Below are 60,948 nucleotides of genomic sequence, written 5' to 3'. Positions count from 1 at the left end.
GAGTGGGTACATTCAGGACATTCGTGTGTCTGAGTCTCCCTGCCCCAAAGGGTCTAATACCCACAACTCCCACTATAATTAATAGGATCAGTGGGTGTGGGACAACTCTGACAATCGGGCTATTCATGCCCAAAATAAAGGGCTTTGCTGATCTGTAACATGTCTGTGGAGAAGTTAATAGGGATCAGAAGGGATCTTTCATGACCCCCTTTTCTGGTCTCCTTGCACTAATATATACAAGAGGAGGATATATGACCTTTAACCTCTAGATCGGGTATGGAAGGCCACATCTGGGTATGGAAATTGTATGACGGGGCATGAATGCACACGAAATTGAAGTTGGGCTTGTGATGAAGTGGGACTGTTCTTAATGTTTCCTCTGAATACTGTGTGGGTGCCTCAGTTTCCCTATGCATGTCTTAAGTCTCCAGTGTGCATACATGGCTGACACTCTGTATCCTAGCAACAAATGGCCGTGGCACTTCCCCCCTGCAAGGGAATAGCTAAAGGTGAACAAAGAGATCAGGTGACCTCCTGGCCTGGGAAAAAGACAAAGGCCAGAAAGGAGGGGCTGGAGGGGGTTTCAGTTTGGAGCTGGCTGGGGACGTGGATATCTGGCTTGCTGGGCCCCAGAATGGACCCGGCTGAGGGATCTAGTTCTCTGGACCTACAAGCTCTGTTTTAGACCGTGTTCCTGTCACATAATAAACCTCAGTTTTACTGGCTGGCTGAGAGTCATGTCTGACTGCGAAGTGGGGGTGCGTGCAGGACCCTCTGGCTTCCCCAGGGCCCTGCCTGGGCAGACTCGCTGTGGGGAGCGCACGGAGGGGCATATGCTGAATGCGCCAAGGTCAGACCCAGGAGGTGAAGCCATGTGAGCTTCTTGCCCTGAAGACAGTCTGCTCCATGGGAGAGGAGGCTCCCCAGAGTCCTGACTGGCTTTGTGGGGAGCAGTTCCAGAGCATCGCCCGGGGACTCCGTGACAGGGCTCTGGGAGGGGGTGTTGTCTCTGGGGTGGGGCCAGAAATGAGTAGTTCAGGGTGTGGGAGGGGACTCTGGACTGAGGCAGGGAGGGTGGGGGTGTAGGCTCTGGGGTAGGGCTGGGGATGAGGGGTTTGGGGTGTAGGAGGGTGCTCTGGGCTGGGACTGAGGGGCGGGAGAGGGATCAGGGCTGAGGCAGGGGTTTGGGGTGCGGGGGGCAGGCTCCAGGCGGTGCTTCCCTCAAGCAGCTCCCGGAAGAAGTGGTATGTCCCAGCTCTGGTGTGGCTAGGCAGCTCTGCTGCGTGCTGTCCTGTCCGCAGGCGCTGCCCCTGCAGTTCCCATTGGCTTTGGTTCCTGGCCAATGGAAGCTGCGGGGGCGGCGCTTGGGATGGGGACAGCATGCGGAGCAGAGCCCCCTGGCTGGCCCTACGCATCGGAGCTGGCGGGGGGGACATGCTGCTGCTACCGGGAGCCACGCAGAACGGCCCCTGACCCTGCTTCACGTCTGGAGCGCCAGAGCGGGGCAAACCCCAGACCCCACTCCCCAACGGGAGCTCAAGGGCAGGATTAAAATGCATGGCGGACCGGATGCGGCCTGCAGGCCATAGTTTGCCCACCCTTGCTCTAGGTTATTACTTTGAATCTAGTTCACGTTGGCAGAGACCAGCACATAGCTATCATCTGGTGGCTATCTGACCTTTGGAAAGAGATCCTATTAAGGAAGAGAGAGATAATAAGCCAGAAGACATCATAGTACCATGGTATGGCCACACATGGAATATTGCATGCAATTCTGGTCACTCCATCTTAAAAGAGAGAGATTAGAATTGCAAAAGTTCAGAGAAGGGCAACAAAAATTATTTAGGGGTATGGAAAGACTTCCTTAGGATGAGAGATTAAAAAGAGTGGGACTGTTCATCTTAGAAAAGAGACCAAGGATCTAATAAAGGTCTATAAAATCATGAATGGTGTGGAGAATATTTACTAGGGCTGTCGATTAATGGCAGTTAACTCACGATTAACTCAAAAAAATTAATCATGATTTTAAAAAAATAATTGCCCTGTTAATAGAATACCAATTGAAATGTAAATATTTTTGGAAGTTTTTCTACATTTTCAAATATATCTATTTCAATTACAACACAGAATACAAAGTGTACAGTGCTCGCTTTTTTATTTTTTATTACAAATATTTGCTCTGTAAAAAGATAGTATTTTTCAATTCACCTCATACAAGTACTGGAGTGCAATCTATCATGAAAGTGCAACTTACAAATGTAGTTTTTTTGTTGTTGTTACATAACTGCACTCAAAAACAAAACAATGTAAAACTTTAGAGCCTACAAGTCCACTCAGTCCTACTTCTTATTCAGACAGTTGCTAAGAGAAACAAGATTGTTTCCATTTACGGGAGATAATGCTGCCTACTTCTTAATTAAAATGTCACCTGAAAGTGAGAATAGGCATTCGCATGTCACTGTTGTAGCTGGCATCGCAAGATATTTACATGCCAGATGCGCTAAAGATTCATATGCCTCTTCATTCTTTGGCCATCGTTCCAGAGGACATGCTTCCATGCTGATGATCGTGTTTTTTTTTTTTTTTTTTTTAATTAAAGTGTTAATTAAATTTGACTGAACTCCTTGGAGGAGAATTGTATGTCGTCTTCTCTGTTTTACGCACATTCTGCCATATATTTCATGTTATAGCCGTCTCAGAGGATGACCCAGCACATTTTCATTTTAAGAACACTTTCACTGCACATTTGACAAAATGCAAAGATGGTACCAATGTGAGATTTCTAAAGATAGCTACAGCACTCGACCCAAGATTTAAGCATCTGAAGTGCCTTCCAAAATCTGAGAGGGACAAGGTGTGGAGCAGGCTTTCAGAAGTCTTAAAAGAGCAACATTCTGATGCGGAAACTACAGAACCCAAACCACCAAAAAAGAAAATCAACCTTCTGCTGGTGGCATCTGACTAAGATGATGAAAATGAAGATGCTCTGCTTTGGTTCGTTATCGAGCAGATCCTGTCATCAGCATGGACGCATGTCCTCTGGAATGGAGGCTGAAGCATCAAGGGATACATGACTCTTCAGCTTATCTGGCATGTAAATATCTTGCGACGCCAGCTACAATAGTGCCATGCAAATACCTGTTCTCATTTTCAGGTGACATTGTGAACAAGAAGCAGGCAGCATTATCTCCTGCAAATGTAAACAAACTTGTTTGTCTGAGCGACTGGCTGAACAAGAAGTGGGACTGATTGGACTTGTAAGCTCTAAAGCTTTACATGGTTTTGTTTTTGAATGCAGTTATTTTTTGTACAGAATTCTAAATTTGTAAGTTCAACTTTCATGATAAAAAGACTGCACTTCAGTACTTAGGTGAATTGAAAAACACTATTTCTTTAGTTTTTTACAGTGCAAATATTTGTAGTAATATAAAGTGAGCACTGTACACTTTGTATTCTGTGTTGTAATTGAAATCATATATTTGAAAATGTAGAAAACATCCAAAAATATGTTGTTAAATGGTATTCTCTTATTAACAGCACAATTAATTGATTAATTTTTGTAGCCGCTTAACAGCCCTAATAGCTACCCTTTCTCAAACACAACAGAGGTTCCTGATTAAAATTAATAGGCGGCAGGTTTAAAACAAACAAAAGGAAGCATTTTTTTCAACACCATGCACAGTTATCCTGTGGAACCCATTGCTGTGGATGTTGTGAAGGCCAAAAGTACAACTGGGTTCAAAAAAGAATTAAATAAGTTCGTGGAGGACAGTCAATGGCTATTGACTGCCAGAAGCTGGGACTGGACAACGGGATGGATCACTTGATAATTGCCCTGTTCTGTTCATTTCCTCTGAAGCATCGGGCACCAGCCACTGTTGGAAGACCGGATACTGGACTAGATGGACCATTGGTCTGACCAAGTATGGCTGTTCTTATATGAAACGAACTGGGCAGATGTCAGTCCAGTGTTTGGACAGGTGACCCTGTAAACCAAACGTCATTGCAATTGGCAGTGCTAACTGCCTTTTTATCAATAGTCACAGCAGAAAGACCTTTTTCCCCCGGAGGTGGTTGAGCACCGGCGGTGGTGATGGGAGGGGGTAGGGGTAGGCAAGGTTCCCATGTTGTACTTCTGCAGATACATCGGCTTTAGTCTCCAGACTGTAAATCTGGCATTTAGAGCATTACACAGTGTGTGAGGGGCAAATAGGTTGATAGCCGAGAACCTATGGCAAACAGCAGCCCAGTATTTTTAAACAAAGGGGTCTATTGCCCTGAGAAGAGAGAGCTAGGTCCCTAAGTGGTTGCTAATTCAGATCCATTCGTCTTGCCAGCCCCTCTGGATTGTTGAAAAGGTGTGAATCCAACAATCAGTGATGAGTATTCAGTGTCCGGCTTCTGACTGTGGCTTTTGTTCCCTCTTTGGATGCAGTACTGCCTGAAGCGGCTCTGCAATCATGGTGTCAGTCCTGCCCACAGAAGAGGGCAACGTGGCAGTGGTGGTGCGGGTACGGCCCCAGACTCAGCAGGAGCAGGAAGGGAGTCGACACGCTGTGGTGCAGGTGATCGATGACAGCATGTTGGTGTTTGACCCTGAGGAACCCTGTCTATCGGGAGTTTTTACAGGCTTCCGGGGCCACGATGCCCCCAAGCGGAAGGGCAAGGATCTGAAGTTTGTGTTTGACCAAGTGTTTGGTGAGAGTGCTACACAGGAGGAAGTATTCCAGCACACAACTAAGGAGATCCTGGATGGGGTGCTGAATGGGTACAACTGCTCTGGTAAGGAGCCCTGCTGTGGCATTTTATTTGGCTTCATCCTACAGAGTTAACTGAACACAATGCAGGGTTAAGTATGCAGTGAACGTAGTCAAATGCCATTGCTCAGGGCCTGAGCCGACTGCCTGCAGCGTGTATGAGGGGAATTTTTATCACATCCAGCACTGTAATTTGCAGGGAGCTGCTGCACGTAGAAGAGGCTCTTCCACTCTTTTTCATTCATTTGATTTCCCCCAACAGAGCCACCTTCCCACTGTTTGGTCCACACAATTAAACTTTAATAACTTAGCTTGAGATGGGATCCCAGACTAGACTGGCTCAATAGAGGATCAGGCCTGGTCAGTCCTGTATTCCTGTAGACCAATGGTTCTCAACCAGGGGTCCGTGGCCCCCTGAGGGGCTGCGAGCAGGTTTCAGGGGGGCCACCAAGCAGGGCCAGTGTTAGACTCGCTGGGGCCTGGGGTAGAAAGCCTAAGCCCTGCCATGCAGGGCTGAAGCCTGGGGCCCTGAGCCCCACCGCCCAGGGGCTGAAGCAGAAGCTGAGCACCTTAGCTTCACGGAGGCCCCTTCGGTGTGGGGCCCCTGTGGTGTGGAGTCCCAGGCAATTGTCCGGTTTGCTACCATCTTCTGTTGGACCCACCAAACATGGAGCTCCCCTTTGATATGAAGACATTTAATGCAGTTCTGCAAGTCAGCCATGCTGGTGCAGTAATAAGGAACTAAAAACAGAAGGGAGTTGTCTAGTGGTTAGAGCATGGGACTGGGCATCAGAACTCCTCGGTTCTATTCCTGGCTCTCTTTGGGGTGCGTTGTGAGCAAAGACCTGTGACTGGCTCTCTTTTAACATGCCCTTCTTGTGCAAAATATTTTTGAGATCCTTTAATAAGATGCTGTAGAAGTACAAAGTATTGTTAATGGGGAGAGACTGAAATCACTAGAATACCACGTCCTATTTGGAAGTCAACACTTCGCAATTTTTCAACATCCTTTTAAAAGGGCTCAGGGATGAGCTACAAGAATGAGTCAAGGTCTGGACAATCTGCCTTATAGTGAAAGATTTAGGAAGCTCAGTCTCATGAGTTTATTAAAGAAAAGGTTAGAGGTGACTTGATCATGTCTATAAGTATCTAAATGGGGAGCAGATTTCTGATATTAGATGGCTCTTTAATCTAGCAGACAAAAAGCATAATGAAATCCAGTGGCTGGAAGCTGAAGCTACATAAAAGCAGAGTAGACAATAGGTGCAAATTTCCAGCAATGAGGGTAATTAACCATTGGAATAATTTATCTAGGGATGGGGCTGATTCTCTGTAACTTGAAATCTAAATCAAGATAAGCATCCTTATTTTAAAAAATGTAGACCCTGGCTCAACCCCAGAGGGGGTTATAGGAATTATTGAGTGGAATTCTCTGGCCTATATATAGGAGGACAGATTAGATTATAGTTGGTTTTTCTGGCCTTTGAATTTTTAGTGTGTCTTGTCTTTCTCTTTCCAGTGTTCGCCTATGGTGCAACAGGTGCAGGAAAAACCTACACCATGCTGGGCTCTGAGAAGAGTCCAGGCATCATGTACCTCACCATGGTGGAGCTTTATAAGAGGATTGAGGCAAGGAAGGAGGAGAAAAGCTGCGAGGTGCTCATCTCCTACCAGGAGGTACCCGGGTGTCTGACACTACCCCTTTCCATCTGCTACCACCTTAAAGAAGGTGTGTCAGGGTGCGGTAGTTAGGATTACATGGCTCTATCCCCTCAGGTTCAGTATGGTGCCAGCAAGCTGCTGAGATTCCATAGCACGATGCCACTGACTAGTCCAGCTGTTCCTGGGGTGGGAAAGAAGTTCTGTCTCCATTTTTCCCACTTGCTTTTTGGCATCCTCTCACTGCTCTACAAACACTCCACAGTGACTCTCCTGTGCTTGCCTTAACCATTAGGGAGGGAAATTTTCACTTGTGTAGTCCCTTCTCCTAGGCCGTTACTGAGTCCAACACAGTGTATTGTGTCTACACCCAGCTTCCTTGTTGGAGCAGAATCGATCTAAAATCCCCAGTCTGAACTCTCCGGTCACCTGTAAACAGGGTTTTGTCCCCAGCTCTACAACTGCTTATGTGAACTTGAATACGCTGATTCACTTCTCTGTGCCTCTGTAATATGGCAACACTTCCCTGCATCGCAAGGATGATTTAAGGGGTGTGCGGTTTGTGAGGCTTAGTGCTTCACAAACACTATGAGATTCCTGAATGAAAGGGGCTCTTAGAAGGGCAGTTGCAGTGACATGGGATAAAGTCCTTGTAACCGTCTAAAGCTGTCCTTGGAAATAGGTGCTTGCATATGTGGTGCTGCAGCACTCTTCCTTGATGGAACTTGTGTAAAGCCTTTCCAGAGAATCAGCCCTTCCTCCCTAGGAAGAACTTGTCTGACCTGTTTGAAGTCCACTCTCTTCGCTCCTGTTGTAATCTATGATCCTGTCTATCTCCCTCCATGCAAAGACCTTCCTCTGGCCTCCTGCACCCAGCTTCCTAGGGTCGCTGTTTAGGATGTTTACTCTTGATTCCTTGTTCTAGGTGTACAATGAGCAGATTCATGATCTCCTGGAGCCGAAGGGCCCTCTAGCAATCAGGGAGGACCCAGAGAAAGGGGTAGTGGTACAGGGACTCTCCTTCCATCAGGTACGTATAACGGTATAAGGATTCCCTACAACAACAGAGTGCATGGACTAGGCACAGCTACAGGTCTAACTGGGTTTCAATAAAGGAAAAATAGCAGAGGAGATGTTACATTGCTTGAGCCCTTCCCACTGTTCCTGAAGAGCTGGGTGACTGTGGATCTACAGTGCTTCCTGGGGATAGCCAGGGTTGTGAGATACCTCGCTACCACCCACCCATAGTGTGAGGAAGTCTTGTTTGTTCCTGGCATGGGTCAGTTCGCCAACACCACCAGCCCCTGGCAACGCAAGCTCGGCCTTCCAGGCCTCCACAGGCCCCACTCGCTCTTTAGAAGTTAGCGATAGGCACGCATCAGCCCCCCAGTCCTCCGTGTGTGTCCCTGGAGAAGTCCTGGATGCCCTGGGCACTCACAGAATTTCCAAATCCCTGTTCCCAAAAGACCTGCATACCACAGCTTACTGGTGACACAACTCTGCTTTACATGCAGCACTCGGCTGGGTGAACTAGAGTGCCTGATGTTAAATGAGGATAGTAATGTAATTGCCGGTGTGGAAAGTTGGTGGAATGAGAATGATCAATGGCCCAGGGTAATACCTGGGTACAAAATATACAGGAATGACAGAGTAGGTCATACTGGTGCGGGAGTGGTGCTATATCTGACGGAAGGCATAGTCAAAGTAAACATTTTAAATAAATCAACCTATACCATAGAATCTCTATGGATAGAAATTCCATGCTTGAACAATAAAAGTATAGCAGTAGGAATATCCTACCAGCCACCTAGTGCTTGTGAAATGCTCAGGTAGCTTAGAGGCTACAAACGCAGAAAACACACTACTACTACTACTACTACTACTACTAATGGGGGGGATTTCAACTAGTCTCTCATTGACTGGGTATATCTCCTCAGGATAGGATCCAGAGAGAACATTTCAAGACACCATAAATGATTGCTTCTTGGAGCAGCTAGTTCTGGAACCCACAAGGGGAGGCAATTCTTGATTTAGTCCTAAGTGGGTCACAGGATTTGGTCCAAAAGGTGAATATAGCTGAACTGCTCAGTAACAATGACTATAACTTAATTACATTTAACATCGGTGGGGGGGGGGGGTGTAGGGATGGAGAGAATGCCAAAGAAATGCACCACAGTAACATTTAACTTCAAAAAGGGAAACTACACACAAATGAAGAGGCTAGTTAAATGGAAATTAGAAGGAATAGTTACAAGGGTGAAGTGTCTACAAACTGCACAGAGACTGTTTAAAAACACAGAGGCTCAAACTAAATGTATACCCTCAAATAATAATACCAAAAAAACCCCAGTAAGAGAACCAAAAAAAATCGCCATGGCTACTCAAAGTAAGGGAGCTTTTACAAGCAAAAAGGCATCCTTTAAAAATTGGAAATTGAATCCTAGTGAGGAAAATAGGAGCATAACATCTGGCAAGTCAAGTATAAAGGTATAATTAGGCAGGCAAAGAACAAATTTGAAGAGCTAAAGACACAAAAACTAAGATTAAAACAAAATTAAGTATACTGGAAGCCTGCCACTGTACGATCTAGCTGCAATAGAAAGCACTCAAGGAAGACAAGGCCATTGTGGAGAAGCTAAATGAATTATTTGCATTGTTTTCACTGCAGAGGATGTGAGGGAGGCCCCCACATCCAAGCTATTCATTTTAGGTGACTAATCTGAAGAACTGTCCCAAATTGAGGTGTCAATAGGAGGTGGTTTTGGAACAAATTGAATTGATAAGTGACCAGGACTTACAGAGCATCAGATATTCATCTAAGAGTTCTGAAGGAACTTAACTATGAAATTGCAGAATGACTAAGTGGTATGTAACCTATCCCTTAAATCAGCCTCTGTACCCGATGACTAGAGCGTAGCTAATGTAAGGCTGATTTTTAAAAATGTCTCCAGTGGTGATCCTGGTAACTACAGGCTGGTAAGCCTAACTTCAGTACCAGGAAAACTGGTTGAAACTATAGTAAAGAACAAAATGATGACATGTAGATGAACACTTGGGGAAGAGTCAACACAGCTTGTGTAAAGGGAAACAATACCTCCCCAATCTACTAGAATTGTTTGAGTGTGTCGTCAAGCATGTGGACCAGGGTGATCCAGTGGATAAAGTGTATGTGGACTTTCAGAAAGCCTTTGACAAGGTCCCACACCAAAGGCTCTTAAGCAAACTAAGCAGTGCTGGAATAAGAGGGAAGGTCCTCTCATGGGTCAATAATTGCTTAAAAGATAGGAGACAAAGGGTAAGAATAAGAGTAGGTCAGTTTTTACACTGCAGAGAGGGGAACAGTGGGGTCTGTACTGGGACAAGTGCTGTTCAACATATTCAGAAGTGATTGGGAAAGGGAGTGAACAATGACATGGCAAAGTACGCAGACAAAACAAAATTATTCAATAGTTAAGTCCAAAGCAGACTGTGAGGAGTTAAAGGGATCTCACAAAACTGGATGACTGGGCAACAAAAAGGCAGATGAAATTCAATGTTTAAGTGCAAAGTAATGCACATTGGAAAAAAATAATCCCAACTATACATACAAAACGATGGGGTTTAAATTAGCTATTCCCACTCAAGAAAGAGATCTTGGAATCATTGTGGATAATTCCTTGCTAAATGTTGATTGGCTGTCAAAAAAGCTAAAACAATGTTAGAAACCATGAGGAAAGGGATAGATGATAAAGCAGAAAATATGCCACCTTATAAATCCATGGCAAGGAATCTGTGGCAATTTTGCAATAGAAAAGCTTCAAAAACAGACTCCAACGAGAAACTGCTGAACTTGAATTAATATGCAAATTAGATACCATCAATTTAGGCTTAAATAGAGACTGGGAATGGCTGAGCCATTACACACATTGAATCTATTTCCCCAGGTTAAGTATCCTCACACCTCTTGTCAAACTGTCTGAAATGGGCTATCTTGACTATCATTACAAAAGATTTTTTTCTCCTGCTGTTAATAGCTCATCTTAATTAATTAGCCTCTTAGAGTTGGTAGGGCAACTCCCACCTTTTCATGTTCTCTGTATGTATATTTATCTCCTCTCTATATGTTCCATTCTATGCAGCCGATGAAGTGGGCTGTAGCCCACGAAAGCTTATGCTCAAATAAATTTGTTAGTCTCTAAGGTGCCACAAGTACTCCTGTTCTTTTTGCGGATACAGACTAACACGGCTGCTACTCTGAATCCTGTAAATCCATGGTACACCTATACCTTGCATACTGTGTGCAGGTCTGGTTGCCCCATCTCAAAAAAATATATATTAGAATTGGAAAAGGTACAGACGAGCAACAAAAATGTTTAAGGGTATGAAACAACTTTCATAGGAGGAGAGGTTAAAAAGACTGGGGCCGTTAATATTAGATGACAGATGACTAAGGGGGGCAGGGGAAGTATAATAGAGGTCAATAAAATCATGAATGGTATGAAGAAAGTGAATAGGGAAGTGTTCTTTACCCCTTTACATAACACAACAAGTAGGTGTCACCCAATGAAAATAAGGCAGCAGGTTTAAAACAAGCATAAGGAAATACTTCACACAACCCACAGTCAACCTGTGGAACTTGTTGCTGTGGATGTTGTGAAGGCCAAAAATATAACAATGGTTCAAAAAAGAATTGGGTTCATGAGGGATAGGTTGGCTGTTAGCCAAGATGGTCAGGGATGCAGCCCCATGCTCCGGGTGTTCCTAAACCTCCAAATGCCAGAAGCTGGGACTGGACAGGGAATGGATCACTTGAAATTGCCCTGTTCTGTTTATTCCCTCTGAAGCATTTGGCATTGGCCACCGTCAAAAGGCAGGATACTGGGCTTTGATGGACCATTGGTCTAATGCAGAATGGCCGTTCTTATGTAAAGTTTACTTAATAATAAAGAACAGAAATTCAAATGATAGTAAGCACAAATATTGGAAACAAAGGTATACCTACAAAATAAAATCATAGCACATGTACTAGAGCCTAATCTTAACAAATAAGACATTGTTCTGTCAGACAGAGCAAAAGCTCCCCCAAAACTTCAGCCAGGTCTGGCAGTTGTCTTCTATTTGCAAAACAAGCACACTGTCAGCTTACTTCCTAGGGGAAAGATGCACATTGGGTCTCTATACCTTCAGTTATAGTCCCAGAAATCCATTGTCTGTACTTGGAAATAGGATAACTCACGATGCTTGTGTTTTCCTGTCTAATCTCCCCTAGAGCCTTTGCAATCCCTTGATTAGCATTTTGCTCAGATTGCAAATAGGCTTTCATTGTGAAGTACACAATACTCAATTTGCACATAGACTGAAAGATAAATATCTCTGGCCTGAAAGAAACTTTTTTCTCATTGGTGACCAACCCCAAGTCAAAGACCTTAAGAACATTATGTTCAGTGTATTTACATAACTCTGTACTGATTAGCCATAGATTCACTTCACAATGGCTGTGAGAACAGGCAGGATTCAGCAGAGACCTTACATGACACCCTTTGGCAAACTAGTATGTAGATATCACACCTAGGGGTTCGTGGCTTGTTCAGGGTAAGCCCCTGGCGGGCCGTGAGACACTTTGTTTACCTGAGCATCTGCAGGTATGGCAGCTCCCAGTGGCTGCAGTTCATCGTTCCTGGCCAGTGGGAGCTGAGGGAAATGGTGGCGTGGCCCGCACTGCTTCCCGCAGCTCCCATTGGCCGGGAACGGCGAACTGCGGCCATTGGGAGCTGCGAGTGGCCGTACCTGCAGACGCTCAGGTAAACGAAGTGTCTCGTGGCCCGCCCGGGGCTTACCCTGAACAAGCAGTGAACCAAATTTGGGAACCCCTGCTGTAACTCTTGTGTTACCTGTACCTCTGCCAGTTGGCACCAAGAGGTCCCTGGCTCCCAGCGTCGTGCTAAGACACTTGGTTCAGGAGATCCATAATGGGATATGGAGTCCCATTCACACAGGACATGTGTTTGACCCCAGCTCAGCTGAAGAGTAATTGGCCACCATTGCCATCTGATGGCAGTTATGTGTGAAATGTGATTGGTCTGAGTCTAGTTTCAGTGGACAGTAATCTGTATCACAATTGATCTCATTGGCACTCTCATCAGAGTGCCAACGATTGAATGAGCCATGGAGAGTCTGCACCGTCACAGAGATGATCCCTCAAGGTGAGAGCTGAGGCACCTTGGCAGGGTAGCATGGGGGAAGCTTGTCCTGATTTTGCCCATTCTTTGGATAAACAGGGCTTCAGTCTCAAGGGAGATTAATGTGGCATCTTTTCCCAGCCCTATGCTCACCTTCCCCACAAAGGTTTGTATGCACCTACTAGTGCATTGGTTGATATGCTTACCAGTCCCTTGGGAGGGGGAAGGCATAGCTTCCCCATATGGGTGAGAGCTGCAAAGACCTCCCATTTGAAGCACTGTATGGTACTAACCCTTCTGTTTCTTTCCAGCCAAAATCAGCAGAGCAGCTCCTGGAGATGCTAGCAAGTGGGAACAGAAACCGCACACAGCACCCCACAGATGCCAATGCTACTTCCTCACGCTCACACGCGGTCTTCCAGGCAAGTGGCAGCAGCAACACCTACTAGGATGTTATCAGGGCTCTTATCTTCAGGAGCCAAATGAAGAAACCGAAAGAAAGCTCCTGCAGTCTTGGAATGCAGGGTCTCCAGTTATTACTTCTGTTCAGTATGTGAAGCAGGAGGATTACGTCTTCCTCTGAAGAATCTGGCAATAGCTACTGTCAGACAGGATACTGGGCTGGACCATTGGTTTGTTCTTGCAACTAGAGCTGACATACTGGGTCATCCACTTACTCTCTGTCCTGCCAGGGTAGGGTTCTCCTGCAGTGCGTCCAGTGTAGTTTTAAATGTCCCAAGTTCTGGGACTCCCCCTTCCCCCCCATTCCCTTGGGAGACTCTTCCATTCTCTACTAGATTTCACTGTTAAGATGCTTTTCTTAATACTTGGCCTAAATGTTCCCTTTGTTTGTTTGGTTTTGTTTTATCCCTGTACCCCTGTGTACTGCAATGAACAACTAGCCTCCTTCCTTGGTGGCCTATTTGCAGGTTTTTCTCCCCACCTTCCCTTAGACTCCCTTTACATACTGAGCTCTCAGTCTTTCCTTGGAAAGCAGTCCCTGCAGCCTACGATCACTTGCTACTCTTCCCTGAAAACCTTCCAATTTCTCTTCATAGTGGTGTGCCCAGAATGGAAAAAATGAGTAACTCCAGGACTGTACAAAGAGACTATGATCTCTCTGACTGCAGACTCCTCTCTAACTTGCTATCATTCGCCCCAGCTCTCACCACTCCTGTTTCCCAAGTTTTCTCTCCACACGAAGCGTAGGTGTTTGGGATGATTTTTCCTTAGATGGATTAGCTGCATTTTCAAGGTTGAATCTGCTGTTGTGCTGCACCTAGGACACCGACTAGCCAGTTTCAGTCCAGGTTAGGGCACTTTGCCAGGAGGCAGGTTTAGTCGTTAGGGCCTGGACTCCCAGCTGGCCACACTGGAAAACCCTCCTGTAACGAACGGAGTCAGCACCCACCTCTCGCGAGCACCCACTCTGGTTGGGTGTGTCTGTGGTCTTTAAACTAGTCTAGCCCTGGTATGGGGCTGTATCCCCAGGGCTTCCTCCCTGGAGATACTATCTTCCTGCAGCCCTCCCCAGGCTCAGTCCCTACTCAGTGCCCATAGCCAGCCAGGAGCTCCTTCATTGCTTCTCCAGTCCCTGCTAGCAAACTGGCTTTGGCTCAGTCCTAGCAGCCAGCCAGGAGCCTCTTGCTCCCCCAGTCCCTGCCCACACTGAGCTGTCCGTGACCCTGCTGCTCTTCCAGGCAGCCAGGCATGTAGTCCTTTCTTCTCCAGCTCCAAGCAGCAATTGCCCTGTCTCTGGCGCTGTAGCTCCTTTTTATAGAGTTCACTCTAGCCTACTTGGAGGACCTCTCCACTGCTCCTTACCTGGGACGAGTGTGGCAGGACCCTGAGGCCTCCACCAGGGGGCCTCCGGCCTAGTCCACCCCATCACACCTCCTCTCCTACTGGTGGCTTCTGCCTTTCACTTAGGCTGGCAACTAATCATGTGGGAGGAGAGGAACTGGCTCAGAGTGGCTCTGTGCAGGGAAGCGGGGCTGATTGTTGGTCCTGCTCCTTAAGAACGTAAGAAGGACCACACTGGGTCAAACCAACTGTCCATCTAGCCCAGTTTCTTGTCTCTGACAGTGGCCAGTGCCAGATACTTCAGAGGAGATGAATGGAACAGGGAAATTATCTAGTCATCCATCCATCCCCTGTTGTCCAGCCCCAGCTTCTGGCAGCTGGAGGCTTAAGGACACCCAGAGTATGGGGTTGCGCCCCTGACCATCTTGGCTAATAGCCATTGATAGGCCTGTCCTCCAGGAACTTCTCTAGTTCTTTTTTGAACCCAGTTATACTTTTGGTCTTCACAACATCCACAGCAATGAGTTTCACAAGTTGACTGTGCGTTGTGTGAAGAAGTACTTCCTTGTGTTTGTTTTAAACCCGTTGCCTGTTAATTTTACCGGCTGGTCCCCTAGTGCTTGTGTTCTGTGAAGGGGGTAAATAACCCTTTCCTATTCACTTTCCCCACACCATTTATGATGATATAGTGTGACAGATTTTTGTTACCAATCTGCCTGAGGCATCAGGTGATTAGGCTGAGGCCACAGGATTTTTAGGGGAGGAGATGACGAAACACACCAAGTGTTTAAGTTTTGAAGCTTTATTAATAAAATAACAGCGGAGAGTGAGGGGTGGAAGGAAGAAAGCGTTAGTGCCCCAAGCCCTAACCCACTTTCATACTCGCACACGCTTTACCCGAGGCTGGCCAAGCCTGGGTGCAACGTAAGAAGAAGAGGGGGAAGGATGGATGGGAGTTCTGTTCTGGGCACAGGTTGTCCGGGGTCCGCTGCGATCTCCAACTTGCTTTGGCTTTCGGGAGGGTTTTAAGTCCTGGGTTTTTTTGGGGGTGTTTTTTGTCCAGGGCCCTCTGTTTCTGGTGCTTTTTGTACCAGTCCATACTGGCTCGCTGTGGCCCCTTTGGCTTCCCAAAACATTCCAGCTCCAGAGACTTTGTTTTCCCCCCTGTTGGCCTTCGCCATCTCATTTGCTTTCACTGGTTTTACTGCTAGTTTTGCAGCCCTGCTCAGCTCTGTTTTTCTCTTTTTACGGCTAGACAGCTGCAGATTTCTCGTCGCACCCATGACCTTGGACCGGGGCCAGCGTTTTCTTTTTACACAGAGCTAGCTAAAGTGTCAAGTTAACCCGTTCTTTGCTCTTTTCCTTCTCCCCCCTCTGGCCTCTCGGACCTGCAAAGGAATTTTCCATTCCACACTTACTCACACCTTTGATCCTTTCCAAAATGTGTTAGCAATATACAATGCTGATCTGCCTCCCCTAGGGGACCCCTTGAGGGAGGGGGCCATTGGGGTGTGACAATAGACCTCTGTAATGCCACCCTTTATTTATCTATCGGGGGTAGCCATGTTAGTCTGTATCCATAAAAACAACGAAGACTAACAGATTTATTTGGGCATAAGCTTTTGTGGATAAAAAACCCACTTCTTCAGATGCATGGAGTGAAAATTACAGATGCAGGCATTCTTTATGTATCTAGCTTCTAAACTGAACAGTCCCTGTCTTTTAATCTCTCCTAATATGGGAGCTGTTCCATCACTCTTCTCTGCACTTTTTCCAATTCTAATATCTTTTTTGAGATGAGGCAATCAGAACTGCCCACAGGATTCAAGATGTGGGCATACCATGGATTTATATAGCAGCACTATGATATTTTCTGTCATATTATCTATCCCTTTCCTAAGGTTCCTAACATTTTGTTAGCTTTTTTTGACTGCCACTGCACGTTGAGCAGATGTTTTCAGAGAACTATCAGATGACTCCAAGATCTGTTGCTTGAGCAGTAACAGTTAATTTAGAACCCATCATTTTGTATGTATAGTTGGGATTATTTTCATCAATGTGCATTACTTGATTGTTATCAACACTGAATTTTCATTTGCCATTTTGTCACCCAGTCACACAGTTTAGTGAAATCTCTTTGTAACTCTTCACGATCATCTCTGGATTTATCTTGAGTAATTTTGCATCATCTTCAGATTTTGCCACATCACTGTTTCCATATCATTTATGAATATGTTGAACAGCACAGATCCTTTGGGGGCCCCCACTATTTACCTCTCTCTATTGGGAAAACTGGCCATTTATTCCTACCCTTTGTTTCCTATCTTTTAACCAATTATTGATCCATGAGAGGATCTTCCCTCTTATCTCAGGACTGCTTAGTTTGCTTAAGAGCCTTTGGTGCGGGACCTTGTCAAAGGCTTTCTGAAAGTTCAGGTACACTATATCCACTGGTCACTCTTGTCCACATCCTGAAGTTAGGTTTAGTGGCCTGTAATTGTCAGGATTGCTGCTGGAGCCTCTTTTAAAATCCGGCATCACATTAGCTACTCTCCAGTCATGTGGTACAGAGGCTGATTTAAGTGATAGGTTACATACCACAGTTAGTAGTTTTGCAATTTCATATTTAAGTTCCTTCAGAACTCTTGGATGGATACCATCTGGTCCTGGTGACTTCTACTCTTTAATTTCTCAATTTGTTCCAAAATCCCCTCTATCGACACCTCAATCTGGAACAATTCCTCAGATTTGTCACCTAAAAAGAATGGCTCGGATGTAGGGAATCTCCCACACCTCCTTTGCAGTGAAGACCAATGCAAAGAATTGCTTTAGTTTCTCCACAACACCCTGGTCTTCCTTAGCGCCTTGATCGTTCAGTGGCGCTACTGACTGTTTGGCAGGCTTCCTGCTTCTGATATACTTCAAAAGTAACAGCAATTTTTTTTCTGTGTCATTAGCTAGTTGCTCTTCAAATTCTTTCTTGGCCTGCCCTAACCCTTGACCTGGCAGAGTTTATGCTCCTTTCTGTTTTCCACACTAGGATTTGACTTCTAATTTTTAAAGGATGCCTTTTTGCCTCTAACCACCTCTTTTACTCTGCTCTTAAGCCATGGTGGCATATTTTTGGTCCTCTTACTGTTTTTTTGGTTTGTTTTTGTTTTTAATTTGGGATATACATTTAATATGACCCTCTATTATTGTGCTTTTAAATAGTCTCCATGCTCTTTGCAGGCATGTGAGTTGTGACTGTTCCTTTTAATTTCCATTTAACTAGCTTCCTTATTTTTGTGCAGTTCCTGTGGTGGGTTTCTTTGGCATTTTCATCCCACAAGCATGTTACATTTAATTACATTAAATTAAACCACTATTATTGAGCGGTTCAGCTATATCCACCACTTGGACCAGATCCTGTGCTCCACTTAGGACTAAATCAAGATTTGTCTCCCCCATTGTGGGTTCCAGGACAAACTGCTACAAGAAGCAGTCGTTTTATGTGCCTAGAAGTTTTATCTCGGCATCCCTTCCTGAAGTGACATACCCAGTTAATATCAAGATAGTTGAAATCCCCGGTTATTATTGTATTTTCTGCCTTTGTAGCCTCTCTAGTCTCCCTGAGCAATTCACAATCATGGTCACCATCCTCGTCAGGTAGTGGGTAGGATATTCCTACTACTATATTCTCCTTTAACCCATGTAAGGCTGCTGGCCCACTGGGACAGCCACTGCTTGGAGAGAGAGAGAGAGAGAGCTAGTGAGGTGAGGAGGGGGAGAGTAGTTGAGGCTTTGTGTGGGGATGAGAGGGAGAGAGTAGTTGAGAACAGGGTTTGCTTCAGATCATTAGAACAGTCACACTGGATCAGACCAGTGATCCACTTAGCCCAGTGTCCTGTCTTTCAACTGGTGCCAGATGCTTCAGAGGGAATGATCAGAACAGGACAGTTTATCAAGTGATCCATCCCCTGTTGTCCAGTCCCAGCTCCTAGCAGGCAGAGGTTTAAGGACACCCAGAGCATGGAGTTGTGTCCCTGACCATCTTGGCTAACAAGCATTGATGGACCTGTCCTCCATGACCTTATCTCATTTTTTTTAACCCTGTTATAGTATATAAAGTATCTATAAACTCCCTTAATGGGTCAGAGCCCCACAAATCTCATTTCTTATGGGCAACAAATGGCAATGACTTTCAGTCACTCACGGAGCCAGAGATGAAGCTGGCCTAGAAATGAGAAGCCGTGTGTTTGCAACCCTGGCTGAGCTCCCCCTTGTGGACACTCACTAGGTTGCTTTTTGGATGCAACTACTAGATCCCACATGCTCTTAGGGTGTTTGGGTCTGGACAGAGTCTAGTCACTGTCTCAAGGTCTGGGCTTCCAGGCACACTTTCAGGATGCAGATCCTCTATCTAGCACCCCTTCCTGAGATACGCGATTCTGCAATCCAACTACTGCTGGCCTCCCCTGTAGCAAATGCATGCTCCCCAAAGTTCCTCCGAAGCAATGGACCCTCTGGATTGCTATTTCACCCTTGGAGACTACATGACCATTAAAACAAGGGCCGCATAGACTCAACAAAGGAATTTCTCAACCAGTCATTCTTCACTGATAGACAAAGCACAAGATAGATACAAATCTACAGAATATCACAAACATCTGCACATCAAACCTTCCTTCCAGCGTCCTCACCACTCTGCGAGCCCTTTGGGGGTTGGTCAGTCCTTCCAGTGTCCCAGGACCCTCCTCTCCTCCTGCACAGCCTTGTTATCTTGTTCTGGTCAGTCAGAGAGCCCTTGGTAAGAGCAGGACTTGTCCTTTTATACAGTTCCAGTCCCCTCTGGCAGCAGTGCCGTAGCCAGGTGGAGGGAACAGGGGGAGCGATACAAAAAAAAAGGCGCCCCCGCTGCAGCGCTTTTACTCACCCGGCGGCGCTCCGGGTCTTCGGCGGCACTGAAGGACCTGCCGCCGAAGACCCGGAGCGAGTGACGGTCCCGCCGCCGAAGACCCGGAGCCCCGCCGGGTGAGTAAAATAAAAGCGCCGCAGCGGGTGGCCCTGGGTGAGTACAAAGGCGCCAAGAAATTGACCAGGCGCCACTTGTGCTCAGTGGGGGAGCGGCCGCTGCCCCGCTCCCCCCCAGCTACGCTGCTGTCTGTCAGGTGCCCCTGCCCCCCAGTCAACTTCAAGTCCCTTGTCCGGTGTGTCATTGCTTGGTGACAGCCCATCTACAGTTCAGACTGGTGACACTGGTCCCCCTGATAAGCCCACCACCCAAGGGACAGCTTATTGTTCTAGGACACTCCCATTTGAATGGAAGACCATCCAGGTTAGTGACTCTTGATTGCTCTCTTGTTAACCCGCCGCTAGTAGGCAAGGTTTCTGCTCATACCTTCTAGATATCCCGGCCCAATATGATGGAGGGTAAAAGGCAAAAGCGAAGGTGCAGTACAAGTTACAATCAAAATGGAGTTTGCAGACTGATACAGACATACACATGCTAACCTGTCATATCCTGTATCCATTACAAGTTCTCCTCCCACAACCTGAGACCAATCAGAGTTGGCCTTATGGCCTGCGAGATCCTAGAACTGAGTGTGGGGAACACTGGGCAGTGTTTTCTCTCCTCTAGACCCTCAGTAGCGGGAAGATAGTTGACCTGTAGCTTGGCAAGGTGGCACTGTAGATCAGTGAGTGGAGAGGAAACACATGCTCTTGCTTTCATTGCTTGTGATGATGGCTAGTCCTGCAGTGAATCCTTTGAGTGGTGGCCTTATGAGACCCCAGGAGAGTTCATATTCAGTTCTCTGCTGTCCCCTTCGATAAGACATTGCCTGCTGACTGGGCTGAGCAGGTCTTGAGGCCTTGCCTTATCTTTCCTCACTATCTTTATCTTTTCTTCCTGTCCTCGCAGATCTATGTGAAGCAGCAGGACCGTGTCGTTGGCATCACTCAGGACCTGCAGGTGGCCAAGATGAGCCTGATTGACCTGGCAGGCTCGGAGCGAGCATCAACCACCAACACAAAGGGAGAGCGGCTCCGAGAGGGTGCCAACATCAACCGTTCACTGCTGGCCCTGATTAATGTCATCAACGCCCTGGCTGATGCAAAGGTAATGCCCCTGATCCACCCTTCCACAATACACCCTCCTCGGAAAACCACCTTGCATTCTTGCAGTACAAAGGGCAGGGGTTAAAAGGACACTTGACATAAGGTATTTCCTTGTCTGACAAACCTAAGGAACTCTCTGCTGCAGGATATTGACACATCTAGCTCAGGAAGACTTCATAGGATTAGGAATAGTCTCTGACATTAACTGTGGTAAAATAGGACTGGACCAACTGCCTCTTCGGGCACTTGCTTCCTAGCCTGGGTTTATGGGAATGAGTCTGAGCATTAGGATATTAGCATGCCAGGATTCTTAGAGATACCTGACAACTGAGGTGAGTCCCCTGATGTCTCCGAACAGAGCAGGAAGTCCCACATCCCGTACAGGGACAGTAAGCTCACACGCCTGCTGAAGGACTCTCTTGGGGGCAACTGCCGGACCATCATGATTGCTGCCATCAGCCCATCTGCACTCGCATATGAGGACACCTACAACACGCTCAAGTATGCCAATCGGGCCAAGGAGATCAAACTGTCGGTGGGTCCCGCACATCTGTGTACAGACCTCTCTTTGTACGGTGCCACTGTGTTGAGAGGCTGTTGGCAAGTGGGCTGGGGCAAAAGCTGGCTCCGTGAGCACTACCGTAGTGCCTCTGGATAATTAAAGGGGTCTTAGTGCAGTTAATCCACTGGTAGACATTCATTTAGATCTCTGAACTGTCTAGTCCTCGTATCTGTGCCTGCTCTGGGGACAAGCACAGCTAGAGTTGCTGATGGTGACGCAGCTCAGTCTGGAGGAGATGTGAGCATTGGCTAAAGCCAAGCGTCACTTCATGGGCGGGCATTAGTGACCATGAAAGGGAGCTTCTCCCTTCAGAATTGTCCCTTAGAGGTGTTCCCTGCATCCCAGGGGTATCCCAGCAGCTCTGCTTAAACGAACCCATAGAGTGACTGGGACTCAGCAACAGGACTCACTGGCCTCTCAGTTCTCTCCACAGGGCCAGGGCTATTCCACCTCTGTTCCTTTAACCCTCTCTCCTCCTTCCCCGCCCCCTTTCCACCCTGCAGCTGAAGAGTAACGTGCTCAGCCTGGACTGCCACATCACTAAGTACGCAGCTATCTGTGAGCAGCTGAAAGCAGAGGTGAGATGCCTTACAGGGGGCTGGTGAGCAGTTCTGTCTGTAGCCCTTGTCAGAGACCAGCACTACTCTGGGACTGTAAGTACCAGGAGTTCTGTGATAGGCTCGTGGTATTGGCTGTGCTGCCGGAGAACTGCTTAGCCCAGTCAGTGGGCAGTGTCTTACGTTAAGGAAGAGCAGAGGACTGGAATGGACTCTTCTGGGGCTGCTATGAGAGCGCTGCTGCTGGACAGATCCAGGGGCCCAGGTATTCTGGGATCCTGCAGCACTTGCTCCAGGACCCAGTAATGAATCACTCTCTGCCTTGTTTGTGAAGAGAGGTGAATGGCGTGTAACTGCAGTAGCCCTCCCTGCCTGAATCTGCAGCAGGACAGCCAGAAACAATGGCACTGAAGTGTGAACTGCCCTATTGATCCCCAAAGCTCCTAGTGTCCCCAGCCAGCTGCCAGAATCTCCACATTCCCCCTGACCTCTTCTACAAGGCAAATGGTCAATAAACCTGCAACACATTGAAAAATATTGGGGCAAAGTAAGACTGTATGTCTTACAACTGAGTGTGCCAATCTCAGGTCAGACTGTCAGAAAACTAGTGGTGTGTTCTGTAATTAGATTTCACGAAGCCAGTAACAAATGTGTGCTGCTGGATCACTCTACCAGTCTTACCACAGAATCATAGACTACCAGGGTTGGAAGGGACCTCAGGAGATCATCTAGTCCCACCCCCTGCTCAAAGCAGGACCAATCCCCAACTAAATCATCCTAGCCAGGGCTTTGTCAAGCCGGGCCTTAAAAACCTCTAAAGGAAGGAGATTCCACCACCTCCCTAGGTAACCCATTCCAGTGCTTCACCACCCTCCTAGGGAAATAGTTTTTCCTAATATCCAACCTAAACTTCCCCCACTGCAACTTGAGACCATTACTCCTTGTTCTGTCATCTGCCACCACTGAGAACAGTCTAGATCCATCCTCTTTGGAACCCCCTTTCAGGTAGTTGAAAGCAGCTATCAAATGCCCCCTCATTCTTCTCTTCTGCAAACTAAACAATCCCAGTTCCCTCAGCCTCTCCTCATAAGTCATGTGCTCCAGACCCCTAATCATTTTTGTTGCCCTCTGCTGGACTCTTTCCAATTTTTCCACATCCTTCTTGTAGTGTGGGGCCCAAAACTGGACACAGTACTCCAGATAAGGCCTCACCAATGTCGAATAGAGGGGAATGATCACGTCCCTTGATCTGCTGGCAATGCTCCTGCTTATACAGCCCAAAATGCCGTTAGCCTTCTTGGCAACAAGGGCACACTGTTGACTCATATCCAGCTTCTTGTCCACTGTAACCCCTAGGTCCTTTTCTGCAGAACTGCTGCCTGGCCATTGGTCCCTAGTCTGTAGCAGTGCATGGGATTCTTCTGTCCTAAGTGCAGGACTCTGCACTTGCCCTTGTTGAACCTCATTAGATTTTATTTGGCCCAATCCCCTAATTTGTCTAGCTCCCTCTGTATCCTATCCCTACCCTCCAGCATATCTACCACTCCTCCCAGTTTAGTGTTATCTGCAAACTTGCTGAGAGTGCAGTCCACGCCATCCTCCAAGTCCAGATCATTAATGAAGATATTGAACAAAACCGGCCCCAGGACCGACCCTTGGGGCACTCCGCTTGGCCTTCTGCCATGGAGCCACAGACAGTCCCCTTAGGCTCTCCAGCCCCCCTTTACCATCCAGACAAACTGAACTTTGTGATGAAAGGTTATTAACACCAACATCACCTCATATTGGGTTACTCCCAACCCCAAGGGGTCGGTTACTTACCCCAGGTCAATGGATACTCGATCTCACACCAAAGACCACTCTGACAGCCAGTTTCTCTAGTAAACTAACAAAAGCTTTATTAGCTAAGAAAAAGCAATGGACGTTATTGAGAGGTTAAAGCAGGTAAAAGGCATTCACAGGGAGTCGAAGTTTGTAATTCCAATATGATCGCAGAGATGTAGTGAGCTGCTAGATTTCAATAAGTCTCTCAGCATTACCCAGAATAACTGTGGGGATCTCTGCCCACTTGTTCAATAGTCCACCCTATTAGAATCCAAACCAGTTCAAAGATGCAGAATCATTCCCTTGAACCAGTCTTGATAGATTCTTGCTCACAGAAAATTAGCTGTGTATCTATTGCTGAACTCAACGACTCTTGCTCTGAAGTTCCCCTTCTCCTTTTTGCATTCCCAAGCAATGTAGCTGCAGTGACCTACAGAATGCAATTGCCGGCCGTTCCATTCGAATAGGGATAGAGAAGTGAAAACAATACAAGTATCCTTCATTAATTTTCATGCAGTTTACACACCACGTAAATTCTCACTAACATACACTTCTGATCTAGGGTTAATTACGTACGGGGTTGACATAATGTAATGCAATAGTAAACAACAGGTTATAGGTAAGTGAAGACAATAACATCAGCATTTTGCTAGTTTTCATGAATTTAGAGCAAATGTAATTAGGGGGCATATGCCATGTAAATGCAATGTGATAACATCCCCCTTTGTGAATTGGCTTGAACACACAATGTCCTTTTAGCATTTCTTTGCTATCCCCACACCAGTGAATTGCCCGGTTGCTCCAGCCGGAGCTGGCAATCTGCTAGACAGATCACAGCACTGACAAATGTCGGGACAGAGTAAGACTGAACTGAATGTCAAACCAACACAGGGGGCTAGTGCAGTGGCTGGATTCTGGTAACTACCTCCTTGGAACACTTGGACCTGAAGGTGCTGCACAGTCTGATACAAGTGAGCCACAGAATCCAGGGGGGTTGGCAGACTGCTTGGGGGAAGAAGGGGAATAAAGGGCAGGTACCTGGCTGCTCCCCAAGGACTCCAAGTGTCATGGGTGGGGGCTGGGGAGGGGTCTCCTGGAAATGCATTGAACTTCTCCTGACTGCAGTTTCTGTAGTGGAGTATGACTACCGGCTCATGAGCAAGTGGCAGACATGCTTGGGGACTGTTATGTGGTGTCTCTTGCTGCTTAGGGGCTCAAGCGAAGGAGGAACACAGCAAGTCCTCAGCGTCAAGGTCTCTCCTGCAGTGCGTAGGCTGCTGCTCTCAGAAGGGAGGTGTAGTTTTGTGGAGTTGCCAGCGAATGCCATGAATGGATGGGGAAATTGGATCTAAATGGGTGGAATTTCCCTTGCAGGTGGCAACTCTGCGAGAGAAGCTCCAAGCTTACGAGAGAAACACCCAGGATCCAGACCACCAGGTTCCAGCTCCTCAGGCACAGTCTACCCCTTGGCAGGTGGAGCTGCTCAGGTACGTTTCGTTGATCATCAACATCTTGTCCTTCCGGGAGCCTGAACAGTGCTGAATGCTACGTCCTATCCCCCAGGCTTCCCCATCAAGGATTTTTAGGGTTCTTTTTACTCTTGATTGGATCCCAAAGAATGTGTCTGAAAGCAGAGCTGATTGGAATGCAGCCACGCCTGTTGACTTGCTAAGCACATGGTCATGTCAGTCATACACTCCTGCGTATGACGAAGCCCTAGTCTGCCCACCAGTGCTTCCCAAAGCCCAGATGGGCAGAGTGACTCACTGACAAGTGAGAGGGAAGGTGGTCCATGAAGGCCTTTTGACAGACTAAGCACAGGACTAGACTTGCAAAATCTGACTGTAAAATAACGGTCTCCATGAGGGTCTCTGAGCTCCCCAGAGACGCCTGTGAGTGGTGGCAGAAAACACGGCAGCTTTTCACCCAAATCTGCTCTGGCAACTGCTCCTAAAGAGCTTGTCTCCGTGTTGTTATGGCTGCTTCTTCCTCTGCATTGCTACAGGTCAGCAGAGGCTGCACAGGAGGTGTCTCCAGATCATGAAGTCCCTGATAAGGGTAACCAGGAAATGGTGATACAGCAGCAGGAGCGGAAAGTGAGACCCCCCTTTCAGCAACAGGACCTGGGAGCAGTGGAACAGGTGAGAGAAGGGGCTGGTTGGCAGAGGAGCGCTCAGGCAGGTCTGGAGACTTGGCGAGAATGAGACAGCTGCAGGGTATGGGGAAGTGCAGGATAGGTGGTGAGACACTGACGAGGAATAGCAGGGCTCTGGCAATAACTATGGTGGGGGTGAGCAGCAAGGGAGTAGAGAAGCTGGGAATTTTGGCCTTGGAAGATGAGCATTATCATGGGGAAGGATAAGAGACGGCTCCAAAGCTGTGCTCAGCCCCAAAGGGTCATGGCTCTATAGAACACCTCGCTGATGGCCATTCACCTTGTTCTGAGCTCTCCAGTGCATACTGCAGTACAAGGTCTCGAGCTCAATGGACGTGTGATGTGCAGTGCAGCCCACTAGTCTCTCATGCTGCTTGGTTCTGTTGTAAAGTACTAGGACAGCCCCATCTACACGACACACGTTACTGTCTGGGGGGCCAGTTACAGCGTGTGCTGAAGCTGTGTCCTCTGCTCTCTAGTAAACTCTCTCCTCCATTAAACCTGCGCCAGGTGAGAGTGGCAGGAGCTGGCAAAACTGAGCAAAAGCATTTGATACTAACGTTCCCTCCTTGTGATCAATTCAGACGCCAGAGAAGGAACTTCATGACTATGCCACAGATCTTCAGCAGAAAACCAATAAACCAAGCTCTCTGCTACAGGGACTGCCCCGGGATCCGACCCAGAGGTGAGTGTTCCCTCACCACCTCCCCCACTGCCACCCCCACATACGTGCACGTAGGGGAAAGGGACGTGCTCCTTCCTGTGGTGAGGTGAACTGTGCGGCAGTACTGGGGTGAGGCTGTGCCCAGGCTGCAGGGTGCTTGTGCTTCTCATGGGGATTGTGAAGGGGCAGGAACAGTTCATAGGGATACAGGGCCTCTGCAGTTACCTGTCCTATAAAGGCAGCACCTCCCATAGCCCACTGGAAGCTGATCATATGGGATGCCCCTACCTGATCCTAATGGGTGATCTCTGTGAAATGCTCCAGGGGGAGACAAAACCAAGGTCTGGCCAATGTACCATGTGTAGGGAAGACTTTTTTTCTGTGCCAAAGCTGCCATAGGAACAATAATGATCCAGCCCCAGTAACTGATATACTAAGGTACTAGTGGTAGGAAAGTAACTGCCCTTTCTCCAGGAATCCCAGTAATATGGGTTCTGCCAGCAGAGCGGAGTCGGAATTCCCAGTGTGGCAAATGGCATGTGAACCTGAACTTCAGACTAGTAGAATTCACCTCTGGAAGCTCTCCTTACGTCCTGGGCTTCTATAGGGTGTGCCTGGGGTGGGTCCAGGAAACAGTCTGCTGGGATCTCTGCCCTAAGTCTCCTGCCAGAATGGATCCCTTGGGAAAGTTACTCTTCAGGGGGAGGCCTGGGGGAGGGGGGCATTTAACTTAAAACCTGGCAAAGTCTCACTGCCAGCCTGGCCAAGAACCAGAGGTCCCAAAAGCCCAGCCCAGAGTCCCAAGTGCCCCCTGATACCAGCTCTGAAACCAAAGGGTGACTATAGAGTTGACAACCTGCAGGTTCTGTTGCTGGTGAACTCATCAAGCAGCAATTCCTTCTCTGCTATTGCAGTCTTAAAATAGTCTGACCAGATCTTACCGCCTTGGATTGGGCTCCACTGCCCGATCCATTTACAGCTGAGATGCAGCCTTTGGACTGGCAGCAAGCTGCAACACTGCAGTAAAGTTTGGCCACCCCTTGTACTAACAGTCTGTGCTCTTGCGCGGCCCTAAGAGGACACCTGGAATTGAAAAGGTGTGTCGGTGCTTCCTGGAACCAATGCAGGTAGGTGGTATGTGGGTGTGAGGTGCTGGTGATGGAACCTCGGTGCCCAGAAGACCTAGGTCGAAGTCACTATTTTCAGCTTACTAACTGGTTCTTGGGGCCAGGTTCTCACCTGACATGGGAGGCATAGAATATCAGGATTGGAAAGGACCTCAGGAGGTCATCTAGTCCAACCCCCTGCTCAAAGCAGGACCAATCCCCAGACAGATTTTTGCCCCAGATCCCTAAATAGCCCCCTCAAGGATTGAGCTCACAACCCTGGGTTTAGCAGGCCAATGCTCAAACCACTGAGCTATCTATCCCTCCCATGCTACACTGCGCTAGCCTATTGGTGACAGTGTTAATCTCTTCTAGCGAAACTCATGTTCTGGCCCTTTCTATCCCAGGCTGGTCCTTGCTGTCCTGCATGTTGCACAAAGGCAGTACTTTCTGCTGAAGGCTGCCAACCTCCTAACCCCTGACATGGTCTCAGAGTTTGAGGAACTGGAATACCTGGTGCAAAGAGAAACCGGTAGGAGTCAAGAGCCAGCTGGGACTCTGGGCGGACCCGAGGTGACCAGTGAAAGCATCCCAGCCCAAGAGGAGCAGCAGCACTCGGCTAACGGTGAGCTTGTGTGGGTGTGGTCTCCCGAACAGCTGGGCCTCAACCCCTATGTTCTGCTGTCCCCCCAGGATTTGAAGTGTGTGCCTGAGTGACAGGGCGGAGAAGCCTGGAAGGCTCTGTGCAGTGGCTCACCCTTTGGGGTGGTCACTACTGGCCTCCCTCCCAGTGGGAGTGGCTGCCTGCCCTGGACCTCTGGTGCTGCTCCCTAGCCTCCCCTGCGGCCCAAACTCCCTAGCAGGCTCGAGCACAGCTGGGTGCGACGTGTGTAGCCCCAGGCTACATGGAGCATGAACTCAAATGCACTTTGAGGGTGGGTGGGCAACTGAGTGGCTGCAGCACTGGGACCTGGTGCAGTGGCACAGCCTCTACCCCCAGCTAAGTACCTCTGGTTAAAATCAAGCTCAGTTAAATCATTACAGCTCTGGGCAGATGAGCTCTGAGTGCAGGTTGCGGCGTTGGTCACACTTGGTTCATGTTTGAAGGCTTTCTCTGTAACTAATAGGGGCCAGGGACACTTGTTGTTTCAAACAAGCCAGCAGTGCAATTATACACAAATTTTAAAAATGTGGATGTGGCCATTTATATGGCAGGTTAATCACATTCACAGAAGCCTGGGCATAGCCCTGTAAGCCATCTCCCAGCACCGTATAGCTGAGGCTCTACAAGGCTCCTCTCTGTATGACAGGTCAGTATTTCCTGGGTTTACAAATCAGGGAAGTGAGGCTTAGAGACTTTACAGGGTTTCTTTTTAATTCTATGTTTAGACTTCAGTGCTTTTGGTGCCTGCACAAAACTCAACCCAGTGACCCCACAGCTCTTCCAGCTGCTGGCTACCCCTCCCCAAAACCTGGGGAACCAGCATTCACAGACGGGCCTAGGGATCCGTCTCTCATAGATACTGCCACCCATCTCCAGAGGCACCTGCCACGTAAAATCAGTAGCCATACCAAAGTGCCTAATGGACTTCAGAGTCTCAGGGACCTCCCCCTTTTCACAGTAAAAACTCTGGTCTGGGTGGGCAAGGCTTTTTGTTTGTTCTTTTAGACTTGTTCTCTTGAGGTTGACTTGTTCCAGGGTAATGTTTACTTCTTTGTTGTTTTGGTTGGCTTGGGTAGAAGGGGTGTCATGCCTGGTCTCTGGATTGCAGGGACGGGAGACAGCAAATGTGAACGTCTAGTGCCCCTCCCTGAGAACAGCCCGCTAGCAGCCCCCTTCCTTGTAAACCAGAGGGCTGGTTTTCACATCAACCTCAGGCACACCATGCAGTGACAGATGCCTTAGAATCACTGAGGAGTTGGGCATCATCCCTCTGTGAGCCAGAAGGAGAACCCGGAAGACCTAACTCCTAATGGCTATGACTGTGCCAGCATGGCCTTTCATACCTGCTTTGGGGTGGAGGCATGCAGGAGGCTCCGCTGTAGGACTGCTTAGTGACTGCTCTGGACGGGCTGGCACTTAAGAGGATAGGGGGAGATGTGGCTATATCTCTTAACACTCTACTTACCTACTCTCCTAGTTGTACCATTGGCCACCAGGCTGCAGGGTGCGCCTGCCACAGAACGTGCTGCCCCGATGACGAGGGCTGTGACGCGGTCCTTGCAGAAGCTTGTGTTGGTCCCTAGTCCCTCAGCCAAGACTCCCAGCCTGCCAACGAAGAAGAGGAGGAGGTCGGAAATGAGCAGCCCATCCAAAACAGGAACTCCTGCCACGCCAAAACTGCAGGCGAAGCGCCAGCGGAAATCCTCCCTTCCTGGCCGGCGAAGGCGAAGGGGCTCCGCAAATGAATCAGCTGCTCCTCCAGTGACAATCAGTCACAGCACCCCCATTGTTAAGGAAGCTAAACCTGCTCAACTAGTGCCTTATTGCACCCCAAAACCCTGCCCAACAACAGTCACCAAAAGCCGGGTGCCCCTGACAACATCTGCTGCCCAAAACTGTTGCACTCCAGCTACGCTGACCATCCGAGACCTGAATCTAACCTTTGACCTTGCTGAGGACAGCTGTTCATCTGGTGTGGACAATCCTGTGAAATTCAGTGCCCCCGAGTTCCCTGGCTGGGAGAACGTCCAGTGCGTCTTTAAAAAGCCCGAAGGTTCCTTCATGCCCAGGTTAGTGCTACTGGGACTCTCCTATCTACCAGTTCCACTGTAGCCTACTCACTGGGTTGGGATGGGGAACTGGGCTGGTTCATTTCATTCTGCCTTCTACTCAATTTCATTTTCTGGTTCATCTGTACTAGTAGGATGTTCCTGTGGCTTTGAGTCAAAATGCTACAAGGGGATTCTTTCTCTGAGACTCGTATACCCCCAAACTAGCAGTCAGATTTGTGAACCAACACCAGTCTAACTCCATTGTTTATGGAGAATTGGAAAGTGTTTAAAAAATCCATTCCTCCTCGTCTTTTCCTGTCGATATCCACGAGGAATCTCTTCTTCAGACAGCTTGTCCAGCTCGAAAGGCTTGTTAGAATCCAGCAGTACCTCGCCTCCCCTCTGAATGCTGTCTTAAGGCACTTGGCAAGTGCAGATAAACGAATGACGAGCCTGTTCCATTGTACCACCTTGATTTTGACTCCTCCTGCAGCTGCACGTCAAAAATGACTCCGGTTTGAGCTGAGTTGTATAAACCGAATGTGTATTGGTCTGTAAATGCTGGCTGGGAATGTGCTTGCTGACAAAGTAGATACTCCAGAATACCCTTTCTAGAAGAAGCAGTGGGGAAACCGAGGCACAGTGGGGTAGTGACTTGCCCACGGTCACCGTGCAAGCCAGGAATAGCGTCCAGGAAGCCTGACTTCAGTCTCCTACTCAAATCTATAGATGCTGAAGCCTTGCTTGAAACTTTAGTTATAAAGGTTTGCATTTCATCCATCTAGCTCAGAGGTGGGCAAACTACGGCCCATGAGATCGTCCTGCCCGGCCCCTGAGCTCCCAGCCAGGGAGACTACCCCCGGCCCCTCCCCTGCTGTTCCCTCTCCCCCGCTGCCGTGTGGGGAGCACTCTGACCCACCGCTCCTGCCGGGTTGCGCGGCTTGTGCCCACCCACCTCCCAGGCTTTCCAATAAGCCAGTCCTGCCGCTCTGAGTGGCATGGTAAGGGGGTGGGAAGCAGGGGGGGTTGGATATGGGGCAGGGGGTTCTGGGGGCAGTCAGGGGACAGGGAGCAGGGGATGGGGTGGAGGTTGGGGGGGGCGGTCAGGGGACAGGGAACGGGGGGGTTGGATAGGCGTGGGAGTCCCGGGGGGCCTGTCAGGGGGCGGGGGTGTAGATAGGGGTCGGGGCAGTCAGGGGACAGGGAGCGGGGGGGGAGGGTTGGATAGGGGGTGGGGTCCTGGGAGGGGGTGGTCAGAGGACAAGGAGCAGGGGGGATTGGATGGGTTGGGGGTTCTGAGGGGGGGGAGCGGGAAGTGGGAGGGGGTGGATAGGGGGCGGGGGCCAGGCTGTTTGGGGAGGCACAGTCTTCCCTACCCAGCCCTCCATACCGTTTCGCACCCCCGATGTGGCCTTTGGGCCAAAAAGTTTGCCCACCCCTGATCTAGCTGGTGAGTGAGACCCCAATTCCCTGACTGTTTATGGAGTCAATCCCTCAGTAGTCTCAGTTAATGTCCCATTTCTCCATGGTGTAGCCCATAGGGTTAGCTTGCCTTTATTATATTCCAGGGGTCGGCAACCTCTGGCACGCGGCTCGCCAGGGTAAGCACCCTGGCGGATCGGGCCGGTTTGTTTACCTGCCGCGTCGGCAGGTGCAGCCAATCGCGGCTCCCATTGGCCGCGGTTCGCCGCTCCAGGCCAATGGGGGCTGCGGGAAGCCGCGGCCAGCACATCCCTCGGCCCGCGCCGCTTCCCCCAGCCCCCATTGGCCTGGAGCCGCGAACCGCGGCCAGTGGGAGCCGCAATTGGACGAACCTGCCGACGCGGCAGGTAAACAAACTGGCCCGGCCCTCCAGGGGGCTTACCCTGGCGAGCCGCGTGCCAGAGGTTGCCGATCCCTGTTATATTCACTGCTTTGCCTTCATTATAGGAACTCTTCTATATTTACAATGGCAATGACAGTCCAGAGGAGATGGGCCTGAGATTCTGTCTAGGAGAGAGTGTCTCAGTGCACGTGTGTTAACTTGTTATCTGATTGGATTCAGAGCCTCCGTGCCCATGTTCACCATGAAGGGCTCCTCCATCCCACCTGGCAGCATCCCGAAGCCATCCTCGTTGGTCTCTAAAGCAATGGGACAGAAGAGAAGGCGTTCTGTGAGGTGAGAGCTCGCTGGAGGCAGCCAGCCCAAGACAAGATCACCAGCTGGTGGATTGTGTGCGTCCATATCCTCCCTCTCTGGTTCCCCAGCAGCTGTCCAGGGAAGCCCATGGAGGAGCAACTGTCTGAGGGACCACTGGAGCATGCAGTTCTTGTGCTTCCCTTCTGAGCCTGACTGCTCTCCCTCTCCAGTAACAGGCCGCCTCGCCCCAGGGCTGAGGCAGGGGAAATGGCGTCAGGATTGATGTTGAGGGGGATGAAGGTAAAGCCTAGAAGTGACTGGGGCTGTTCAGGAGCCCCGCCCTGGGGGCTGGGATTGAAATGGGCTCCTGCTCTCTAGTGGGCGTTGCTAATTGCCCTGCCTTCCGTTCCAGCACTGCCTCCCGCTCGCTGGGTGGGCTGCGGAGCCAGAGCCGAATTGCCAGGCTCCGGAGCAGCAGTGTGAAGTCCTTGCAGACCCCAAGTATCCCAGGTAACCCCGTCTCTTCTCAGTGCTTGGCTAGGCAGGCTGGGGAAGGAGGGCCCCCAGGCTGGGCCTTCCAGCCACTATGGGAGCCACCCCTGGGCTCAGGCCTGGCCTTGGCTAGTACAGGTGCCAGATGACCCTCCCCTGCTACATCTGAGCAGTGGCCCTTCTACTCAAGGGTGGGGTACAGGGAAGAGCTGCCTGAGATGCCAGTGTTGCAGTGACTAGGTAAACTTCGACAACTTATGCAAATCCTTGTGTTTCCCCATTGTGTCCAGGCAGCCCACCCTGGGCGCCTGTACCCATCCCCCACTGCCACAGCCATCTGTTCCCAAAAGCATGCTCAGCCCTAGGGTGCAAAGAGTGCCTTGCCTCACTGAATCCCGCCCTGTCTGTCAAAGAGCAGCACGCATGGGCCCTTGCGGGCTGGACTGTGGCAAGGAGGGGAATAGAAACATGGATCAGAAGATCCTTTCCTCCTCCTGTGCCGAGCGGTGGCTCTGGCACTGCCCCTTGAGCTTTCATGCCTGCGTAGCACAAGAGGAGGAGGGCAGCACGTCTATAAAGGAAGCATGTGGGACCTACTGGCTGGTGCCAGGGGGTGGGAACTGGGCTCCAGGGCTCCATTGTGGAAGTGTGGGCTTGCTGCAGGTCTGGGAAGCTCTGAGGGGCGGCAGGGGCCAGCGATCCTGTCCAGTGATGCTCAGGCCTCTGCTTTTATTGTCCTTGTTTGTGTGTTTTCACCTCCAGAGCGTCCTTCCTGCACTCTGGCCAAGAGGAGCAGAGCAGATCTAGAAGTAGTTGGTGGAAAAATGCTGGCTGCACCCAGATCCCAGGCCATGAAGCTTTTCTGCTGAAGTGTCCTTGGACCCCAGGGTCATCAACCCAGGGGCCACTTGGCTGTTTTAGTTTAGCGCTGCCTGCCAGACCAGGCCTGGGACAAGGCCAGCATGCCTGGAGCATGGACATCTTCCCCCTCTCCTCATGTACAGACTGGGCTCGCACCTCCCTTCTGTGGCAGTGTTCCCTGAGCTGCCACTCCCTGGGCGTTTGGGCAGCACTCCCCTCGGTGCCAGCTGTTCAGTAGAGTCTCCTCAGGCCTTTCCTGATCCTGCTGCCTCCCTTGGCAGTGTAGCAATGAAAGGAGGAAGTGTCTCCTCGCCCTTTCCCCCTCTGCAGGGTGCTCCTCATCTCAGCAGTGGAAGGAGAAGACTGGAATGGGGTGTTCTGCCAGCAGTTCTCTTCCCCAGCCCAGATCCTAGTCGTGTCCAAAAGCTCCTCGTTGGTGTCTGGCACTGGAGCCGTGCAGCACCCCAGCGTCCCCAGCTCCTGAGCTGAGCAACTGTGGCAGAGCACTGCCGGGCTGGGGGCAGACTGCTGCACCTCCACCCACCCCAGAGCAAAGCGTCCTTGACCCCTCCTGCTCCGTGCACTGCCCAGAAACTCTTCTCCTCGAGGGCCAGAGTCGGATCTCCGTTACACCAGTGACTTCGCTGGAGTTGCTCGGCATTCACATTGCGCCTGGCTTGGTTTTACTAATGGAAACCGGCTGGGGCTGGGTTCTTAGCTGGGCTTCGGGGTGTCTCCTGAGCAGCACATACAGGGCTCCTCCAGTCAGAGAGAGCCCTGTATTTTTATACCAGATGGATTATCGCTGTTCTGTCTTTAGATCCTGTGTAAACTCCTCTTCAGTGTCTAGTGCTAACAGATGGCTGCAGCACTTCCCTTTTTAATAAAACTCTGAGGTGTGATACTTCTCACTTCCCTCCCAGCCAGAGCCTGTCATGGAGCTGCTTGGGGATGGGCCCTGCTCCGGTTCCCTAGAGAGCCAGTGATTTGGATGTCCAATGAGCATGTACCCCATGGCCCAGGCTCTCTGAAAATCTCAGCCAAGGCCTCTTCCACCCCTGTCTTCTGTTCAGTGCTGCACCAGCTGGAAGTTTTCCAGTGCCCCTGAGGGCAAACGGGGTGAAACCCCAGGTAACTGGGCTTGATCTAGAGAGAAAATATTGTGTGTGAGTGGCCACGCCTCCTGCTAACACTAAGCAGGGGCCTGGGTGTGAACTGCAGTGGGAAATGTCCCAACCTCTCCGTTCTGCTGGACCCTCCTCTGCTGCCCCCTCCAGCGACCGTTCGTTTCAGGCCAGTTCCAGCCATTGGTTCGCATCATTCCATAACTAGTGCTTGGCACTGCCTCTGCCAAGGGGAGGGGAAAGTTTCTCACTAGCGACCCCCTGACGTCACCTCTTCTCTGCACCCCAGAACCCAGCTCACATCACCTTCCTCAGTGCAGTCAAACTGTGCCTCCCAGACAGCTCTGCATGCGGCCCCGATTTTCTTTTCCTTCTAATACTTACGGGCTGGCAGAGGGGCTTTCAGGCTGTGTCTTCATTGCAATAAAACACCCGGGGCAGGCCTGCGTCAGGGGCTGTACAAGTGCAGTGTAGACCTTCGGGCTCAGGCTGGAGTCTGGACACTGGGACCCCACAAAGGGGGAGAGGGACCGACTTGAAGAAGAGCTCTGTGGAGCTCAAAAGCTTGTTTCTCTCGCTAACAGAAAGTTGGTCCAATAAAAAATATTCCCTCCCCCACCTTGTCTCTCTAGTATCCTGGGACCAGCTCAGCTACACTAACTCTGCATCCGTTTGGGGGCGAGGACTTTCTTGCACAAAGCCATGGGCCCAGACAACCCAGCTGAAGATTCACAAGCCTGTTACAATCCACAGAGAGGGGTGCAGCAGTAAGCCAAGGATTTTCAATATGCCGATCTGTTTAGTATGCTAACACCAGGCTCAATTCCCAGCGAGCTGTCCCCTTTGCTCCTGATGCAGCCCTTCCTGACAGCCAGCCCCGGGTTTGCTTAGTGATCTGCTGCTTCCTGGGGGGGTTACAAACTTCCACTGCCCTCATTATTTCAGCCCCTTTCTGGTGTAACGCTGGAGAGAGCTGGATTGCAAAGGCAGATGCTCGTGTGCACCCGCCTTTGCATTGTTGGAGGCTGGAAGATTATAATTAAAACTTTCAGCTCCCTTAAAGTTAGGTCCTCTCATTAAGAGGCGGATGGGGGCTGGGGGAGAACCCAGCTTTGCCTCCCTGGAGCTGAGTGACTGATGTTTCTCACAAGAGACGCTAACACTTTGATCCCATCTGCGTAGGAGCTGGGAAAAAATAAATATCTGGGGAGATTAGCTGAGACTTTCTGTTCACCCCAAAGACCTTTCCCCCACCCTCCCTACAACATCTCTCACTCAATCCATCCTTCCTGCGCTGCGGAAAAGCCGTTGCCTCAGCTAACAAGCTCACAGAGCTGAGCCGACAGACGCGCCGCCTGGCAAGGTGAGGCAGACAAGCAATTAAAAAGTGTCGCAGTGGGTCAGAGTTGCCTGCTGCTGTTTTAAAAGGCCTGGGTGTGATTCTAGAGATCAAATGGGGGTGCAGGTGCAGCTGGATGCTGTAGCCAAATCCCCCCACCTGCGCCCTGCTCCAGGTGAGAGCTGCGCTGCCTGCATGCACAACGTCAGCTGCTGCCGGATGTCTCCGCTGTTCAGAACTAGGCAGCGTGGTCAAATGTCCAGAGCGGGGAACCGGGTTCTGCTCCTGACTTGCTGCCCAGCTGCCACCATTACTGCTCATTTCTGGTTTGCTTTACGTTCCCGAATGAGGGCCGGGGTCCCCTGGTGCAAACACGTAACAGGAGAGACAGCCCCTGCCCCAAAGAGCTCACAGTCCGTGCAGACAAGATGGAAGGGGGACGGGGATGAAACATGTAAGCAGAGGGTGAAGGGTAGCAACCAGCATGTGGTGTCTGTCCGTGGGTCAAGGAGCCTGCCCATCTCCCCAGGCGCTGGGAGATTTAATTAACTGCACATGGGTGAGCTAGCGTCACCAAGGGGGTGGGGGTTGTGATGCTGAGCAGCGTAACGCCTAGGAATGCTGGGAGCCACAAAGCCAAGTCAGGTGCCCAGGCTTCCGCTGCAATGAATGGGGAAAGTTGGGCCCTTGGGAATGGGAATCATCTATGCCAGCCAATGGGTGATGCTGATCATGGGGGGGGGGGGGTGCTAAGCCCCGCCTCTCTCAGTGAGAGGTGCCCCTAAATCCAGGCTATGACCTGTGACCAGGACCTCCCCCCCCCCCGAGGCAGGGCCTTAGGCAGAGGAGGAGTTAGGCAGGCGGCTCGGGGACTGAGGTGCTGGTGTCCACCCAGCTGGGATGGGGGAAAGCCCAGGTTCAATTCCCCCCTTTCTGCCATGTGGGGGGGATGGACAGATTTGAACTGGGCTCTCCCATCTCACTGCCCTAACCCCAGGGCTACCGGTACAGTCTCACACTGGTCCAAAGGACACTGATTATTTAGGCCACAGCTCGCTGGTTAGGGCGCTCTCCCGAGAGGTGGAAACACCTGGTCTCCTACATCCCAGGGGAGTGCTCCAGCCCCAGGCTAACGGTCACCACTGTCTCCTCTCTGGCCAGACCCACGCTGGTAGGCAGCCTCTGAGCACCCACTGGCTCAGGCCTGCATGTGCCTAGCCTCTCCCCGCTGGAGCAGGGTGGCAGATGGTGTCTAGCTGGTGAGAGGAGGCAGCCATGCATGTGTCCAGAGGCAGAAACGTAGGCGCTTGGTGAGCTTCTACCCTGGGAGTTTCAATACCTGAAGGGTCAGGCCGGAGTGTTGTGGGGCATAAACCAGGACTTAGGCCCCTACGTCTCTGTGAATTATCCCCATGGAGCTGCTGGGACGGGAAGGGCTGAGGAGAGACTGTAACAAACCTGCAGCCACCTAGAGCGTCACACCCCCATGCTGCACGGCGGGGCACTCGGAGCTCCCTGGGGGACAGGAAGGCTGGAGCTCAAATCCTCCTGCTCCAGGAATCCAGCCCCCTGCTGCTTGAGCCAAAGGAGAAACTCCCCTGGGAGTTCGTGCTCTGCGGCCTGTGACACTGGTGCAGTTCTGATTCCACCCAGTGGAGGGCAGTGCTTGCACAGGCGTGCTCTGGTACACGGTCATTTATATAAACCACAAGGAGTCCGGTGGCACTTTAAAGGCTAACAGATTTATTTGGGGATAAGCTTTCGTGGGTAAAAAGCCCACTTCTTCAGAAGCATGGAGTGAAAATGACAGAGGCAGGCATTATATAGTGACACATGAAGAGACAGGAGTTACCTCACAAGTGGAGAACCAGTGTTGACAGGGCCAATTCGATCAGGGTAGATGTGGTCCACTCCCAAGAATAGATGAGGAGGTGTCAATTCCAGGAGAGGCAAAGCTGCTTCTGTAATGAGCCAGCCACTCCCAGTCTTTAAGGTGCCACCGGACTCCTTGTTGTTTCTGTGGAGACAGACTAACACGGCTGCCCCCTGGTACTTGACAGTAATTTATAGACTCTCGGTATTTTTAAACGAAAGCAGAGAGCTGCTGCTGCTGCTGCTGGGCCCAGATTTGCGCCAGCAGGGGAAGCACTTGGAGATTTGGGGCTTGGCGAGCAGGCGGCATCTGCTGCAGGGGGCTGATCTGCTCGGCTCTGGTTTCTCCTCACAGCAGTGTGGCCTAGTCACGGAGTCCTAGCATTTAAGGCCAGAAGGGACCCCAGATCAGCTGGGCTGACTGCCTGTACAGCTCCACTGGGATGGGCTGGATTTTCCGTCGGGAAACGTGCATTTCACCATACCCACAAAAGTACTTCCCTGGCCAGCAATCGCAATGTACGCGCAGGCAGAGTATGCTGCCTGCGAATTGACGAGTGCTAGCTTTACGGAGACTGGATGTTGTGAAGTGTGATGTCACCCCACCGTAACTCTGTTCAACTGTGATAACTTACATCGATAAAAATGGGGGGGGGAAAGCTTCAAAGTAAACCTTGCTGTTCTCCAGCAACATTACAAACAAATAAAAAACAAAGTCTGCCAAGCCTGTGTACAGCACAGGCCCCCACCAGCCCTACCCAGCCCCCGCACTCGGACCCCAACAACCGAAATGAGCCCAAAGCATCACAGCCCTCAGGACACTGGACTACGGTGTCAGAGGCCGAGGGGTGCCAGGGCCCAAGGCCCCTGCAAGGGCAGGGAAAAGATTGTGTGAGATACACCAGGCTAATCCTAGCCAGTGGCACCCCCACCCCCTGCAGGCTGAGGTGAACGCAAAACCCCCCAAGGCCTCTGCTCATCTGACCTGGGAGGATATTCCTGCCCCAGCCCACATGTAGCAACCAGTTAGACCCTGAGCTTGTGAGCTAGACCCACCAGCCAAGCCCCTGAGAGAGAGAGAAAATGCCCAGTGCCACCCCAGAGCCCTGGCGCTCCCCAGCCAGTGTCCCAGCCCAGCCACGGCCATCCTGAGGCTCCAGAGGAGATAAACAAAATAAAAAAACAGACTCTATTGCGGGGAGTGAAGGGGGTGTCCCTTCCCTTCCTTATCCCTGCTGGTGACTGGCTGAAACCATGAGCTTTTTAGGACCATAAGACATAACCTGGACGGGAGGGAGCCAGCTCTCTGAACAGTCCTGTGTTCTTCCAGACGCACGTGTCATGCACCTTCTCTGATGATCCCACACTGATATCGGTGAAGCGTCCCCGGTGAGCAACCAACACTGGCATAACTATGCCTAAGTCGCCTTTTCTGTTGCTGTGCTCTGTAGCAAGGTGGGCTGGGGACAAGCTAGGGCTGTGCATGCCATTTATCGCCCCATCGCAATTCGGGAACCCCACTGCTGCAAATCCATCCACCATGTCCTGCACATTGTCCAGAGCCACAGTCCTGCATAGCAGGAAACCGTTAATGGCCCCCCCACCATGGTGGAGTTTCCAAATCCAAAATGATTTCCCACCCACCAGTAGCACTCTAGCATTGCAAGTGTCCGCAGTGCAATCACCACACGCCTTTCCACTGCCTGTGCAGCTCTCATTTTGGTGTTCCTGCGCTGGAGAGCTGGGACAAGAGCAGCGCTCAGAGCCAGGAATGTGGCATTTCGCACCTGAAAGTTCTGCAGCCACTGCTCATCACCCCAAACCTGCACTGTGATGTGACCCCACCAGTCAGTGCTTGTTTCTCAGGCCCAGGTCTGCAGCTGCTCCGTGAATGCCACCAATAACCCTGAATTTTTGCTATATCTCTCAGCAAACGGTCCTCCATGAAATCCTCCTGTCCCCCTGTAACAATGCGGTTCTGGCGGGACCCAACTGAGAGTGCCAATTCAGGACAAATTGCTTAAACAGGGCAGTTACAGCCCAAGGCTGGGGTTTTTCCACCTCTAAGGGTATGTCTACACTATGGGATTAATCCGAATTTATATAATTCGAATTTAGGAAACCGATTTTATAAATTCGAATGTATTCGGCCACACTAGGCACATTAATTCGGTGGTGTGCGTCCAAGCTACCGTACTAGCATCGATTTCCAGAGCGTTGCATTGTGGGTAGCTTTCCCATAGCTATCCCATAGTTCCCGCAGTCTCCACCCCCCTTGGAATTCTGGGTTGAGACCCCAGTGCATGATGGGGCAAAAAACATTGTCGCAGGTGGTTCTGGGTACAGCCTCCCCCTCCCTCCCTGAAAGCAACGGCAGACAACCATTTCGCGCCTTTTTTCCTGAGTGAACTCTGCAGACTCCATACCGCAGCAAGCATGGATCCCGCTCAGCTCCAGAACGCAGTCATGAACATTGTAAACACCTCGCGCGTTCTCGTGGAGTTTATGCTTACCCAGGACCAGAAAAAAGAGGCGAGGAGGAGGAGGCGGCGACTGCAGCGCAGCGACAAGCGTGATGAGGACATGGACATGGACCGTGAATTCTCTCAGACCGCGGGCCCCGGTGCTTTGGAGATTATGATGTTAATGGGCCAGGTTATAGGCTTGGAACGCCGATTCTGGGCCCGGGAAACAAGCACAGACTGGTGGGACCGCATAGTGTTGCAGGTGTGGGACGATTCCCAGTGGCTGAGAAACTTTCGCATGCGTAAGGGCACTTTCATGGAACTTTGTGACTTGCTTTCCCCTGCCCTGAAGCGCCAGAATACCAAGATGAGAGCAGCCCTCACAGTTGAGAAGCGAGTGGCGATAGCCCTGTGGAAGCTTGCAACGCCAGACAGCTACCGGTCAGTCGGTAATCAATTTGGAGTGGGCAAATCTACTGTGGGGGCTGCTGTGATGCAAGTAGCCAAAGCAATCACGGAGGTGCTGCTACGAAAGGTAGTGACTCTGGGAAATGTGCAGGTCATAGTGGATGGCTTTGCTGCAATGGGATTCCCTAACTGTGGTGGGGCGATAGATGGAACCCATATTCCTATCTTGGCACCGGAGCACCAGGGTACCCACTACATAAACCGCAAGGGGTACTTTTCAATGGTGCTGCAAGCACTTGTGGATCACAAGGGACGTTTCACCAACATCCATGTGGGCTGGCCGGGAAGGGTTCATGACGCTCGCGTCTTCAGGAACACCAATCTGTTTAAACGGCTGCAGCAAGGGACTTACTTTCCGGACCAGAAAATAACCGTTGGGGATGTTGAAATGCCAATTGTTATTCTTGGGGACCCAGCCTACCCCTTAATGCCATGGCTCATGAAGCCATACACAGGCAGCCTGGACAGGAGTCAGGAGTTGTTCAACTACAGGCTGAGCAAGTGCAGAATGGTGGTAGAATGTGCATTTGGCCGTTTAAAAGGTTGCTGGCGATCCTTACTGACTCGCTCAGACCTCAGCCAAACCAATATCCCCATTGTTATTACTGCTTGCTGTGTGCTTCACAATCTCTGTGAGAGCAAGGGGGAGACCTTTATGGCAGGGTGGGAGGCTGAGGCAAATCGCCTGGCTGCTGATTACGCGCAGCCAGACACCAGGGCGATTAGAAGAGCACACCAGGAAGCGCTGCGCATTAGGGAAGCTTTGAAAACCAGTTTCATGACTGGCCAGGCTACAGTGTGAAATTTCTGTTTGTTTATCCTTCATGAAAACCCGCCCCCTTTATTGACTCATTCTCTGTAAGGAACCCACCCTCCCCCTTCCCCCAGCTTGCTTTCAAAGGAAATAAAGTCACTATTGTTTAAAAATAATTTATTCTTTATTAATTGATTATAAAAAGAGGGAGAGAACCTGAGTGGGGTTTGGGAGGAGGATCAGCGGGAAGGAAAAGCCCACTAAAAAAAGGTTAAAAAAATGTCAGCCTTTTGCTTGGGCTGTCCACTGGGGTGGAATGGGAGGGTGTACGGAGCCTCCCCCCCGTGTTCTTAAACGTCTGGGTGAGGAGGCTATGGAACATGGTGAGGAGGTAGGGGGGTTATACAGGGGCTGTAGCGGCACTCTGTTCTCCAGCAGCCGTTCCTGAAGCTCCACCAGACGCCGGAGCATGTCTGTTTGCTCACGCAGCAGCCCCAGCGTTGCATCCTGCCTCCTCTGATCTTCCTGACGCCACCTCTCATCTCGAGCGTCTCTCCTCTCCTCACGTTGGTCCCTTCTGTCCTCACGTTGGTCCCTCATGTCCTCACGTTGGTCCCTCCTGTCCTCACGTTCACTGGCTTCTTTCCTATACTTGCAAACCGTGTCCTTCCACTCATTCAGATGAGCTCTTTCACTCCTGGTGGATTGCATGATTTCTGCAAACATCTCGTCTCGCGTCTTCTTTTTCCGACGCCTTATCTGGGATAGCCTTCGGGAAGGAGGAGGGAGGCTTGAAACATTTGCAGCTGCTGGAGGGAGTGAAAAAAGGAGAGAATTTTTTTAAAAGATACATTTTTCAGAACAATGCTTATACTCTTTCACGGTGACAAATACTATTCACATTACATAGCACATGTGATTTCTGTGCAAGGTCGCATTTTGCCTCTTAATATTGAGTGCCTGTGGCTTTGCTGCTAGAGATCACAGACGCAGGTCCGGGCAACAGAATTCAGCTTGCATGCTGCCATGGTAAGCCACTGTCTTTAGGCTTCTGCGCCCTGCTTTCCCACATACCAAGCAAAGCCCATTGTGCTGCAGTTTTCCTGTTAACCTTCAGCAGCAGAAAACAAGCTAACACCCCCCCCACCATCCAATTGTCTGGGATGAGTGCTTTATCCCTCCCCCCACCGCGTGGCTGGTATCAGGGAAGATCCCTGCAGGAACCAAACTAACACCCCCCCCAACCCACCATGAATTCTCTGGGATGAGTGCTTTATCCCTCCCCCCACCGCATGGCTGGTATCAGGGAAGATCCCTGCTAGCAAAACGCAAAAAGCTCTGGGCCAATCCTCCCCCCCCCCCCCCCCCCCCGCCCTTTGCACTTGGCTAAATGCAGGGAAGGATTTCTTTTCAGCCACAGGCAAACAGCCCAGTAGGAACGGCCACCTCTGTCCCCTTAATTAAATTCCCGTATTTCAACCAGGTTACCCTAAGCGATATCACTCTCCTGAGGATTACACAGCAAGATAAAGAACGGATGTTGCTTGAATGCCAGCAAACACCGGGACTATACGCTGCCAGGCTTTGTCATGCAATGATACCAGATTACTTGCTACTAGCATGGCGTGGTCAAGTGTCCTACCATGGAGGACGGAATAAGGCTGCACTGCCCAGAAACCTTGTGGCAAGGCTTTTGGAGTACCTCCAGGAGAGCTTCATGGAGATGTCCCTGGAGGATTTCCGCTCCATCCCCAGACATGTTAACAGACTTTTCCAGTAGCTGTACTGGCTGCAAATGCATCCCAAGTGCCCAGGGCAAATTAATCATTAAAAATGCTTGCTTTTAAACCATGTTTTATATTTTAAAAGGTAAACTCACCTGAGGTCCCTTCCATGGGGTCATGGTCTTGGGTAATGGCTTGGGAGGGTACTTCAGTCAGGGTGAGAAACAGATCCTGGCTGTTGGGGAGAACGGAGAGCTGGGTGCTCTCTGCCAGCTCGTCCTCCTCCTCCTCCTCTTCCCCTTCCGCGGAATCATCAGGTGTACCTGATGAGATTATCCCCATCTGGGAATCCACAGTCAGAGGTGGGGTAGTGGTGGCGGCCCCCCCTAGAAATGCATTTAGCTCGGCGTAGAAGCGCCATGTCCGCGGCTCTGACCCGGAGCGACCGTTTGCCTCCTTTGCTTTTTGATAGGCTTGTCTGAGCTCCTTGACTTTCACGCGGCACTGATCTGAGTCCCTATTGTGGCCTCTCTCCATCATGCCCTTGGAAATTTTTTCAAAAGTTTTGGCATTTCGTCTTTTTGAACGAAGTTCTGCTAGCACTGAATCCTCTCCCCATATAGCGATCAAATCCAGTACCTCCTGTACGATCCATGCTGGTGCTCTTTTTCGATTATCAGCCTGCATGGTTACCTGTGCTGATGAGCTCTCTGTGGTCACCTGTGCTCTCCACGCTGTGCAAACAGGAAATGAAATTCAAATGTTCCCGGGGCTTTTCCTGTCCACCTGGCCAGTGCATCCGAGTTCAGATTGCTGTCCAGAGCGGTCACAATGGTGCACTGTGGGATAGCTCCTGGAGGCCAATAACATCGAATTGCGGCCACACTAACCTTAATTCGGATTGACAATACCGATTTTGACGCTACTCCGCTCGTCGAGGAGGAGTACAGAAATTGAATTAAAGGGCTCTTTAATTCGAATTAAATGGCTTCGTTGTGTGGACGGGTCCAGCGTTAATTCGATTTAAAGCAGCTAAATTCGAATTAAAGTCATAGTGTAGACCAGGCCTAAGGCAAACCAAACCAGCCAGACTAAGAGGACTTCGGTCTCACCCCACTGGCTAACCACAAGTCTCACAAGCAATTTCCTTAGACACTCCAGTTTCCCAGTATCACCACCAGGGCCACTCGTTATGGGGACAAATGGTTATGAAAACCAATACCCCAATAAAAGAAAAAAGGTTCTCCTGATCCCAAAGGACCAAACCCCAGACCCAGGTCAATATACAAATCAGATCTTACCCACAAATCACGCTGTTGCCAATCCTTTAGAATCTAAAATCTAAAGGTTTATTCATAAAAGGAAAAAGATAGAGATGAGAGTTAGAATTGGTTAAATGGAATCAATTACATACAGTAATGGCAAAGTTCTTGGTTCAGGCTTGCAGCAGAGATAGAATAAACTGCAGGTTCAAATCAAGTCTCTGGAATACATCCCCAGCTGGGATGGGTCCTCAGTCCTTTGTTCAAAGCTTCATCTTGTAGCAAAGTCCCTCCAGAGGTAAGAAGCAGGATTGAAGACAAGATGGAGACGAGGCATCAGCCTTATATAGTCTTTTCCAGGTGTAAGAACACCTCTTTGTTCTTACTGTGGAAAATTACAGCAAAATGGAGTCTGGAGTCACATGGGCAAATCCCTGCATACTTCGCTGAGTCTCAAGGCATATTTGCCTTCTCTCAATGGGTCCATTGTATAGCTGATGGTCCTTAATGGGCCATCAAGCAGGCTAGGCAGAGCTAACACCAGCTTGTCTGGGATGTCACCCAGAAGCATAGCATAAGTTTGAAATACAGACAGTACAGAGCCAATATTCATAACTTCAACTACAAAATTGATACGCACATATAGACAGCCTAATCATAACCAGTAAACCAGAACCTTGTCCTAGACACCCCATTTGACCCCCTTTATACAAGATTTGCGTGCCACTACAGGACCTTGGTTGCAACAATGATCTATATGGTCCCACATTATCTCTATAACGTCACCCCCCCGCTCTTGCAATACTTTCTGCCGGTCTGCGAAACCCAGAAGAGTCAGACTTCTTGCATTTCAACACTCATGAGAACAGTGCAGAGCTCAGCGGCTCCAGGCTTCTCTCTGCGCTGGGCTGTGTGGATGGCATTACGGGAGGGAGAAAGTTGCATGCTGTGAACTTGACCCTTAGTTCCCAGCGATCTCTGGACAAGTCATTTCTGTCCCACAACACATTGCAAAAATATCCCAAAGGGCATTGCCCCCGATAGCAGCACGTGGCACACCGTGGTTGCACCGCACATGCGTGGTGAATATGTGCCGAGCTGACGCAAGCAGCCAAGTATGTACGTGCACGAGCGATAGACCAACTTGGCCGGCTGTGCACGGATATAGCTTGTGTCGGGTGCACATGGCCTGAGGGTTTGGGGAGTGCTGTGACTCCAGACACATTGAGACGATAGATACTGATTTTCTCCCCCAAACCAGGAAGCAGAAGAGGGACTAGATCCGTTACAGAGCTGAGACCTCGGGAGGTCTCGGGAGACAGTAAAAATTCCCTGATTAAAGACAGGGTTGTTTGTAGGACACGTGATTCCAGCTTCTGGAATTGCTGAGGAACAAATCTAACCCTGAGAAAGGTCTCTACGAATAACGGCAGCTGAACTGCCCAGGGGAAGGTTCCCAACGATAGCAGCCTCTAGTGCAGAACAAGTATGCCGGCAGGCCAGAGAATGCAGGCACCATGGTCCAGTGCCCGCTGTGGAAAGCAGCGTGAAAGGCAGAAAGAAAATGCCAAGCCCCAGGGCCACAGTGCCCGGGGTGCGGGAAAGAGCACCGCTTGCTGTGCCAAGGTGGCAGCTCCCCCAGGCCAGGGAGAAGAAAGCAGCGGCAGGGCCAGCGACTGGGGATGCAGGGACTTCCAGCGAAGAGGAGGGGATCGCACGTTGGCGCTAACAGATCCAAAGTCTGACGGTCACACACGCGCGGCAGAAGAAGGCTGCCGGCCAGGCCTGTCACTGTGCTGTCCCCGCAGTGTCCGGTCTGAGTCCAGCTGCATCGTGGAGCCAGCTGCAGCGTCGTGCCAGCAGCACCGCTAAGCAGCAAGATCAGCCCAGAGAAATGGGACCAGGTGCTGGTGACGTACAATCAATAAACCCGTTCTGCGGCTGGGGCGAAAGCCGGCTGTCGAGAACCCATCGAACAAGCGCCGCTATCGCTTGGAGCTGGCAGAGAGCAGTACCATCCCCCCATGCGCAGGGTCAGCGACTGGAGGGGGAAGAAACAGCTCCTGTCCCAGGGGGTCCCCCCCTCCCCTCCCAGATCCTGCCAGTGGGCGAGCCCACCCCCAGCCTACCCCTCCCTGGCGGGGGGGCCACACAGGCCAGCGACCAGAGCATCCACACACACACCCCTCCCAGCGTTTCTCACATGTGTGTGTCTGGGTGTCTCCAAGTGAATAAACGTGTGTGTGTGCGCACGCATGTGCATGCGTGTCTCTGGGTATGTGTCTGTGTGCATGTGTTCCTATGTATGTGCATGTGTGTGTCTGTGTGCACATGTGTGTGCGTGTCTCTGTGCACGCATGTGTGCGTGTCTCTGTGTGTGTGTGTGTGTGTGTGTGTGTGTGTGTACCTATGGGTGCGTGTCTGGGTGTGCATGTGTGTGTCTGTGTGCACGTGTCTGGGTGTGTGCATGTGTGTGTACGTGTGTGCGTGTCTGGGTGTGCGTGTGTGTGTGCACGCATGTATGCGTGTTTGTGTGTGTGCGTGTCTGTGCACACGTGTGTGCGTGCCCGTTTGTGCATGCCTGTGGGTGCGTGTCTGGGTGTGCACCACTCGCCCTTTGCTCGCCTCACCCCTCTTCTGCAGCAACTGATAGATTCCAAGGCCAGCAGGAACCGTTCGAGCGTCTCATCTGACTCCTGGATATTACAGGCCAGAGACCTGCCCCACAACAATCACAGCATCCGTCCTCCTTCCCCCCACCGGCTCCTATTGCTCCATTTCCCCCTCCCTCTTCCCTCTCACCTGCTACAGCTCCCACAGTTCCAGCTGCTCCCCCTCCTGCTCCAAGCCAGACCCCACACCCACTCCCTCCTCCTCAGGGCCTGGCCCTCCCTCCATCCTACTCCGTCTCCACAGATTGTCCCCTCCACTCCTCGCTGCCTCCAGCTCCCAGCTCAGCAGCTGACATGGCCTCTGCAGCTGCTCCCCTCAGCAAGGCATCCCCTTCTCTCCCCTGCCCTGCCCTGGCTCAGACTGGGGTGGGGTCTCCGGCTTCTCTCTCCTTCCTGCTGCTGCCAGCAGCCCCCTTCCCACTTTTGGAGCAGCGCAGCAGCCAACTCTTCTGTCCTCTCCCAATCCATGCGGCTGCTGCCAACCGTCCACCCATCCCCTTCCTCTCGGCTCTTGCCTGGCTCTGGGCTCTCCACTCATCCTCAGGGCTGTCAGTGGCCATGCTGGTGGCCCATCTGACCTCGGGTTGCCAACTTTCTAATTGCGGAAAAGCGGACAGCCCTGCCCTGCCCCCTCCCCCACCTCTTCTGAGGCCCCGTCTTTCCCCACCTCTTCCCACAAGGCCCCACCCCTTCCCCAAGGCTCCACCCCTTCCCCACCTCTTTCCACAAGGCCCCACCCCTTCCCCGCCTCTTCCCCACGGCTCCACCCCTTCCCCCGAGGCGCCGCCTCTATATTCATCTGGCATAACACTAAGATGCCTGGTTTGTTCAGCAGGCCGCACACCAATTCAGCACCTGAAGGAGCATATTCGTCATGGCAACATGCCCAGCAATGACATCAGTGTACACTATACAATGGCAGGTGGGCGTAGGCTTTTCTAAAACACTCTTTATAAGAAGAGTGAGGACATTTCCCACAGCCCCACAAACACACGTCTACGTACTTCTGGGGATGCTCTCCATGAGGACAGCTGTGTTTAAACTGGGTTAACAAATCGGGTGATGAATAAAATGCAGTTGGGTATTGCCTGAAAAGTTAAACTTGTGTTAAATGTTCCTGATCTAATTAGGGAGAAAAATGGACTGTGGGGTTTGGGTATTTTTTAGTTCCTTGGGTTTATTGCTGTAATGCCAGCCTCAAAGCGTGCTCCCTTCTCCTGCGTCAGGTGGGGACCTGGCCATGCTGGAGATGAGTGACAATTGTACCCTGTTCATGCTGGTGGAGTGGCGAGACTCTGTCCATCTCTGGGAGCCTGGTGGAGAGGAGTATGACTGGTTGAATCACAGAAACCCTCTTGGGAACTGCCAACTGATGTGCCAAGACTACTTCTGCTCCTGCTTTCCTGCCCCGGCAGCTTAGGACTTCAGTGCCCCGCCTGGTTTGAGCCAGACCCGCTAGCCTGCTGCAAACCCAGACCCAGGTCTGGACCACGTCCCCTAACAGCTGTAGGCTTAATTGAAAGCCGCTTAAGAAGTTCCTGTCTTTAACACTCAGATGCCCAACTCCCAATGGGGTCCAAACCCAAATAAATCTGTTTTACCCTGTTTAAAGCTTATACAGGGTAAACTCATCAATTGTTCGCCCTCTATAACACTGATAGAGAGAGATGCACAGCTGTTTGCTCCCCCAGGTATTAATACATACTCTGAGTTAATTAATAAGTAAAAAGTGATTTTATTAAATACAGAAAGTAGGATTTAAGTGGTTTCAAGTAGTAACAGAACAAAGTGAATTACCAAGTAAAATAAAATAGGACACACAAGTCTATGTCTAAGAAACTGAATACAAATAAAACCTCACCAGTTCCAGTAAGCTTCCTTTTACAGACTAGTCTGGGTCCAGCAATCACTCACACCCCCTGTAGTTACTGTCCTTTGTTCCAGTTTCTTTCAGGTATCCTTAGGGGTGGAGAGGCTATCACTTTAGCCAGCTGAAGACAAAATGGAGGGGTCTCCCAGGGGTTTAAATAGACTTTTCTCTTGTGGGGGGGGGGGGGAGACCCCCTCCTCTCTCCTATGCAAAGTCCAGCTCCAAGATGGAGTTTTGGAGTCACATGGGCAAGTCACATGTCCATGCATGACTGAGTTTCTTACCAGCCAAGCCACATTCCTGGGAAAGCTCTGATGTGGATTGGTGACTTCGAGTTCATTGTTGGCTTAAGTGGCTCTTGATTGAGCATTTAATTTGCACATTCCTTTCTCAATAGAAATCAAGCAAGTATACAGCCAATATTCCTAACGTCAAGTGCAAAAATGATACATGCATACAAATAGGATTAATACATTCAGTAGATCATAACCTTTACCAGAGATATGTTACATGGCATATGTAGCCTAAAACATATTCCAGTTATGTCACATATACAATCATAAGCATATTCCATAAAGCCTTATGGGGGGCACCATCACACCCTCCCCCTGAACTTACTGCCAGAGACTTGGACACTGTCCGTGGCAGAGGCAGTACATGTAAAATCCCTGTTTGTTTTTGGTCACACTCCCATTCCATACCTTTAAACCATATGATGTCATTCATAAGTGTTCTAGCAAGTTTTGGAGTTCCTGGTCCCTGGGTGCCTGAAAACAGGTTGGGGTGTTGTATTGCTAACCGAATGCAGACAGTAATATCTGTTAAAGTGTAGGTGTCGTGGCATTTAGCCACCAATGCCATGAGGCGGTGTGCCTCAGTGTCCCCTTCTACACAGCAGCATGGGCCTGTTATGCTTTTGCTGCTGTGCCAAGCTTCCAGCCTCCTTTACAGGTATAAGCTGAAGAGTAACATACTTGTGGGACTGTCTTGTCACCATCCCAAGCATGCACAACAGTTTCTTCCACCAATCAGGTATGTCCCACATCTTTAAAGGGTTAATTACTAGTATTGACTCCTTTGTCTTGACCCATAGCTGAAGTAGTAAAAGACACCAGATTAACAGCAACTCTACGGTGGACAGGCTTTGTTCACACCATTTAGCTTGTTTAGTGTCTACTGCATTTTCCCATTTCTTTGTGCACCCTGGTAGACCCTCTGATGCAGATTCGTCTGCCTCTTTGGGGAAGGCTTTTAATTCAGGCCTGTGTTTGAGGCTCTGGCAAGGAAAGGGTGTACAGCTACCAAGCCTGCCCTCGGCCCCTCCCTCTGGGATTTCTTTGGGCTGGACCCCACTCCCTTGTGAAGTAGGGCAAAGCTTTTCTTCCTCCTGCCTTGAAGAGACAGTTTTATCTCTTACAAGTGTAGCAGGAACATCTTCTGATGGAGTGCTCTAGATTGGTAAAACCCCTTTGGACACCCCCACTTTCTGTTCCCAACAGGTCAGTCAGGAGGGTCCTCCCCTCCAGGTGATCTGACCCCCAGTTTTCCCTCAAAACTTGATCCCCAGGAGAGGGATCTGGCATTTTAAATGCAGACTTTTCACCCTCCTCCTGGGAAAGATCCTCCCTACAAAAGGTGGGTGGACTCTCTGGTCCCCCATCACCTTCCGTCTGGGTTTCCCTCTCTGGGCTTCCTTCTGGGTCAGACACTCCTGTGCCCCCCAAAAGGGATGGTGACCCTGGTCCAGCTGTGGGCTCACAGCTACCAGCTATGACGGACCCTTCACTGGCTAGCAAAATTCCCCCCTTTCACTCGGGTTGGGCTTGCACCCAGCTACAGAGTCTTTGGGGTCTGTTCCCACCACAGCGGTCACCAGGACCCCAACTTCCACCTTCGGGACACGTCTCTGTGCACCCCAGGGCAGGCCCTGCCCCCTGCTGACCTGCAACTTCTTGGCAGTCAGCAGCTGTGGTGGCCCCCCTGTTACAAGGTGGTACATCCCCCTCCCCCGGGGAGATGATTACGGGACAGGAGCTGGCTTCATCCAGCCCCTCCCTCTGGAACTTGCCTTGAGCCCCGGGGCTACAGGAACTGGCTACAACCAGCCTTGCCCCCAGAGCTGCATCCTTTACTGCTACAGAGGAATCTAAGAGACACCCTCCTATTCCCCCAGCAGTTCCTGTGACTTCACCCCTCTCCCCCCGGGGCTTTTAGCACAAGATTCCTGCTCACTGCTAACCAACCCTGGGACAGACTCTGCCACGTTAAAGAAATCATTCCCCAGTAGAAACGGTGCAAAATTGTGTGCCACCGCTGCAACAGTCAGTTCCGCCTGTAACCCCCCAGTTTGCATGTGTACTTTAGCTAAAGGTGCAAGGGCTTTGTAACCCCCCACCAGCTCCAGTTCTGCCATTTTCTCTGGCAACAAATCCTTCTCCTGGATCAAGTCCCTCCTGACCACAGAAATTTCAGCCCCCGTATCTCTAAATCCAAGGAGTGCTTTCCCATTCAATTTAACAGCATGCATATGCTCACCGCTTGGTTGTGTGGAAACAAGCTTTACAAATCCTGGGTGGAAAGAGGCCGCAGCCTGGCTCTGAGAAGCAGCAGCTTCATGTGTTACTTGCTGCTTGTTCCCACTCAGCAAGGGACACTTATTCCTCAGGTGCTCAGTGGACTTACAATGATAGCACCTCTGCCTGTACAGGAGACTTGGGACGAGTACCAGGGGAATGGGGAGGTGATCGCCCAGCCTCCTTTTCCCCAGGGGTAAAACAGTGATTCTGTTTCCCCCCAACCCTGTACCCCTCTGCCAGTGGTTTATGTTTAATTGCAGCCTGTGCTTGCTCATAAGAGTCTGCAAACCCAGCTAATTCACCCACTGCATTCACCTTTCTGTCCCACAAAGACTGTTTTACATCATCACTGCACATATTCCGGAACTGTTCCTGAGTAACCAGATCACACATCCCTTCCAAGCTTGTAATGCCTTCCCCCCTCACCCACTTAGCTACCAAATCTCTCATTTCATTTACATAAGCCACATTACTCAATCCAGATCCCCTCTTAAGACTCCTGAATTTAACCCTATAGGTTTCAGGTGTAACCTGAAACTGTTTCAAAACCAGTTCCTTAAATTTACCATAGAGTGTTCGGTTTTGTGTGATTAGAAAGTTGGCAACCCTATGCTGCAGGTGGCTTTAAATCTGATAAGATCTGTGTTTGGCCCACACCAGGTTGAGCTTATGTTTATGTGGCCCTCCTGTGTACTACGATTGGGCACCATTGATCTGCCCTCATGCATATCGCAGGCCACAGAACCTCACCCACCCACTCCTGTAACAGATCCATAATCTCTGACTGAGCTGTCTTGGGTCAGCCCCTGGCACCGGTCCCCGGGTCCCGACTCCGGCCCGGCCCCCCGCACCGGTCCCCGGGTCCCGACTCCGGCTGAGCCCCTGGTGCTGTTCCCTGACTTCAGCTCAGCCCCAGGCTCTGCTGTCTGAGTCTGACTCCAGTCCTGGCCTCTCCCTTACTCTCCTCACACACAAGCATGCACTCGTCTCTCTTATCTTAAAAAAACCGTCCAGGACCCCACTTGCTCTCAAACCACTGCCCCATCTCCCTACCACCTCTAAGCCCACTGAGCAGGCTGTCTGCAGTCGCTGTCTGACATTCCTCTCCTCCACTCTCATCCTAGACCCTCTCCAATCCAGCTTCCCCCCTTGCACTCCTGCTGATCTCTTCCTAGCCAAAGCTCAGACCCCATGCTCCAGCCTCATTCTCCTTGAGCTGTCAGCTGCCTTTGACACCATCAGCCATGCTCCTCGTCACGAATCTCGTCCTCTCTTGGCTGCCACGACTCTGTCCTCTCCTGGTTCTTCTGCCTCTCCAATCACTCCTTCAGCGCAGCCTTCGCAGGATCCTCCTCATGCCTCTCCAGCTTTCTGCACGGGTTCCACAGGGCCGTGTCCTTGCTCCTTCTCTTCTCCTGCTGCACCTTATCCCTACGTAATCTCATCCACAAAGAGAAATCCAGCCACCATCTCTCTGCTGACGACGCACAGATCTACCTTTCCGCTCCAGACCTGGCTCCTGTCCAAACTCAAAGCTTGGCCTGTTTCTCTAACATCTCCTCATGGATGTCTGGACACCACCACCAAGCTCAACATGGCTAAAACAGAGCTCTTTAATCTTCCCCCCAAACCCTTCCGGCTCCCTCCTTTCTCACCACCCACCTGCCTGTCAGTCGGGCCCAGAACCCGGCTCCAGCTTTGACTCAGCCCTGCCTCTAGGTGCTCACCCCCAGGGGGTGTCTGAACCTGGCCAGGTCTGTCTGCAGAACATCTCTGAGATCCGGCCTTTCCCATCCACCCCCAGGCTCCCAGCATCCCGCGTCCTTCTCTCTGGCCTTGGCACAGGCCATCGGGCCTCACTCAGATCCACTCCCAATGCAGCTGCAATGCAACGATCGTTCTCCAAGCCCATTGCTTTGGCCACATCTCCCCGCTGTCTGCATCCCCTCCCGAGGCTCCACCTTCTCTAGTGCACCAAACAGCAGCTGCTGTCTGCACTCTCAAGGCCCTTCCTGGCCCATCCCCAACCCCCAGCGATTGTGTCTCATTCAGTATCCAAAGATCGACTCTCACCTCTGCTCAGCCCGTGATCCCAGCCTCTGGTGCCCACCGGTTACATTTTCAAACAAGCCCCTTTGTGCTTTCCCCCTGCTGCCCCCCATGCACCCGCAAAGCCTCCGCACTATCCGCCTTCAGATCCCGCCTCGGAGCACTCCTCTGCCGTGATGCCTATGAACAGTTGGCAATGGTTAGGCAGCTGGTGCGCTCGGAGCACGGCCCATCACGCTGACCAATGCTGTCTGTGTCCATCTGTTGTCTCTTTTCCTACACTTAGACTGTGAGCTCTCTGGGGCAGAGACGCTCCTTCGTTCTCTGTTCTGTGTTTGTCCAGGACCTAGCACAATGGGGCAAGGGCTCCCGGGTTCTACCGCTACACAGATTCTGTCCCTACACGCTTGTGCCATTCTCTTGTGCTCACCCCTAGTAATTCGTCCCTGTGTCCACTTTTTGTAGGATTCCTTTTCGATTTTCAGGCCATTAAAGAGCTCCGGATGGAGCCACATTGGCCTCTCACTATTCTTCCCATCTTTCTTCCGCACCGGAATAGTTTGCAGAGGTGTGTTTAATCCTGTCTCCTTGAGAAACTGCCAGCTCCCCTGAACTCCTTTTCCCCTTAGATTCTCCTCCCATGGGACCATACCATCAGCTCTCTGAGTCTGTTAAAGTGCGTTTCTGAAGTCCAGGCCCTTGGACCCATTCTCATCACCCTTCTCTGAACCCTCCTCTAATTTTGCACTCTCAGGTGCCGAGGGCTGCGCACATATCCAAATGAGGCCACCCCATTGGTTTATATAATGGTGTTACAGCATTCTCTGTATTATTCCCCATCCCAGTCCGTATGCACAGAATGAGTTACCCTGGCAAGGGACATAAAAGGCAATAAGAAGACGTTCTGTAAATATATTAGGAGCAAGAGAAAGGTGAAGGAAAGTGCAGGTCCTCTCCTTAGCAGAGCAGGAGCGCTAATAATGGATGACATCAAGAAGGATGAGGTGTTTAATGTCTATTTTGCTTTAGTCTTCACTCAAAAGGTTAAAATGGCCAGATATTCAACACAATTGCTACTGACAGCCGGGGGAAGGAAGGCAAGCCAAAATAGGGACAGAACAGTTTAAAGAATATTTAGATAAGTTGGACATATTCAAGTCAGCAGGGCCTGGTGGAATTCATCCTAGGGCACTTAAGAAACTAGCTGAATCAATCTTGGAACCATTAGCAATTATCTTTGAGAACTCATGGATGGGCGAGGTCCCATACTGGAGAATATAGAAGGGCAAACATGGTATTTACTATCTTTAAAAAGGGGAACAAAAAGGACCCGGGAATTATAGACCAGTCAGATTAACTTCAATACCTGGAAAGATCCTGGAACAAATTATGAAACAATCCGTTTGTCAGCACCTGGAGGCGAATAGAGTTAGGAGGAACAGCCAGCATCGATTTGTCAACAACAAATCAGGCCAAGCCAACCTAATTGCCTTCTTTGACAGGGTGAGTGGCCTAGTGGATGGGAGGAAGCAGTAGGTGTGAGATATCTTGAATTTAGTAAGGCTTTCGACACAGTCCCTCATAAGCAAACTAGGGACATGTGGTCTAGATGAAATCACTATAAGGTGGGTGCACAACTGGTTGAAAGACCGTACTCAAAGAGCAGTTATCAATGGTTTGCTGTCAAACTGGGAGGGTGGATCTAGTGGGGTCTCGCAGGGGGTCAGTCCTAGGTCCAGGACTACTCAATATTTTCATTAATGGCTTAGATAAGGGAGTGGAGAGTGTGCTTATAAAATTTGCGGATGACACCAAGCTGGGAGGAGTTGCGACGACAGGTTTAAAATTCAAAACAATCTTGACAAATGAGAGATTTGGTCTGAACTCAACAAGATGAAATTCAGTAAAGACAAGTGCAAAGAACTTCCCTTAGGAAAGAAAAATCAAATGCACAACTACAAAATGAGCAATAATTGGCCAGGTGGTAGTACTGCTGCAAAGGCTCTGGGGGTTATAGTGGATCACAGGTTGAATACGAGTCAACCATATGCTGCAGTTGCAAGAGGCTAATAGCATTCTGGGGTGAATTCACAGGAGTGTCGTATGTAGACACGGGAGATCATTGTCCCGCTCTACTCGGCACTGGGGAAGCCTCAGTTGGATACTGTGTCCAATTCTGGGTGCCGCACTTTAGGAAAGATGTGGACAAATTGGAGAGAGTCGGGAGGAGAAACAAAAATGATCAGAGTTTAGCAAACCTGACCTATGAGAAAGGGCAAAAATTGGGCATGTTTAGTCTGGAGCCAAAAAGACTGAAGGGCTCTGAGAACAGTGGCTGGTGATCAATTGTTCTCCGTGTCCACTGAAGGTAGGACAAGAAGTAATGGGCTTAATCTGCAGGAAGGGAGTCGGGTGAGATATTAGGAAAGACTCTCGAACTCTCAGGGTAGTGAAGTTCTGGAACCGGCTTCCAAGGGAGGTTGTAGAATCCCCGTCACTGGAGGGTTTTAGGAACAGGTTGGACACACACTTGTCAGGGATGGTCTGGGTTTACTTGGTCCTGCCTCAGCACAAGAGACTGGATTTGATGACATCTCGAGGTCCCTTCCAGCCCTACATTGCTATGATTCTGTGAAAATTCTCCTATGCAGAGAGATTGAAGCTGTTACCTTAGAAAGGAGGGGGCAAGAGGGGACATGATAAAATATATATAAAATATGGAATGGTCTAGAGAAGATGGAGCAAGAGCTTCTGTTCTCCCTGTCTCATAATATAAGAAGAAGGAGGCATTCGTGGTGGGTGATCAGCTGAACACAAGCTCCCAGAGCGATGCTAATGTGATCCTGGGAGGCATAAACAGGGGAATCTCAAGTAGGAGCCGAGAGGTTATTTTACCTCTGTATTTTGCACTGGTGCAACCACGGCTGGAATCCTGTGTCCAGTTCTGGTGTTCACAGTGCAGGAAGGATGCTGATAAATCGGAGAGGGGTTGGCGAAGAGCCACGAGAATGATTACTGGATTAGAAAACCTGCCTTCTAGTGACAATCTATTTAGCTTAACAGAGAGAAGGTTAAGGGGGGACGTGGTCACAGTCTGTAAGTAGCTACAATATTTAATAATGGGCTTTTCAGTCTAGCAGAGAAAGGAATAACATGATCTAATAGCTGGAAGTTGAAGCTAGACAAATTCAGACCAGAAATAAGGTGTAAAGTTTGAACAGGGAGGGTAATTAGCCATTGGAACATTTTACAAGGGTCGTGGTGGTTTCTCCATCACTGACAATTTTTGAATCCAGCCTGGCTGGTTTTCTAACAGCTCTGCTCTAGGGGTTATTTTGGGGCAGGTCTCTGGCCTGGGTTATACAGGAGTTCAGACTCGAGGATCACTTCTGGACTTGGAATCTACGATGAAACGAAAAGGTGGGAAATTCAAAACTGACAAAGGAAACACTTTTCTCCACGCAAGATGTAATTAGCCTGTGGAACTCACTGCCACAGGGAGTTGTTGAGGCCAAGAAACTAGCAGGATTCAAAAAACAGCTGGGCATTTCTGTGGATACAAGAATATCCAGTTACCCTAATTAATGCTGAAAAATACTGGCAGGGATACGAACCTTCCTGTACTGGGCTTATGCCAATCTCTGACCACCAGAGCCCAGGATAAAACCTACTGTGGGGGCAGGTTATTCCTCATCTGCAACTGCAGGGTTCTCTTACCTTTCCCTGAAGCATCTGCTGGTCAGTGTCAGAGCCAGGACACAGGGCTAGATGGGCCTCAGGTCTGAGCCACTCTGATGTTCCTATTAAGCATATTTCAAAGACCTCAAACTAAATTCCTCCCAGGTGTAACTCCATTAAAGTTAATGTTGTTACACCTGGGGTGAACATGTTACTGTCATGTGACAATGGTGAAGAATCACAGAGAGAGTCGCTTTCTTCTAACACCGAACAAGGAATTTCATGGGAATAAGGGAAGCAGCATTACGCCTTTGCTGCTCTGTTCTCTCTTTAGCTTCTGCCTCCAACTCTCACCAGCCTGTCCCTGTCCCTGGCTCCAGATCGAAAGAATCAGTCCGTGCCTCCTTCCGCCTGGACCTGTGGGCTTGTGAGTCTAGTGAGAAGTAGAGTCTAGCTAAACAGTCAGGTTAGGGTTGGGTCCATCTCAAGTAGCCCCCGAAATAACCCGGATCCTGGCACAGCACCCCTGTATTCCAGCGTGTGGCCCAGGATCCCAAGAAGACCATTCCAGGGTTAATCATCTGGCCTGTTTTCCGACCGCCGGGCACCTCACTGGAGTGCAAGTAATTCCTAAGCAATGCACAGCACCGTGATAGAGGCAATTAAGGGCTCTAACGATGTCAAGGCTCAGCGAACAAATCAATGGAGTCTTTTCTTTTACCCGGAATTAGTGAGCAAGTGAAGCAGGTGAAATGTGAGTCAGTGGCGCAGCCATTATGAAGTCCACGCTGGCTCCTGTTCAAGGCAGCAATTACACTGTAAGTTATTCCACGCTGGGCTTCTCTCCGCGACCTCGCCTGCACATGGAGCAGCGGGGGCAGGCGTCACCGCTCTGGCATTGCCACATTCCCAGCAGCTTTGCACGGACTTCCAATTTCTGCTCCATTTACTTCTCTTAGTGGGGGGGCAGGGGGGGTTGTAGATCTGGAGTGAGGACTCCTGGGTTCTGTGCCCAGCTATGACTCACTGTGTGACCCTGGGCAAGTCCCTTCACCGCTCTGTGACTCAGTTTCCCTATTTGTAGAATGGGGATAATAGTGACCTATTCGCGAGGTCATCAGGAGATTTAATCTAGTTGCAGACACATCACCTGGCTGCTCTCCTGGTCTGGCTGGCTGCCTCCTGCTCCACAGGGCTTGGCCTTGACTGGCAAATCCAGACAAATACGGTCTGGCTCAGGACTCAGCTGGGAGACCCGACTGCTTAGCAGTGCCTACCATACTGGGGGCCCAGGACTGGGCACAGAGGTGCTGCTGTGATACCAATAGCCACAGTCACTGCGTCTGTTCAGTCTGGTTCATGGAGACGTGACGGGTGGGCGGGCCAGACAAGTGGTGGCCAGGAGTAAGGAGAGGCTGCCCCTGGACATCTGTCGGGGGCTCACTGCCCCGGGATGGGGGCGCATGTCGCGCGTCTGTGCCCGCGCGTCGGTGCTGCCCGTCCCTTGCTCTGGAGCCCTGGGCCACCCCCCGCCCAGTGCCCCTCGCCACTTTTTGGTGAGCTCTTTCTTGAGAGTGGGGGAACTCTGCCTCGTATGGGGGATGCTGGCATGTCTCTCCTCTGACCCACAGGGCCCAGCTGGGCCCAGCAGAGAGGGCAGCGAGTTGCCTGTGCCACTTGCACAGTCATTTGCTGCCATCTAGCGGCCAGTCGGAGTCTCTGCCTGGCACCACAGACCCCTCACGGACTCCTCACTCACAGCCCAGGGCACTGGGGCGCTGGGCTCCCGTGTTCTATTCCTGTCACCGACTCACTGTCTGACCCTGAGTGAGTCACTGCCCCCCGTGCCTCAGTTTCCCCCTCTGTACATTAAGGCTAAGCTGTTAATTCAGGGGTGTCTGTATGGTGCTTTGAGGTCCTTGGTGGGAAGGCAAGGGCCGCAAGGTTACCACACGCAGGACATTGCTCTTTGGTTTCGGTTGGAGCCCCTCTGCGGAGTCGGCCCAGCAATGCCCCTTGGATGTCAGTGGGCGTCTGTGGCAGGGAATGCTGGGGCTGGCTGTAGCCGAACCCCTTACCCTGTGGGGACCTGCCCCCCCCCCCACCTTCCCCGTTCTGCTCAGTCCCCAGGACGCTGGGCCTGGCCTACGTTGCAAAGCCTGTTCGCTCTCAGCAACTTCTGGGTGATGGAATTAGCGTCTCACCCAGCCTGGGAGCAAAGCGAGCTCAGAAAGCTCCTGTCGTCCAGGAGGAGACCTGGCCATTCCCAGCACCCTGACTGGAACCCCAAGGCCCCGGTGGGGTCCTGCAGCCGCCTGGCACTGGCAGGCCCCAGGGCTTCCCGCAGGTAATGCTGGCGCCATCCTGGCTGCTGGATGAGCGCGAGCTGCTCCACCCAGCCCGTTCAGCGTCGGGAGTGAGGTCATAGCCAGTGTGGCTGGGGTAGAGACCATGGGCCTGGTGATTGACCCGAACTGAGTATCACACACCCGCGTTTCAGCCAGTCTAAGCCTGAGCTTCACAGGAAACCCCAGGGCTGCAAACATCCATGCACAGAGCCCCCAAGGTTGGCACCAACCCCTGCCAGCTGCTACCCCTGCCTTACGTCTCTCCAGGGCCAGTTCCAGTCCCTCGGGCTCCTGCGATGAACTGTCACCGCGTCCTGAGGCGGCCTGGAGCACCTCCCCAAGCTCAGCACGGCCCCCAAACCTGGCCAGCCGGGTCTGAATGAGCTCTCCCTGCCACCTAGTGACACACTGGTGGGGTGGGGCAGGCAGGCCTCGTGGGGGCGGGGCATCACGGGGGCTCAGGGAGAAGGGGTGGGGCGGGGCCTTGGGGGGAAGGGGCAGCACGGGGGGGGCATGGTTTGGGTGCCAGTGGCCCCCACACTTTTAGGAAGCTTCTGTCACTCCTGCCCTCAGCTGAACCTCACTCGCTAAGCAGGGGGTAGGGAGGACACCAAAGCACAGGACAGGGATGGGGGGCGGGGTTGGTATTTCTACCTGGGGGGTGGTTTCTGCCTACAGTGCCTTAGACTCTTTCCCTCTCCAGTGTTCAGAGCCGGAGCCGATTACGCCTCCTTTATATGGGTGAGAAGCAGGTCTGTGCATCAGGGCACGTCCACACTCCCAGCGCTGCAGCGGGGCCATGGCAGGGCTTAGAGAAGCTGCTACCTGTGCCGGTGAGAGGGGCACAGCTCAGTGCCCCCCGGGGTGGGAGGTGACCCCTGCGAGCGCCCCTCTGAACTCTGGGTCTTCCTGGCCAAGGCCAGCCAACTGTGAGCAGGGGGAGCAGACGGGGGCGGTGGGGGTGGTAAAGGGACATTCATTCGTCGGACTGTCCCGCCGCACGGTGGGAACCTGAGGCACAGGGCACCGCCCAACGCACTGTGGGGTCAGGGTTGCTTGCGGTTGCCTGCTTTTGAATGTGGCTCTGGTGTTCTCCCAAATCATGCTGCTTGGGAGTGGCGCACACCAGGAAAGAGGCCCGGGGGGCGGGGAGGGGGGAGTTCAGTTTTCCCAGATTACTGGGTGGGGGCTCGAGCTGGTTCTGTTCTGTATTGTT

The 60,948-nt window shown here is 50.7% G+C and overlaps 1 protein-coding gene across 1 annotated transcript; it reads left to right on the top strand.

Annotated features, from left to right (window-relative positions):
- Positions 1-4,460: 4,460 nt before the first annotated feature.
- On the top strand, positions 4,461-33,539 carry KIF18B (kinesin family member 18B). Its single transcript, XM_065422708.1, has 15 exons — positions 4,461-4,782; positions 6,277-6,434; positions 7,342-7,446; positions 12,886-12,996; positions 20,280-20,477; positions 20,835-21,011; positions 21,542-21,616; positions 24,794-24,906; positions 25,425-25,560; positions 26,159-26,259; positions 27,752-27,969; positions 29,486-30,077; positions 32,104-32,217; positions 32,591-32,688; positions 33,433-33,539. Exons 1-15 carry the CDS (start codon positions 4,461-4,463, stop codon positions 33,537-33,539), a joined length of 2,625 nt encoding a protein of 874 aa, XP_065278780.1.
- The last annotated feature ends 27,409 nt before the right edge of the window (positions 33,540-60,948 follow it).

This window comes from Emys orbicularis, chromosome 25 (assembly GCF_028017835.1).
Source record: "Emys orbicularis isolate rEmyOrb1 chromosome 25, rEmyOrb1.hap1, whole genome shotgun sequence".
Lineage (NCBI taxonomy): Eukaryota > Metazoa > Chordata > Testudines > Emydidae > Emys > Emys orbicularis.
Note: the sequence above shows the minus strand (reverse complement) of the source record. Positions and strands in the feature narration are given on the sequence as shown.

Bases quoted from the DNA above. Each gene is read 5' to 3' on its own strand.
- KIF18B (XM_065422708.1), top strand. From the start codon at position 4,461: ATGGTGTCAGTCCTGCCCACAGAAGAGGGCAACGTGGCAGTGGTGGTG. The intron at 24,907-25,424 runs GTACGTTTCGTT...GCATTGCTACAG, and splicing joins TGGCAGGTGGAGCTGCTCAG to GTCAGCAGAGGCTGCACAGG. The intron at 30,078-32,103 runs GTTAGTGCTACT...GATTGGATTCAG, and splicing joins GAAGGTTCCTTCATGCCCAG to AGCCTCCGTGCCCATGTTCA.